The sequence below is a fragment of the Oncorhynchus gorbuscha genome, linkage group LG24, assembly GCF_021184085.1.
Source record: "Oncorhynchus gorbuscha isolate QuinsamMale2020 ecotype Even-year linkage group LG24, OgorEven_v1.0, whole genome shotgun sequence".
In the NCBI taxonomy this organism is placed as follows: Eukaryota; Metazoa; Chordata; class Actinopteri; order Salmoniformes; family Salmonidae; genus Oncorhynchus; species Oncorhynchus gorbuscha.
In genome coordinates this window covers 37,901,628-37,973,716 of record NC_060196.1, presented here as the reverse complement: position 1 = coordinate 37,973,716, position 72,089 = coordinate 37,901,628, and the positions used below count along the sequence as shown (strand labels likewise).

General features: G+C 43.6%; 2 protein-coding genes across 5 annotated transcripts; both read left to right on the top strand.

The window, feature by feature from the left end:
- The first annotated feature begins 22,598 nt into the window (after positions 1-22,598).
- On the top strand, positions 22,599-55,114 carry LOC124012236 (phosphatase and actin regulator 4B-like). The gene is made up of 9 exons (XM_046325712.1): positions 22,599-22,834; positions 28,631-28,777; positions 49,934-50,104; positions 50,337-50,417; positions 50,730-51,189; positions 51,833-51,993; positions 52,470-52,864; positions 54,818-54,946; positions 55,103-55,114. The coding sequence occupies exons 1-9, from the start codon at positions 22,822-22,824 to the stop codon at positions 55,112-55,114; spliced, it is 1,569 nt and encodes a 522-aa protein (XP_046181668.1). The 5' UTR covers positions 22,599-22,821.
- LOC124012141 (phosphatase and actin regulator 4A-like) lies at positions 51,537-65,218 on the top strand. 4 transcript variants are annotated; one of them, XM_046325602.1, is made up of 11 exons: positions 51,537-51,993; positions 52,470-52,864; positions 54,802-54,946; positions 55,687-56,290; positions 57,983-58,227; positions 59,884-60,037; positions 60,125-60,180; positions 60,962-61,023; positions 61,305-61,442; positions 63,313-63,389; positions 63,564-65,218. In XM_046325602.1, the coding sequence occupies exons 4-11, from the start codon at positions 55,767-55,769 to the stop codon at positions 63,577-63,579; spliced, it is 1,272 nt and encodes a 423-aa protein (XP_046181558.1). In that variant the 5' UTR covers positions 51,537-51,993; positions 52,470-52,864; positions 54,802-54,946; positions 55,687-55,766; the 3' UTR covers positions 63,580-65,218. The 4 variants fall into 4 exon arrangements, with proteins under 4 accessions (XP_046181558.1, XP_046181555.1, XP_046181557.1 ...); XM_046325599.1 differs by having other exon boundaries at positions 54,802-55,486; XM_046325601.1 differs by lacking the exon at positions 54,802-54,946.
- The last annotated feature ends 6,871 nt before the right edge of the window (positions 65,219-72,089 follow it).

Below are 72,089 nucleotides of genomic sequence, written 5' to 3'. Positions count from 1 at the left end.
TGTCCAGGGCACAGCTGGGGGCTGACAGCAGATGTTAGTGCGAGTGTAGTGAAATGCTTGTACTTCTAGTTCCGACAATGCAGTAATAACCAACAAGTAATCTAGCTAACAATTCCAAAACTACTACCTTATAGACACAAGTGTAAGGGGATAAAGTATATGTACATAAAGATATATGAATATATATGAATATGAATGAGTGATGGTACAGAGCGGCATAGGCAAGATACAGTAGATGGTATTGAGTGCAATATATACATATGAGATGAGTATGTAAACAAAGTGGCATAGTTAAAGTGGCTAGTGATACATGTATTACATAAGGATGCAGTAGATGATATAGAGTACAGTATATACGTATACATATGAGATGAATAATGTAGGGTATGTAAACATTATATTAGATAGCATTGTTTAAAGTGGCTAGTGATATATTTTACATCATTTCCCATCAATTCCCATTATTAAAGTGGCTGGAGTTGAGTCAGTGTGTTGGCAGCAGCCACTCAATGTTAGTGGTGGCTGTTTAACAGTCTGATGGCCTTGAGATAGAAGCTGTTTTTCAGTCTCTCGGTCCCAGATTTGATGCACCTGTACTGACCTCACCTTCTGGATGATAGCGGGGTGAACAGGCAGTGGCTCGGGTGGTTGTTGTCCTTGATGATCTTTATGGCCTTCCTGTGACATCGGGTGGTGTAGGTGTCCTGGAGGGCAGGTAGTTTGCCCCCGGTGATGCGTTGTGCAGACCTCATTACCCTCTGGAGAGCCTTACGGTTGTGGGCGGAACAGTTGCCGTACCAGGCGGTGATACAGCCCGACAGGATGCTCTCGATTGTGCATCTGTAGAAGTTTTTGAGTGGTTTTGGTGACAAGCCGAATTTCTTCAGCCTCCTGAGGTTGAAGAGGCGCTGCTGCGCCTTCTTCACGATGCTGTCTGCGTGGGTGGACCAATTCAGTTTGTCTGTGATGTGTATGCCGAGGAACTTAAAACTTACTACCCTCTCCACTACTGTTCCATCGATGTGGATAGGGGGGTGTTCCCTCTGCTGTTTCCTGAAGTCCACAATCATCTCGTTAGTTTTGTTGACATTGAGTGTGAGGTTATTTTCCTGACACCACACTCCGAGGGCCCCCACCTCCTCCCTGTAGGCCGTCTCATCGTTGTTGGTAATCAAGCCTACCACTGTTGTGTCGTCCGCAACACGGCTAGGACATCCGGGTTGGCAGAGTGTGCTAAAGCAGTGAATAAAACAAACTTAGGGAGGAGGCTTCTGATGTTAACATGCATGAAACCAAGGCTTTTACGGTTACAGAAGTCAACAAATGAGAGCGCCTGTGGAATGGGAGTGATTCTGGGGGCTGCAGGGCCTGGATTAACCTCTACATCACCAGAAGAACAGAGGAGGAGTAGGATAAGGATATGGCTAAGGCTATAAGAGCTGGTCGTCTAGTGCTTTCGGAACAGAGAGTAAAAGGAGCAGATTTCTGGGCACAGAAGTATAGATTCAAGGCATAATGTAAAGACAATGGTATGGTAGGATGTGAGTACAGTGGAGGTAAGCCTAGGCGTTGAGTGACGATGAAGAGGTTTTGTCTCTAGAGGCATCATTTAAGCCAGTTGTGGTCACCGCATGTGTCGGGGGTGGAACAAAAGGGCTAGTTAAGGCATATTGAGCAGTGCTGGAGGCTCTACAGTGAAATAAGACAATAATCACTAACCAAAGCAGCAATAGGCAAGGCATATTGACATTAGGGAGAGGCATGTGTAGCTGAGTGATCATATAGTCCAGTGAGTAGCTAAGCGAGCTGGAGACGCGCTGATTCAGACGGCTAGCGGGCCCGGGTTGGCAGGTTCGCAGATGGGCCTCAGGGGGACGTCGCAATGGAAGAGCTGGAGACGCGCTGATTCAGACGGCTAGCGGGCCCGGGTTGGCAGGTTCGCAGATGGGCCTCAGGGGGACGTCGCAATGGAAGAGCTGGAGACGCGCTGATTCAGACGGCTAGCGGGCCCGGGTTGGCAGGTTCGCAGATGGGCCTCAGGGGGACGTCGCAATGGAAGAGCTGGAGACGCGCTGATTCAGACGGCTAGCGGCCCGGGTTGGCAGGTTCGCAGATGGGCCTCAGGGGGACGTCGCAATGGAAGAGCTGAAGACGCGCTGATTCAGACGGCTAGCAGGCCCGGGTTGGCAGGTTCGCAGAAGGGCCTCAGGGGGACGTCGCAATGGAAGAGCCTTTTGAAACCCCCTCAGGTGGTTACGTCGGCAGACCAGTCGTGATGGATCGGCGCGGCTCCGTTCTAACGTCCATTGCTCTTGTTTCTTGCCCCATCAAGTTTCTTCTTCTTATGTGTGTCTTTTAGTAGTAGTTTATTTGCAGTAATTCGACCATCAAGGCCTGATTCACGCGATCTCTTCAGAACAGTTGATGTTGAGATGTGTATGTTACTTGAACTCTGTGAAGCATTTATTGGGCTGCAATCTGAGGTGCAGTTAACTCTAATGAACTTATCCTCTGCAGCAGAGGTAACTCTGGGTCTTCTGTTCTGTGGCGGTCCTCATGAGAGCCAGTTTCATCATAGCGCTTGAATGTTTTTGTGATTGCACTTGAAGAAACTTTGAACTCAAAGTTCTCGAAATGTTCCATATTGACTGAACTTTATGTCATAAAGTAATGATGGACTGTTGTGTCTCTTTGCTTATTTGAGTTGTTCTTGCCATAATATGGACTTGGTCTTTTACCAAAGAGGGCTATCATCTGTATACCAACCCTACCTTGATTGGCTCAAATGCACACCTAACTGATTGGCTCATTTTAAGGAAATAAATTCCATAAATTAACTTTTAACAAGTAACACCTGTTAATTGAAATTGCATTCCAGGTGACTACCTCATGAAGCTGGTTGAGAGAATGCCAAGAGTGTGCAAAGCTGTCGTCAAAGCAAAGGGATGCTACCCTGAAGAATCTCAAATATAAATATATTTTGATTTGTATCAACATTTTTTGGTTACTACATGATTCCATATGTGTTATTTCATAGTTTTGATGTCTTCACTATTATTCTTCAATGTAAAAAATGGTTTAAAAAAAACAAACAAAAAAACATTGAAACTTTTGACTGGTACTGTATCTAAAACTAAAAGCATTGTATTTGGTAAAAAAGTATTCCTTAAGTTAAAGACCTCATCTGAATCGGGTAATGAAAAATGTGGTGTTGAGCAAGTGGAGACTAAACTTACTGGTGTTACATTAGATTGTTAACTGTCAAGGCACATGATTATATATTGCTGTACAGATGGGGAGAGGTCTGTCTGTGATAAAGATATGTTCTGCTTTTTTAACACCACATTTGACCAAAAAAGTCTTGCAGGCTCTAGTTTTATTTGACTATTGCCTGGTTATATGGTCAGGAGCTGTATAAAAAAAGAAATGATCTAGAAAAAGTTGCAGCTTGCCATTCACTGTAAACAGAGGGATAATGTCAACAAGATGCATGCCAGTCTCTCTTGGCTTAGGTAGAAGAACAATTGACTGCATCACGTGTTTTTATGTCATGAAAATGTAAAATTGTCTGTATTATCAATAACATACAGTTCTGACATACATACGTGCCCCACAAGAGATTCCACCAGTGGTCTCTTTACGGTCCCCAAGTACAAAACAAATTTAAGGCAATGCACAGTATTGCATAGAGCAGGGATCTCCAACAGGTCAATCATCAAAATCAAATCAAATCAAATTGATTTATATAGCCCTTCGTACATCAGCTGATATCTCAAAGTGCTGTACAGAAACGCAGCCTAAAACCCCAAACAGCAAGCAATGCAGGTGTAGAAGCACGGTGGCTAGGAAAAACTCCCTAGACAGGCCAAAACCTAGGAAGAAACCTAGAGAGGAACCAGGCTATGTGGGGTGGCCAGTCCTCTTCTGGCTGTGCCGGGTGGAGATTGTAACAGAACATGGCCAAGATGTTAAAATGTTCATAAATTACCAGCATGGGCAAATAATAATAATCACAGGCAGAACAGTTGAAACTGGAGCAGCAGCACGGCCAGGTGGACTGGGGACAGCAAGGAGTCATCATGTCAGGTAGTCCTGAGGCATGGTCTTGGGCTCAGGTCCTCCGAGAGAGAGAAAGAAAGAGAGAAAGAGAGAATTAGAGAGAGCATACTTAAATTCACACAGGACACCGGATAGGACATGAGAAGTACTCCAGATATAACAAACTGACCCTAGCCCCCCGACACAAACTACTGCAGCATAAATACTGGAGGCTGAGACAGGAGGGGTCAGGAGACACTGTGGCTCCATCCGAGGACACCCCCGGACAGGGCCAAACAGGAAGGATATAACCCCACCCACTTTGCCAAAGCACAGCCCCCACACCACCAACCACCAACTTATCATCCTGAGACAAGGCCGAGTATAGCCCACAAAGTTCTCCGCCACGGCACCACCCAAGGGGGGGGGGGGCGCCAACAGGAAGATCCCTCAGCTATGAGTAGTTTGCCAAACAATTCTGAAAGTACATGCAATTTTCACGTGTTCCACCGCAAACTGTCATAATCGAATCTCACAAGTATCTGACACAGCAGGCTCCCAGCTACTACAGTTGAAGTTAAAAGTTTACATACACTTAGATTGGAGTCATTAAAGCCCGTTTTTCAACCATACCACACATTTCTTGTTAACAAACTATAGTTTTGGCTGGTCAGTTAGGACATCTACATTGTGCATGATACAAGTAATTTCTCTAATTGTTTACAGACAGATTATTTCACTTATAATTCACTGTATCACAATTCCAGTGGGTCAGAAGTTTACATCCACTAAGTTGACTGTGCCTTTACACAGCTTGGGAAATTTCAGAAAATGTTGACATGGCTTTAGAAGCTTCTCATAGGCTAATTGACTTATTTTGAGTCAATTGGAGGTGTTCCTGTTGATGTATTTCAAGACCTACCGTCAAACGCAGTGCCTCTTTGCTTGACATCATGGGAAAATCAAAAGACCGCAGAAAATAAAATGTTGATCCTCCACAAATCTGGTTCATCCTTGGGAGCAATTTCCAAAGGCCTGAAGGTACCACGCTCATCTGTACAAACATAGTACATAAGTAGAAACACCATGGGAACTCGCATCCATCATACTGCTCAGGAAGGAGACACGTTCTGTCTCCTAGAGATGAACGTACTTTGGTGTGAAAAGTAGAAATCAATCCCAGAACAACAGCAAAGGACATTGTGAAGATGCTGGATGAAACAGGTACAAAAGTATCTATATCCACAGTAAATCGAGTCCTATATCAACATAACCTGAAAGGCCACTCAGCAACGAAGAATCCACTGCTCCAAAACTGCCATAAAAAAGCCAGACTACAGTTTGCAACTGCACATGGGGACAAAGATTGTACTTTTTGGAGAAAAGTCCTGTGGTCTGATGAAACAAAAATAGTACTGTTTGGCCGTAATGACCATTATTATGTTAGGAGGAAAAAGGGGGAGGCTTGCAAGCCGAAGAACACCATCCAAACCGTGAAGCAAGGGGGTGGCATCATCATGTTGTGGGGGTGCTTTGCTGGTGCACTTCACAAAATAGATGGCATCATGAGGTAGGAAAATTATGTGGATATATTGAAGCAACATCTTAAGACATCAGTCAGGAAGTCAAAGCTTGGCTGCAAATGGGTCTTCCAAATGGACAATGACCCCAAGCATACTTCCAAAATTGTGGCAAAATGGCTTAAGGACAACAAAGTCAAGGTATTGGAGTTGCCATCACAAAGCCCTGACCTCAATCCTATAGAAATTTGTGGGCAGAACTCAAAAACGTGTGCGAGCAAGGAGGTCTACAAACCAGACTCATTTACACCAGCTCTGTCAGGAGGAATGGGCCACAATTCACCCAACCTATTGTGGGAAGCTTGAGGAAGGCTACCTGAAACGTTTGACCCAAGTTAAACAATTTAAAGACAATGCAACCAAATATTAATTGAGTGCATGTAAACTTCTGACCCACTTGGAATGTGATGATAGAAATAAAATCTGAAATATATCATTCTCTCTACTATTATTCTGACATTTCACATTCTTCTGTAGCTCAGTTGGTAGAGCATGGCGCTTGTAACGCCAGGGTAGTGGGTTCGAACCCCGGGACCACCCATACGTAGAATGTATGCACACATGACTGTAAGTCGCTTTGGATAAAAGCGTCTGCTAAATGGCATATATTATTGTTATTATTTATTATTATTAAAATAAAGTGGTGATCCTAACTGACCCAAAATGGAATTTCTACTAGGATTAAATGTCAGGAATTGTGAAAAACTGAGTTTAAATATATTTGGCTAAGGTGTATGTAAGCTTCTGACTTCAACTGTGTCTAATCAACGCAACATCGACATAGTCACTATTTTCTTAAAAAGCCAGCCAATTCATTTCCAGTAATATTACCCCCGTCTGTCTGCGCATTTTTCTATCCGTCCATGTGTAGCCTGTTGATGTGATAACTGTCTTGTGGGTTAACAGAAATACTTTCCCCAAAACTTTCTCAGTTAAATGTTAACCGCAAAGTGGGCTTAACTGGCAGAAGTACAGTATATCATGAGTAAGTATATCATTTGTATATATTATTTGTTAATTGCTAACTTTGCCATGAAATGAGCAGCAGCAGTATAGAACCATCTCTAGACAGGCACAGTAAAACAGCACATTCCTCACTCTCTCGATGTGCAATTAAAGTGCCAGATGCCCAATTAAAGGAGAATTACACCCCCCCAAAAATATATTTTTTAAACAAGATCTTTACTTTTTTATTTTACAGGGCCCACTTTAAGTTGTTAACTAACCATTATTTTACCAGGTATATTGACAGAACTTTCTCTCGTACAGTAAGGTCCCGGGAAAGAGTTGCAGGGGAGAGGAGAAGAGAAGGCCGTGCCTATTTGAAAGCTACACCAATTTCTTAAGTAGCTCTGATGCTAGATAAGTTTGGAGACCACTGGTATAGATCCATAGATACAAGGAGCGCACTTCCATCTCAAATGACCCAGGCAAAGAGCAAAATCAGCTTTATAAAATAAATTAAACCCCTCACGGCTCAGGGGTTCTCAAACTGTTTGACCCCTTTTGTGACAGAAAGTTCATCAGGGGCCGCCTCATAACTCGAGTGATAAAAGAAAATTGTATACAAGGAGTTTTACTCCTTGTATACTCCTTTCAGCAGTGCATGGTCGAATAAACCAAGTCTCGGGCTCTGGCAAGGAACATTTTAAAAGACCATTTCTTGGCATCAGAGAGAAAATTTTGCCATTCTCAAGCTATTTTCCTGCAATTCAACATGCCTCTGATTGGGTAAAAAGGGGTTGGGCCTGGAGAAATGTAACCACTCTCAAATTCATAGCCAGAGCTAGGACTGACAATCCATGATATCACATTATAGTTTTAACAATGTTTTGAGGCTATACAGTGTTTGTTTACATTTACATTGGATACAAACATTGGAGTAAAACAAGCTTTTATTTTGCTTTTATTTTGGGTTCTGATGGGGTACAACAGTTTAACTAAGTACATGAGGCCTTTGTAAGTTATATTCTTCAAGAATCAATGGGTATATCAGGGTATTCCATACCAAAAATGAATGTAGCAAATAAGGCTTGAAGCTTTAAACTAACAGAGCATTTATGTAAAAAAAAATGGGGGGGAATAAAATAAATATTTTAAATTGAAAAATGTATAATTGGTGGAGCACTATGGATACCAATATTCATAGCCTCCCAGGCCAATGTATTTAAATAGGGAATGATTTTGTTTTCATCAGTTTTATTTCCATGATTGATGATGTAAAAAATGTAATTTAGGAAATCTGTTCTCAAGTATTCCCATCCATAATAGAGAGACACTTTGTATACAAATGTAAGAAAGGTTTGAAATGATTATGTTTTGCCTTCTTGCTGTCAATTTTCAGTCTGCAAATGATTTGTAATTATATTCCGGATTATCCTGGATGTACAGTATGTTTCCATTTATAGATTAATTGCTTGTAATTAGGGTTTGGAACTGAAATTATTTTCCAATCATTCTGTTCCGAACAGAACCCCTTATTTTTTAAATTCCGTTTCAGTCTTCAGACCAACATTATAAAGTAACAGTTTGTATAGTTCCTTTTCATTCATAAAAAAAAACATTTGAAATAAACATCATTTTTAGATTTCGCACATTATTTTACCTCAACAATTAGAACATGTTTAATTGGTCAGTTAGGCTATTCCCAGCATCATAATTTCACTGAATTACAAAATGATATACTAGATTTGATATACAATTTTTGGAACATAAAATAACATTATTAACCAGTTCTCAAGATAAAAAAAAAACGGTTCTGTTCCGGAACACTATAGATCGCTTTTGTTCCCGGTTCTGTTTCCTTTCCTCAAAAATTGTTGTTCTATGTCCAGCTTTCGGTTCTGTTCCCTGATTGGTTGTAATTATCATGTTGACTGTACAATCTACACACACACAACGCATAGCCCGGGTAGCCATTTGATTAGCTGCTCCGGGAGTCTTATGGGGTAAAAGCTTTTGAGAAGCCTTTTGGTCTTAGACTAGCCATGCGGTAGCAGAGAGAACAGTCTATGACTGGGGTGGCTGGAGTCTGATATAAAGGTCCTGGATGGCAGGCAGCTTAGTCCCAGTGATGTACTGGGACGCATACATTAGCTTCTGTAGTGTCTTGTGGTCAGAGGCTGAGCAGTTGCTGTACAAGGCAGTGATGCAACCAGTTAGGATGCTCTCCATGTTGCAGCTATAGAACCTTTTAAGGGTCTGAGGACCCATGCCAAATCTTTTTAATTTCCTGAGGGGGAATAGGCTTTGTTGTGTGTCACTAGTTCGAGCCTAGGGGATTGGGGCAGAGGAGGAAGCAAATATGTTAGCAGCACAATGTTGTCTGTCACACACATGCACACGTACGCCACTTCTTTCTTTGGAGAGTAAGACATATCAGATTGTACACCAGTATTTTTTTTGCTGTATAATAAATACATTTGTTGCTGTATGATAAATAGCCAAGCCTTTTTGTGAAATAGCACAAAGGTCTTTACGCTCTCTTTATACTCTCCATGTTTACGTCCCAAACGGCACCCTAGTCCCTATATAGTACACTACTCCTGAGCAGGGCTTTCTTTCTTTCACCTCCCTCCCTCCCTCCCTCCCTCCCTCCCTCCCTCCTCCCTCCCTCCCTCCCTCCCCCTCCCCTCCCTCCCTCCCTCCCTCCCTCCCTCCCTCCCTCCCTCCCTCCCTCCCTCCCTCCCTCCCTCCCTCCCTCCCTCCCTCCCTCCCTCCTGGCAGCACAAGTAAGGTGTGGCCTTACCTTTACCCTGCAATTTGACATAATGACCAGCAGAGATCAGCATACTCACATTTTTGACATAGTCCTGCAGCATCACAGCGAGCATTAGTGTAACTTCAACAATGCAATCATACCACAATATGATTAACATAGCATGATCGGTTAATTGCACACAAGGTTCAACCGAAATTTGCCTTCCGCTTTTAACCAGCCCACTCCGAAATACACGTTCAGTACCAGTCAAAAGTTTAGACACACCCACTTATTCAAGAGTTTTTCTTAATTGTACTATTTTCTACATTGTAGAATAACAGTGAAGACATCAACACTATGAAATAACACACCTGGAATCATGTTTAACACTTTTTGCGTAACTACATGATTCCATATGTGTTATTTCACGTAATTGCAAAGGTGGAGCGCTTCATCTTGCACCTTCAGTGCGCCTGTGCGAACTAATCTCCGTACACCTTCGACAGCGATTTCTGAGCACTGTTTTAAAATTGTTAGCTGGCTAGCTATGTAAGCTAATATTTATCTAAGCAGTGTAGCTATGTACAAATGAAAATGTATAGAATATACTAACCTGATAATAGTTGTTGCCTAGCTTTTGGTACTTTTGGTAGCTAAATTAGCTGGTTAGTTTAGCTAGTTCCGTCTGGCTTCAGTTGTGTTGATTGAACGACGTAGCCAGCTAACAAGGGATTTAAAGTCGAGCGAAGCAGGAAGCAGCTTTCAAAGGTAAGTGCAGCTAATGTTCGCTATTATATCTTATTTATCAAGATACACAACTGTATCCTGTCAACTGTACATCTATTGTGTTCATTGTTAGTTCATTAAAGTTGTTAACTGGTTAGCGAATATATAACTATACTAGTGATGAATTAGCCAGAACTCTGAAAGCTAGCCACCTGTTGCTACCTAGAGCAAGCTAACGTTAGCAATTGTGCTTGTAAACTCTAGTACTGTGCTGTAGCAAGTTTATCACATCACTTGTTTGGTATCAATAAGCTATCTAATGTTGTCATTAACTTTATAGTTACGAGTAAATCTATTCCGTCTCACTAAATGTTCTTATTTTAGTTAACCAGCTAGTTAGCTGAAAAGCTAGTGCAACTAGATAGCTATCCAGGCAGGTCAGGTGCAGTGCACACCCCCATATTCCATAAGACGTTTGGCTATTCTTTTGTGCCACTATAACGTTACATGACATAGTATTTAGTCGGCAAAATGTTGGTTAAATTGATGGTACGTTACTTAGTTGGCACATTAGTTATTTCTGTTTGGTGATACAGTCAGTGCCCTGCTGGTTTTCCAAGTGCCAGAACAACAATATTGTGGACAGATTTCAAGGTAATTGAAGTAGACTTTGAGTTTAAGCACAATTTCAGACTACGTTTCCATCTGTATGCCATCGAATAGGCCTAAAAGCAGTTCAGCAGACACACGCAAAAGTACCAACAAGGCGTTTTTAAATAGGCTAGATCTATTTTGTCTGGTAAAGCCATCAGTTGGATTGTTTTCAGGACATTGTGTCAACAAAGAAAACCTGTAGATAGACCCATACAGTAACCTTGCTTCGTCCAGTAACAAGCCATTGTTTACAGATTGCTCGTTATGGACGACTCTGTAAACCTATACTATTGTCCCACTTATCAAATTAAATTGTATTGGTCACATACACATGGGATGGGATGAATACGAATAGGTAAATATATGGATGGCAATGGCTGATGCAGGCAAGATGCAGTAGATGGTATAGAATACAGTATTTACATATGAGTAATGTAGAATATGTAGACGTTATTAAAGTGGTGCTATATAAAGTGCATAGTGATACATTTGTTAAATACATTTATTAAATGTATTAAAGTGGCCAGAGATTTGAGTCTATGTTGACAGCAGCCACTCTGTGTTAGTGGTTGCTGTTTAACAGTCTGATGGCCTTGAGATAGAAGCTGTTTTTCAGTCTCTCGGTCCCTGCTTTGATGCACATGTACTGACATCGTCTTCTGGATGATAGCGGGGTGAACAGGCAGTGGCCCGGGTGGTTGTTGTCCTTGATGATATTTTTGGCTTTCCTGTGACATTGGGTGCTGTAGGTGTCCTGGAGGGCAGGTAGTTTGCCCCCGGTGATGCGTTATGCAGACCGCACTACCCTCTGGAGAGCCTTGCGGTTGTGGGCGGAGCAGTTGCTGTACCATGTGGTGATACAGCCCGACAGGATGCTCTCGACTGTGCATCTGCAAAAGTTTGAGTGTTTTAGGTGACAAGCCAAATTTCTTCAGCCTCCTGAGGTTGAAGAGGTGCTGTTGTGTCTTCTTCACCACGCTGTCTGTGTGTGCACCATTTCAGTTTGTCTGTGATGTGTACATCCAGGAACTTTAAACTTTCCACCTTCTCCACTGCTGTCCCGTCGATGTTGATAGTAGCGTGCTCCCTCTGCTGTTTCCTGAAATCTCGTTTTGTTGAGGGAGAGGTTATTTTACTGACTCCACACTCCCGAGGGCCCTCACCTTCTCCCTGCAGGCCATCTCATCGTTGTTGGTAATCAAGCCTACCACTGTAGTGTTGTCTGCAAACTTGATGATTGAGTTGGAGGCGTGCATGGCCACACAGTCTTGGGTGAACAGGGAGTACAGGAGAGGGCTGAGAACACACCCTTGTGGGCTCCTAGTGTTGAGGATCAGTGGGGTGGAGATGTCTTTTCCTACCCTCACCACCTGGGGGAGGCCCGTCAAAGTCCAGGGCCCAGTTGCACAGGGCGGGGTCGAGACCCGCGGTCTCGAGCTTAATGACGAGTTTGGAGGGTACTATAATATTACATGCTGAGCTGTAGTCAATGAACAGCATTCTTACGTCGGTATACCTCTTGACCAGATGGGTAAAGGCAGTGTGATGGTGATTCTGTCATCTGGTCTTTTTGCGGTGGACGTAAGCAAATTGGAATGGGTCTTGGGTATCAGGTAGGGTGGAGGTGATATGATCCTTGACTTGTCTCACAAAGCACTTCATGATGACAGAAGTGAGTGCTACGGGGCCATAGAGTCATTTAGTTCAGTCACCTTAGCCACCATTGTTCCTGTTCACAAGAAAGCTATCTTGAAGCATGTGGGCCCAGCAGACTGGGATAAGGATTGATTGAATATGTTTGTAAACGCCAGCCAGCTGGTCTGCGAATGCTCTGAGGATGCGACTAGGGATTCCCTCTGGCCCAGCAGCCTTGCGAGGGTTAACATGTTTAAATGTTTTACTCGTGTTGACCATGGTGAAGGAGAGCCCACAGGCTTTGGTAGCGGGCCATGTCAGTAGCACTGTGTTGTCCTCTAAGCAAGCAAGGAAGTTGTTTAATTTTGTCTTTGAGCAAGATGTCGATGTCTGCGACGTGGCTGGTTTTCTTTTTCTAATCTGTGATTGACTGTAGATCCTGCCACATACATCTTGTGTTTGAGCTGTTGAATTGCAGCTCTACTTTGTCTCTATACTGACGCTTAGTTTGTTTGATTGCGGATGGAATGGCTACACTGTTTGTATTCGGTCATGTTTCCAGTCGTCTTGCCATAATTAAACGTGGTGGTTCATGCTTTCAGTTTTGCGCAAATGCTGCCATCTCACCGCGGTTTCAGGTTAGAGACGGTTTTTAATGATCACAGTGGGTACAACATGACCGATGCACTCGCTAATAAACTCGCTCACCTGGTCAGCATATATGTCAATGTTGTTGTCTGTGGCTACTCGGAACATATCCCAGTCCACGTGATCAAAGCAATCTTGAAATGGGGAATCCAATTGGTCAGACCACCGCTGGCTAGACCACGGACGTTTCCTGTTTTAGTTTCTGTCTACGGGCTGGGAGCAACTAAATGGAGTCATGGTCAGATTTGCTGAAAGGAGGGCGGGGGAGGGCTTTGTATGCATCGCGGAAGTTAGAGTAGCAATGGTCCAGAATGCTACCAGCTCGTGTCGCGTATTTGATATTCTGATAGAATTTAGGAAGGCTTGTTCTCAGATTAGCTTCGTTAAAATCCCCAGCTACAATACATCAATAAATGCAGCCTCGGGATATATGGTTTACATAGAGTCCAGTCAAGTTCTTTTAGGGCCGTCGTAGAAATATTGGATATGCCTCTGTTGACGGGAAACCGTTATTTTGGTGAAACAGAATAGGCTAGGTTGATCATGGATGCCAGGCTACGGAACATTCCGCTACAAGACATATGTAACAATGGCTCGTTGCAGGACGAAGCATACAGTAGCCCTTGAATATAGGATCTTTTTCATAAGCCCCATCTGGATGAACTTCAATTTAGTTTTACTGTTTTATAAGTATGTCTCATTCAGCAGCATTCTTATTAGTCTCTCTCAAGTTTAATAAGCCTATGCCTAGTTCAGTTTCATCTCTCTGGTTTCATTATGCTTGTGATTTGAAACAGTAAGTGTGTAACAATGTAAATCATGTCACTGGGCATTTAGTTTCCAAAAAATAGAGAGAGAGGAGCAAATACTTCTCAGGCATTCCATTGCATTCATTTTCTGCGTGTTCCAACAAGTGTCCACTGCCTTCAGTGCTGACTGGAGGTTTGAAAAAGCTCTGTAGCACAGGATACCTCAAGGTTTGTCTGACTTGTCAGGTTCTTCTAGAGAGAAGATGAAAGAAAGGGATTGTTTTACTACAGTTCTATCATATTGTGGGTCGTTTTAAAGGTAAGGCTCTGTTTCTATAGGTTGCTTTAACACTGCCCTGCAAAAGGTGATGGAAGTCTAGTCTGGGTTCAAGTCCATGGTTTTAGGGAAGAGATTGGAATGTAATTTTTCGGGACAGAAAATTACAGAGTTCTTCGCTTTCCAATTTAGTGTCTGTCATCCATCACATCAAGGCTACCTTATAATAGGCTTTAATTTAGTTAATAATTGTTTGAAATGGAAAGTTAATGATATGTGTTTTATTATTGTTTCAGACCTATAGTGCAATCACCCACCCCCCCAACTCCGTGTGTGGACATGGCCAGTGCTGGCCAGTGCTGGCCCATGCTGCAGAATTAACTTGACACAATGGGTGATTGTGCCCACCCAGCAATATGCTTTACTCTGCTCCAGGAACAAGCCGTTAATAAGATGTCAGGGAGTACAGAACAGGCTGCACTGGTCGCTCTCTACAATTTTTCTGAAAGCTATCACACAATTAAAGTGGAGAGGAGCTGATTTAGCACCAGAAGGCATTTTATGTAGGCATTTTTAGCCTTATGCAGTTATTGCCCTCCTACAGTTCATGCATTACTAATCTATAGCCTAATAAGTAATACATGAATAATTTGGCAGGTGCTTATATTTGTCCCATCTCCCACAAGTGTGTATTATACGTATGTGTGAGTTGGAAATGTGTTTTTTGCATATCCCAACTACTCCTGAGACGCCCTCGGACAGTTGGGTCACGGCCAGGGTCTGGCATTATCAACGGCAACCCTGACGCAATTATGTTTAGGTGCTTTTGCTCAAGGGCACATCAACAGATCACCTTGTCTGCTCAGGGACTCAAACTAGCGACCTTTCATTAACTGGCCCAGTGCTCTAACCGCTAGGCTACCTGCCACCCATGCAAGCTAGGTATGTATGTAATTGGCACAGTCAAGGGAGCACCCACACAGTGAACGTACATACAATACTCTGATCACCTTACCAAACCTGGAAATCTGGCTTCCTGTGTTTCTTTATTCTTTTCTGTGTAATTTTCTGCTTTCCTGAGGCAAGAGAGGACTCTAAAACAGTCACTCGTGTATGCAAACAACCTAAACATACCAGTAAGCACAGAGAGACAGGTCGTCACCTGCTCTGCTCGCTTACCCTTTGACGCAATATAAAATGGCTGTAGACCAAGGGAGGTGTGTGTAACTATCTGTTGCTTGTTCAAGTGTGGACCTGTTGTGGTTTATTATGGATCCCTCCCTCTTGCCCTCAGAACAGCCTCAATCTGACGGGCATGGACTCAAAAAGGTGTCAAGTATTCCACAGGGATGCTGGCCATGTTGACCCCAGTGCTTCCCACAGTTGTCAAATTGGCTGGATGTCATTTGGGTAGTGGACCATTCTTGATACACACTGGAAGTTGTTGAGCATGAAAGCTGTGTTTCAGTTCTTCAAACAAACCAGTGTGCCTACCATAATCTGTTCAAAGGCACTTTAATCTCTTCTTGCCCATTCACCCTCTTAATGGCACACATACACAATCCATGTCTCAATTGTCTCAAGGCTTAAAATCCTTCTTTAACCTGTCTCCTCCCCTTCATCTACACTGATTTGAAGTGGATTTAACAAGTGACATCAATAAGGGATCAAAGCTTTCACCTGGTCAGTCCATGTCATGGAAAGAGCAGGTGTTCTTAATGTTTTGTTCACTCAGTGTAGGTCTACAAATAAATAGCCTACTGATTATCCCATTAAATATAGGAAAAGCAGAGTAACCAGGGCCAGGCAGACACTTTGCAGGCTTTGTCTAGTTCCACCAAGTGCCTGATGATCCGGCTGGCAGTGGGGATTAGTTGGGCTAATTTAAGTGGTGTACAGAGTGGCATACAGACGGACACTGCTACTGCTGAGAGGAATGACATCACGTGTGTGTGTGTCTGTGTACACTACAGTAACACTGGACTAGTCTCCAAACCGGTTAGACAGAGCACAGCTGACCAGGCGTGAGATTGCTGCAACTGCAACAGGACAGCTTAGCCCGACTGTTCTATGAATGATTTATTTCGGCTAAATTAGTGTTCAGGTTCAGTAGTTCAAGCAGTGTGTTTTTGGTGTTGTCACTCTTCACGATTAGGGCTGTGACTGTAATTGAAAGAGTGTAATTGATGGTTATGGATGGAGACCACCATTTAAATAAAATAACTGTCAAAGTTGTTTAAATAGGCTTACATTTTTTTTGTTTTTTGCATAAACTTTATTTTCTTGTAGTTAAACTTCACCTAATAGCGGGATTGTTTACTAATGATTTATAAGTAGTTATGGAAACTTAATCTCTTCTTTCCATCTGTCTGATGCTCGTTCAGCTAATTCGCTAGTTTTGCGTGGGTGTAGAAGCGCCAGCATATAGGATGTGTAAACTTTTAACACAATGCACATTTCCATTGCTTGCTAGTGAATAAATTGGTATTTTCAAACCGGTTGGATATGTCTGACTGTTCATTAACTATTCAACAGCAGTCGACAAGGTTGTTATGGCTGAGGCCACTAATGTTGTCAAATGGACAAGGCGCCAATCCTCTCCAACCTGGCATGGTTTCATTTGATACGAAACTAATTTATAGACTAACGCTGATAAATAGGCTATGGACATGTTGTGTGTATTTGTTTCTATTTTAATGATTGTCAATGTCATACTGTTGCATAGCCGTCTCTCTCCCCTTCATACTTTCCTTGTCAATTCATTATCTTATAGGCTTTCTGAAAGTAGGCTAAGGTAGGGCCAGGTTGTTTAATACCTTTTTTAAGGAAATTGGAAATATTTGCTCGTGTCCGACATACGCTGATGGCTTTGATTGACGGGTCCTTTTACGGGAGTGTGAGTTGGCTGATTCTCTCTATAGGCCTAGATGTCCATTCAGGAAGTTTCCTAAAGTAGCCTGTCTGTATTATCTATTTTAATAAGAATGATTTAATCTTGTAAAAGGCCTATTTTCAGAAAAGGCCCTTTCTCACCAAATCTGTTATTTTCGTCTGAATAATTAGGAGGGAAAAAAACATACATGCACTTCTTGTTTATTACCCCATTCACACCAATTGTGAAATATCGTCCTGCCACAGTCTGTCAATTATTTATTCGGAACAGGTTAGGGTTTTGCGTCTTTTCACATGTGAAATTATGTTGGCCGATAGAAATGATCTCAGACACTGCCACTGACATGTCGGTGGGTACATTGTGTGAATGAATTTCTCTCTGCCTGTTGTTTTTTGCATTGCATCAGTGAAGCAAGGTATCAATTTAGCCAATGTGGTCTCATTACCCCAGTGCTAGGCTACACGTTGCTCTCACTTTAAATTTCCCCACCAGTTCATTTGCCAACGCAAGAGGTTCGATCGATGATTCTCTCTTCGAATAGGGCTAGGCCTATTAGTAAAAAAAATATAGCTTGAAATAAGTTTCAAACTATATTGCTGCTCATTGTCTATATATAAGCTACTCGTTCAAGAGCTAGAGAGAGAGGGAAGAGAGGCCAGTGGAATTGGCAGCAGAGATCTGTGATTTGCACAGGAATGGAGCAGTGAAGAAGACAGATGTGTGTAAGTTAGAAGTTAATATATGAATGCATCATTTGTATAGCCTATATATTAGCCTATATCATCTAGGCCAGACCTTGACCACCTGTGCTATAGACAACCCTGACAGAGGAAAATATCTGCTGGCGTTTACCCTTATCAATAAGTGTGTTGCACATATTTAGATAAGCCACTCAAATGGAAATGTAATGTCAACATAACCACCCATTGTTTTCCTAAAATGGATCAACAGCTGATAATTAGACTATTGACAGGCTGCGTGCATGTGTTTCTATTTTCTAATGGTTGTCAATTTTGTCTTCATGCCTGTCACAGCTGTCTCTTTTTTAAAACATCCTCGTCAATTTATATAATAGGCTGCATTGGTTTGGCTGGGTCAAGAATCCCAGACACTACTACTGACTGGGGATGTTACAAGGCCTATGGCCTTCTGAAGTGAGTAAGTTACCTAGCTGTCGCCCCCAGTCATGCTCACTGGGCACCTTGCCAGGGGTGTTACCTTCTGATTGATATGTAGGTCAAAGACTTGACTTCCTGTTTGAGCTCTGGGCCATTTTCACAAGGTGAATGTTGATGAAAGTTGCAAATAGAAATGGCATAAATAGAGCCTTATTCTACATTTCAGGGTGGCATGTTTGTTTTACGTGACATATTTCTACCTGGACGTTTCATAACATTGCACCAAGATGAACGCAGCCCTTTTTTCTGCTTGGGTTGGTCACATGAGCAGCAGGGAGGGAATGTTTGTTTTGGTCAGTGGACTTCAGTCAGGGACTACTACATTCCAAAGTGCAGCAAAGGGCCGATACTGTACCTACCACAAACCGCCCGCCCATTTTCTGCAACGATAGGCCAGGGCCACACCTACTCCACACGGCCAATCAAATCATAAGCTAGGCGACCACAGCATTCTTTGTTGCTGCGGTGACCGTTCAACTCAGTGGCGATCGGCACTTTGTGATGATCAACTTTGTCAGATCCTGATCCAGCCCTGGGTCTGGGTGAGTCTGCCTCAACGAACAAACACTCCCACTAACTGTCTCTCAGTTCAAAGAGCAGCTCTGAGCCTCCCTGGATACCCACTAAAGCTGTCCTTAGTTGTGATTACAGGAAAAGTACCTGATCTCTTGAAGAGGTGATTGTTCCTGCGGGCCACATATACAGACAGTAGGCTTCCATTTAATACAATAGGTCACTGGCTGCGCTTGTCTTGTCCCATTGTCCAGAATAGAAAATAACTAACGGGTGTTTTGCTAAAATATTGTTTGTCGTGTAGTAGGTTATAGCTTAGTAGTAAAGAAACTAGGTCTTTCCCGAAGTAAAACATGTATATTTGTTGACTGAGTCATCTGTTCTTTTGACCAGTCGATTGGTGGAACTTTTTTACCCGTGTACAGTACCAGTCAACAGTTTGGACACACCTACTCATTCAAGGGTTTTTGTTTATTTTTATTATTTTCTACATTGTAGAATAATAGTAAAGACATCAAAACTATGAAATAACACACATGAAGTCATGTAGTAACCAAAAAAGTGTTTAACAAATCAAAATATATTTGACATTCCTCAAAGTAGCCACTCTTTGCCTTGATGACAGCTTTCCACACTCTTGGCATTCTCTCAACCAGCTTCATGAGTTAGTCACCTGGAATGCATTTAAATTAACAGGTGTGTCTTGTTAATTTGTGGAATTTATTTCTTTCCTTAATGCGTTTGAGCCAATCAGTTGTGTTGTAACGAGGTAGGGTTGGTATACATAACAGCCCTATTTGCTAAAAGACCGACTCCATATTATGGCAAGAACCGGTCAATTAAGCAAAGAGAACCACACTTTAGTTTTGTCGACATTTGGAAAGTTGAGGATTTTTTTTTTTCTTCATCAGGCCGGTGATGACATTTCTTACTTCACTCACATAAAATGTTTGAAGGAAACCTGGTTAGGGCAACAAAAAAAAACATTCCCTATTCAACCCCTGCTCTCTTCCCCTGAACATGTATCCATCACATGCACAATGGGGCTTACCTATGCTTATCATAATCGCATCAATAAGTTGTTTATAAGAAACTCCGAACACTGTAATGCATGTCAGCAAAATGGATGCGGATGACAGGAAAAATAACCTCTAAAAGGGGAATGTTTACTAGTTGCTCAGGAGGGAAAGACAGATGAGTGGATGACGTTTGACTGAACTGCTGGATATCATCCCATCACCTGGGTCTCTTTGATATGGCCACAAACTTAAGATCTGGCTCAGACAGAAAGTACTTGCTTGATAGCGACAGGTGTTTACATTTTGCCAGTGTAATGAAATTAGTTTTGACTTGGCCGAGCGTCACCTGTCTGACTCATGGCTAAACTGACTAATGCACAATTATGTCACAGCTGCTGGCTCAAGCTAGTCATCCTCTTTCACTTCCATCTGCTCTCTGATCATTTACACTGAGCCAATCTGAGTCTGGACAAGCTTGTGGAACACTACATTGATTTGCTACTATCCCGTATGCCCAGAGTCCTACATTTTAATCTGAGGTGTGTTTCTGTGTCGAGTGGAAAGCTCAACATCGATTTCCTCCTGTCTTGTGTGTGTGTGACCAGAGTCCATAACACAGTGAGCACCACAAGTTGGTTGCACTGCCTGCTAACTGAGGATCAAGGGCCATGTTAATAACTAGGGACTGCTAGGGAAGGCGAGAGAGTGATTTCTAAGCTACTCATTCAAGGGTTTCTATTTATTTTTACTATTTTCTACATTGTAGAATAATAGTGAGGACAAACTTTGAAATAACACATGGAATCATGTAGTAACCAAAAGTGTTAAACAAATCAAATAAGTTTTATATTTGAGATTCTTCAAAGTGGCCACTCTTTGCCTTCACGACAGCTTTCCACACTTGGCATTCTCTCAACCAGCTTCACCTGGAATGCTTTTCCAACAGTTTTGATGGAGTTCCCACACATGCTGAGAATATGTTGACTGCTTTTCCTTCACTCAGCGGTCCAACTCTTCCCAAACCTTCTCAATTGGGTTGAGGTCAGGTGATTCAGCACTCAATCACTCTCCTTCTTGATCAAATAACCCTTACACAGCCTGGAGGTGTGTTGGGTCATTGTCCTGTTGAAAATAAATAATAATCCTACTAAGCCCAAACCAGATGGCATGCTGTATTGCTACAGAATGTTGTGGTAGCCATGGTGGTTAAGTGTGCCTTGAATTCTAAATAAGTCACTGACAGTGTCCCCAGGAAAGCACCCCCCACAAATCACACCACCTCCTCCATGCTTCACAGTGGTAACCACACATGAGGAGATAATGCGTTCACCTACTCTGCTTCTCACAAAGGCCCAGTGGTAGGAGCCAAAAATCTCACATTTGGATTTATCAGTCCAAAGGACAGATTTCCACCGGTCTAATGTCCATTGCTTGTGTTTCTTGGCCCAAGCAAGTCTCTTCTTCTTGCTGGTGTCCTTTTTAGTGGTGGTTTCTTTGCAGCAATTTGACCATGAAGGCCTGAATCACGCAGTCTCCTCTGAACAGTTGATGTTGAGATGTCTGTTAGTTGAACTCTGAAGCTTTTATTTGGGCTGCAATTTCTGAGGCTGGTAACTCCAATGAACTTATCCTCTGTAGCAGAGGTAACTCTGGGTCTTCCTTTCCTGTGGCCAGTTTCATCATAGCGCCTGATTGTTTTTGACTGCATTTGAAGACCCTTTCGAAGTTGTTGAAATGTTCTGGCTTGACTGACCTTTCATGTCAGTCAAAGTATGGATGGACTGTTGTTACTCTAAGCTTATTTGAGCAGTTCTTGCCATAATATGGACTTGGTCTTTTCCAAATAGGGCTATCTTCTGTATACTACCTTGTCACAACACAACTGTTTGGCTCAAACACATTAAGAAGGAAAGAAATTCCACAAATGAACTTTTAACAAGGCCAACCTGTTAATTTAAATACGTTCTAGGTGACTACCTCATGAAGCTGGTTGAGAGAATGCCAAGAATGTGCTTTGCTGTCGAGGCAAAGGGTGGCTACTTTGAAGAAACTTTACTATGTTGAAAATAGTAAAAATACAGAAGCCCTTGAATGAGTAGGTGTGTCCAACATCTTGACTGGTACTGTATATTAGACTAGTTATTAATTTTACAGTAACTAAACTACTCCTTCCTGGCTTTGCAGCCTGTCTGGTGTCTGTTGGGGAGATGAGAGGTAAGCACCACTTTACTACTCTGTGGCTCCTCTCCTCCTCTTACAGACTGAATGCCTGCTAGAAAGATGATCTGATGTGGTGTGAATTACTCTTTTTACACACAAGCTCTTATCTGAGGTATAAGGACCTCTGACCACAGTCATGCAGGATGAGGGTGGCTAGGTCAAACAAATGTCTAATTAGGCCATGTCATTTATTTTGTCTGTATATTTTAATCTAGTCGTTCTACTTCCTCATTTGCTCTGCTTCTTTTTTTTGTCTGACTCAGGAGCTGCTGACTACTGCCCTTTGGACTGTGATGGAAAATCGTGGTAAGAAAAGTATAATTTCAATTCAGGCCTAAATTCTATCCTAGCCTACTGATTTCTGAAAATGGATTTAGCCTAGCTGTAGTAGTGTGGCATGCCTTTTACTGTTTGAATGGCTTGGCTCTTATTGTCTAGGAAAAATTTAGATTTTGTTTGTGGTGGTCTTAGCTTTTGCCCTCAGTCAAAACATCTGAAAACCCACACAAGAGTTCTAACCTAGCTAGATGTTATAAGTGTTGCATGCTACTGTGGTGTGCTTTGGAGATTACCATCAGGAATGGTATGAGGAAAGCCGAAAGTGGGGAGTCAACACCAACAGTGTAAAGTGCGAAGTTGCCTGTGCTGGGTAAGCGATACTAGCCTGTCCTATCGGTTAGGGGTTGGGTGCAGCATGACGCATGCCTCTGTTGACGCATGGCTCTGTTGACAGGGGCTATCTGGTTGGGCCTTTCTCCCAGCAGAGGACACACTTGTAAAGGTTAGGAAGCAGCTCAGTGTTTGTTTACCAGCCCCACGCGGCCTTGGCTGTAGTCTCTAATTTCAACTGCGGATTGGACCTCCATGTGAGTCCATGGAAGAGGAGACCGTATCAAGTACAGTCTCGTTATTGTCTCCCTGTCGCAGACCGATCGGTTGTGTTCTATCGTTGGATGTATTGTCTGTCTATTGATCTCTGAAAGGCCTAGCAATGGCTGTACGATGTGAGTAAAATGCTGTTTCTGTTTGTGATTTCTCTGTTCTGTTCTTGTGTTCAATTGTTTAAAAAAAATATATTTGTTTGAAACTGGTGAACAATGTCAGTTATTTGTGAGGCAGTTTTATCAAGCAGAGTCTAAAAGACTGAACTTGACAACTGAATTGGGGAGCGGTGTGATTGTTTGTACTTTAAGCTGCCCGAGATATTTTGATAGGCGCTGTATGTGTGGCCTCTGGTCTTCCTAAGCCAGGCATTGAAAGACATGGTGGCTGGTCTGGTGCAGTTCTGGACAGGTCAGGGCAGTGTCCTGGTTGACCAACACACAAAAACAAATAAATATGTTGTCACAATGCAGTGAAATGTGTTGTTTTACAGGGTCAGCCAAAGTACTACGGCACCCCTGGAGCAAATTGGGCTTAAGTGACTTATACCCACCTTGTCAGCTCGGGTATTCGAACCAGCGACCGTTGGGTTGCTAGGCTACCTGCCACTATTAGGCTTAGAGGAACAGACACACAGTCACCAGCTAGGACAGAATAGAAGGCCAGATCTACTCAACTCTGACCCTGGCTGACTTTCTGACCCTGGCTGTCCTAGTGGCCCAGCTCAGTATAAATACACCTGACTGATTTGATTTCCTCCCTGTCTCTTAAACAGTTTTTAACGGAGGTGTTTAAACCGGACTGATTCCTTCCCCATCATAGTACCCAGAGCTGTACATGGCTCTGATGGGGCCTTTTATATCAGTGGTGGAAGTTTTGGCAGTGACTGGAGTGACATGGTCAGTGGCAGTAATTCAATCTATTTGTATAGTCATGTAAGCAATAAGAACATTCTCTTGCCCTTGACTCCTGTATTGTGTGTGACTTGATGATGATTCATCAGTATTATGGAATTTGTATTGTGTTGAGTCATGCACTAGCCTATTTTTATTCAGCTCAAACAAATAAACGTTTTTGTTATCACAGATATTCCTTTGATAAATTCAATAAGGCCGGTATGGATCCATGTAGGGACCAGCTGACAGCCAGCTATGGTTCCCAGATTAGGACGTTGTATCAAAAAGCTGACCTATAGCCTCGCATTCCTAACATTCCTGCCTGTCATTTCCTCTTGAGCGAGGGCTCAGTGTCTTGTATTTACCTCTAGAGGGAGCTACTGTGTTCTGCACTGTGGCTCAACAGAGGCAAACAGGTTTTTGAATCGAGTAGTGTCAGATTTGAAAAGACGCACACTCAATCTTTTTTTATTTTTAAGTCAAGGACATTCACACACTGACTACTACGTTCAGAGCAGTAAACAGTTGGCTACTTTTATAGGTTACACTCTGTATTCAAAATAGCACTGTTTGAAACATTGACAGGTTTGAACAAGTGTCAAGTACGTTATCGTTCCAAGAATTGTGACACCTGTAACTGAATGGTTTAGGAATGTGTCAACAAACTGCACATTCCCACAGCCAACTAGTCTGTAAATCATTCATTGGTTATGGTGGACCTTTGTAGCTCAGTTGGTAAAAAAAAAAAAAAGATTCAAGCATGACTAAGTTATTTTGGATAAAAGCATCTGCTCAATGGCCTATTATTATTATTATTATTATTATTATTATTCATATACACTCAGTAGCCAGTTTATTAAGTTCACCCATCTAGTTTCAGGTGTTCCTCTCATCAATTGTCTAGTGTTGATAATGGCGTGCCCACTGGAGCAGCTTATTGTTTTTAGCTGATAGGAGTGGAGCCCGGTGTGGTCATCTGCTGCAGTAGCCCGTCCGTGACGAGGATCGATGAGTAGTGCGTCCCGAGATGCCGTTCTGCACACCACTGTTGTATTGCGCCCTTATTTGCCTGTTTGTGGCCCGTCTGTTAGCTTGTACGATTCTTGCCATTCTCTTTCGACCTCTCATCGACAAACTGTTTTCGCCCACAGGACTGCCACTGACTGGATGTTTTTGTTTGCCACATCATTCTTGATCAACCCTAGACACTGTCGTGCTTGAAAAGCCCAGGGTGGCAGTCAGTCCTGAGATACTGGAACTGGCGCGCCTGGCACCGACGATCATACCATGCTCCAAGTTGCCCAGGTCACTTGTTTTGCCCATTCTAACGTTCAATCAAACAGTAACTGGATGCCTGTCTGCCTGCTTTATATAGCAAGCCACGGTGCCGTGGTGACTCACTGTCTGTAGGTGTAAATCATTTTCGTGAACAGAGTTGTGTACCTAAAACTAGTGATTGAGTGTATATTATATTGAGCTTCAATAGGTTTATTCACATAGTTCCACTCAGGCTACAGTTGAAGTCGGAAGTTTACATGCACCTTAGCCAAATGCATTTAAACTCAGTTTTTCCACAATTCCTGACGTTTAATGTCTTAGTTCAGTTAGGATCACCATTTCATTTTAAGAATGTGAAATGTCACTAGTAGGGAGAATGATATATTTCAGCTTTTATTTCTTTCATCACATTCCCAGTGGGTCAGAAGTTCACATACACTCAGTTAGTATTTGGTAGCATTGCCTTCAAATTGTTTAACATGGGTCAAACGTTTCTGGTAGCCGTCCACACGCTTCCCACAATAAGTTTGTGTAAATTTTGTCCCATTCCTCCTGACAGAGCTGGTGTAACTGAGTCAGGTTTGTAGGCCTCCTTCCTCGCACACACTTTTTCAGTTCTGCCCACAAATGTTCTATAGGATTGAGGTCAGTGATTTGTGATGGCCACTCCAATACCTTGACTTTGTTGTCCTTAAGCCATTTTGCCACAATTTTGGAAGTATGCTTGTGGTCATTGTCCATTTGGAAGACCCATTTGCGACCAAGCTTTAACTTCCCGACTGATATCATGCCTCATGATGCCATCTATTTTGTGAAGTGCACCAGTCCCTCCTGCAGCTACGAAACCCACAACATGATGCTGCCACCCCCATGCTTCACGGTTGGGATGGTGTTCTTCGGCTTGCAAGCCTCCCCCTTTGTCCTCCAAACATAACGATGGTCATTATGGCCAAACAGTTATTTTTTGGACATTTCTCCAAAAAGTACGATTTTTGTCCCCATGTGCAGTTGCAAACCTTAGTCTGGCTTTTTTATGGCGGTTTTGGAGCAGTGGCTTTTTCCTTGCTGATCGGCCTTTCAGGTTATGTCGATTTAGGACTCGTTTTACTGTGGATATAGATACTTTTGTACCTGTTTCCTCCAGCATCTTCACAAGGTCCTTTGCTGCTGTTCTGGGATTGATTTGCCCTTTTCGCACAAAAGTACGTTCATCTCTCGGAGACCGAATGCGTCTCCTTCCTGAGTGGTATGACTGCTGTGTGGTCCCATGGTGTTTATATTTATGTACTATGATTGGTACAAATGAACGTGGTACCTTCAGGTGTTTGGAAATTGCTCCCGACGGATGAACCAGACTTATTGAGGTCTCCAATTTTCTTTTCTAAAGTCTTGGCTGATTTATTTTGATTTTCACAAGATGTCAAGCAAAGGGGTACTTAGTTTGAAGGTAGGCCTTGAAATACATCCACAGGTACACCTCCAATTGACTCAAATTATGTCAATTAGTCTATCAGATGCTTCTAAAGCCATGACATAATTTTATGGAATTTCCCAAGCTGTTTACAGGTACAGTCAACTTAGTTTATGTACATTTCTGACCCACTGAAATTGTGATACAGTGAAATAATCTGTCTGTAAACAATTGTTGGAAAAATTACCTACTTGCCAAAACTATAGTTTGTTAACAATCCATTTGTGGAGTGGCTTAAAAACGAGTTTTAACGACTCCAACCTAAGTGTATGTAAACTTCCGACTTCAACTATGAGTTTTTAGTGGTCTTTTAATGAGCCACATTTCCTGGTTTAGTTTGTTTGCCTTCTATTAGCCTACTGTCAATATTGTAGGCTGGTCTCTAAAGGTTGAGTAAATGCATTTCTGTGACTGTTTAGGTTCACTGGGCTACTAGTTCATTTAGTCTTAGGCTATTATAGCTAGGCTAGGGGAAGAACCAACTGTTAATTTCCTTCATGCTCTGCAGTCAGAGTTTGAGATGGACTTTGCACGTTGCTATTTGCGAGAACATCTCTCATCCAGCAGGGCTTCCTGTATTTCATAGCAGTTTCACATTTTTAGGTAAGCTGATATGTACTGTTACATGTATTGGCACAGACTGAATTTGAGTGAAGGTATTTATGCAGTCTATTCACATGTTGGCCTCGCGGTCAACTAGGCAACGCTGATTGTCAAATCTTCTCTTGATAAGATTCTCAGTAAATGGAATGTCTTTGTGGACTCTGGGTTGTATCTTCTTGTAGAATTGAAAGGGTTGCATCCTTAGTCTAGTGCACAGCCCACTCGGTCTGATTGGCTGGAGGAAAGACATGCCTTCCTCTCCCACCCCTTTCTTACCTCCCTCCCTCTAACCCACCTTATCTCTCCTTCCAGTAGCTTTTTCTCCTCTCACACCCTCAGCCTAAACGGAGTGGCTCTATGTAACCACACCACTCACTGCTACTGCAGTTCAGTAAAGCAGAGCTGAAGGAACATTGCTGTTAAACAGGGATTTCTGACTGACATGTTAAACACTCACTGAAATGTCCTGCTCCCTTTGTCAGTTCACTTCCCCCAATATTCCCACTGTGAAAAAAAGACCGATAGCACGCAGAGACACCTTGAGGAAATGTGTGCTCAGGTGTTCTGTAGAATTCAGCGTGCCCTGCGATATTGTGCCGGTGTTGATTTTAGCATTGTGTTAACGTTGGGGCATCTTAGGTGAGCTGTTATGCTAGTGTTTTCTCTCTTCCTCAACAGTTGGGCCTTTTCAAACTATCCATAAAATAAGAAAAGTGTTTTGATGAACCTGTCAGCAACAACTCTACCATTCAGCTGTCCTTCTGCACAACGGCACATGCTTCTGTCCTCCCTTCACTCATGTGTGGTGCACTTCACATTATAGGCTATGTGGTTGACTCCGGGAGAGTAACACGAAACCTCAGTGACATCACTTCCCCTTTTCCTGGTGCGAAGCACAACCTTCCACCTAGACCCATCTCACCTTTCACCACTTCTCACGTTACCAATCTCTTCTCTCCCGAGCAGACATGGGTTCAAATACTATTTTAATTATCTCAAATAGTGTTAGCTTTTGCTCTAGTCTGCCTGGAGTACCAGATGGTTGGAATTTGCACTCTTGCACATATTACATTGGTCCCATTGTGCTAGGCAACCTCAATCAAGCCCAGATAAAGTATCTGAAAACATATTGAATAATATTTGACCCCAAGTCTGTTATCCAGCGAGCAGAGAGCCCTCCCATAGCCGTTGTGCCTGGGTGCTGCTCTCTCTGCTCTGCTGGAGGGGCCCACTCTGACTCAAACCTCTCTGGGCTTGACTACCCCCCGGGCCCACCCTACCCTCCACTCCTCTCCTACCCCCCACCACTACTAAGCTCACTCTCTCACCTCCTGTAAACTTTGCCCCTGAAAGATCTGCAGTGAGGAATGACCGGCATCTGAGACTGCTGGTATGGTGCTGCCTTATAACTGGCATACTTTATTTATGAAGTCAGCTAGACAGACAGGAAGGAAGGGAGGAGGGGCTAGCTTCAAACAGAGTGAGTTAGAGAGTGTGTGAGAGAGAGACACACACAGAGCAATAGACGGAAGGGCAGGACTAGAAAGAAAGAGAAAAAGAGGTAGAGAACGATGTGAGCTGAGGAAGTAGGAGTGTCTTGGGTTACAGGAGTGTTAAGGCGGTTGTGTTTGTTGGCGAGGATCGTAGCTGGGATCTATTTTTTTCCTCAGTGTGTCTGTATCCCTCCTCCCTGCCGTGGACCCCAGGAGAGGTAGGGGCTGGTGGGACAGGGGCGTGGGGTAGCATGGGACAGAATGCCAGCAACACTGAGACAGTGCCCCAGCAACACCAACAGCAACCTGCTCAACACAACACCGGTGAGTCTAAGGACAGGACAGGTGCATGTACAGAACCTGAGGACATGAGCTTTTGTATTTGACTTTGCATTTGTTTTTGGAAGAGGAGTTTGACTGTTTAGTAGCCTACTCAGGATAGTGCTATTTGTTTTTGTTGGCGTGGGAGAACAGAGGACCTAACAGGACCTGCTTTTGTATTGGTGTCTTTGGAAGAGGAGTTTGTTTGTTTGGAATGTTTTGTAGAGAAGTGTTTGTGTTATCATGGAACCGAGAGGGTAGGCGGATATGGAGGAAATGTGGTGCAGGTGTTTTTGTGTTGGAAACAGAGAAAGAACGGAGGCAGAGAAGTGCAGGCACAGACAGGTGTGAGGGAATGGATGCTGGAATGTGGTGATTGTGTAATACACAAACCTCACCGACCACTCTGCTGTCTAAACTACACCTCTCTGCTATCTAAACTACACCAACCTCACCGACCTCTCTGCTGTTTAAGCTACACCAAGCTCACCAACCTCTCTGCTGTCTAAACTACACCGACTTCTCTGCTGTCTAAACTACACCAACCTCACCTACCTCTCTGCTGTCTAAACTACACCGACCACTCTGCTGTCTAAACTCCTCTTTTTTCCCTCACTCTCCATCTCTCCCTCACCCCTTTTTTTATGATGGAACATGGAATCTTTTATTAAAAACAGTGGAGCTGGGAGTGCAAGGCACCAGCTGCCATCTCGAGTGTGTGTGTCAGGATTCCGTCTCTTCTTGTGGGGTTGTACAGTTTGCCTAAAGCTACCATTGTTCCTCTCTAATTCACACAGAAACCGAAACCTGTTTTTGCTGCTATGACTGAAAGGGCAGAACACATAACTGTTGGATTTAGACTGTTCCTCTGTAAACTGTATGTAGAGGGCGATCTCCAGTCCCTGCTTGATGGGGGTATAGTTGAGCTCCAGTCTAATTTATTATGCTTGGATTGTGAGTTGTAGTCAATGAGAAGAACACATTACAGTTGGAATTAGGCCCAGTTATCTGGATCTCTGTACCGTGCAGACTTATGGTGGGGTGGTGCCCCATCCGAGATTGTCTTAATAATAATAATATAATAATATATGCCATTTAGCAGACGCTTTTATCCAAAGCGACTTACAGTCATATTGTCGTTGGGATGAAGCAGCATGCTAATTTCTGTGGACAATAAAGTAATCTCATTATCCCGCTTCTTCTTGAGCTCAAGTGTATTGTGTTTGTATTGTGAGTTTCTAATCCAACTCATTTAGCCCCCCATAGGTTTATTTGCTTCGTAAAAAAGTGAACCGCACTACATGGCCTGGCCAGTCAGTGTTTGCTGTGTGACGTAGGGCTGGGCGGTATACTGTATTTTACTATATACCGGTATTGATGCAGGTACCAGGTTGGGTTTTTACTTTACCTTCTATGCCGGTATTTGAATGTTTGGTTTGTTAAATGTGACACGCCATGTGTAATGTCCATTTTTATAGTTTACTTTGCCACTTGAGTCATCTCTCTGCTCTTTCTCTCCGTGCCACTTTCCACACAGACCAAGCCACGCCCCTTGTCACTCGAGCGCATTTGATGATCCTGAACCACGAGACACTTGTGTTCATTCTGCATTAGGGCTGGGCGATATGACAATATAAACTCTGTTTTTTTTTGTTTTTTTCGTCCTCTCACTGTCAACTGCGTTTATTTTCAGCAAACTTAACATGTAAATATTTGTATTAACGTAAGATTCAACAACTGAGACATAAACTGAAGAAGTTCCACAGACATGTGACTAACAGAAATGGAATAATGTGTTCCTGAACAAAAGGGGGGTAAAAATCAAAAGTAACAGTCAGTATCAGGTGTGGCAACCAGCTGAATTAAGTACTACAGTACATCTCCTCCTCATGGACTGCACCAGATTTGCCAGTTATTGCTGTGAGATGTTACCCCACTCTTCCACCAAGGCACCTGCAAGTTCCCAGACATTTCTGGGGGTGGAATGGCCCTAGTCCTCACCCTCCGATCCAATAGGTCCCAGACGTGCTCTTGCATTGAGATGCAGTGTCTTAGACCACTGTGCCACTTGGGAGCCCACATGCAACAATGTTGATGACGACGATGCTGTTTTCACTTTGCTGCTTAATATAAATCCACTAGCCTCCTATAATGACACTATTAGTTTGTCTTTTCATAGCAAGTTGCCCTAAATCTTGAGTCACTGATTGTTAGCCGCTAATGTTAATAGCTAGCTAACTAATAAATGTACTGAGTAAGAGCAAACGTAGCTAGCTAAAAAATTGGCATGTTGTTTGTGCAACAGAGAGGAAATCAAAGAGGGTTATGTGAAGCAAGAATATGTTCGCTACATGAAGTAGCTAAGAGAAAATTAAATGTAGCCAAAGATTATAGGGTTCCCTAGGAAACACTTATCAACACTTTCGTTCCTACCCTGTCACAATATCTCCTCCCGGGCATTTGAATTTGTCATCTCAAACACCACTGTATTCAAAGTGTCCACTATTATGTTCTAGCTATATAATTACAATAGTCATTCTGTTTCCATGATTCCATCAGTTTTGCTCTAATTCACAAGTCAAATCACAATTGCAACATTTGGTTAAAAATAAGTCCTAGATTATTTGTCCATTTCGTGCAGCCCTACATGGCAGTGTGGAACTTCTCAATTGAGCAGTGGTGTACAAATACTTAAAAGTACTACTTGTTTTTTTTCTTCTGGTATCTGTCCGGTATCTGCATTCTTTAAAAAAAATACTGTACTTTTTTCTTCATATTTTCCTTGACACCTAAAAGTACTCGTTACATTTTGAATGCTTAGCAAGACAGGAAAATGGTCCAATTCACGCATTTGTCAAGAACATCCCTGGTCATCTACTGCCTATGATCTGAGGGACTCACAAAAAACACATGCTTCCTTCGTAAATTATGTCTGAGTGTGCCCCTGGCTATCTTTAAATACAAAAACAAGAAAATGATGCCACCTGGTTTGCTTAATATAAGGGATTTGTACTTTTACTTTTATATAATATATTTAAAACCAAATACTTTTACTCAAGTAGTATTTTACTGGGTGACTTTCACTTGTACTTGAGTCATTTTCTATTAACGTAGCTTTATTTTTACTCTATGACAATTTGGGTACTTTTTTCACCACTGCAATTGAGTGCAGGAAATGTGGAAATGATAAAAGTGCTGAAATATGTTTTGGTTGAATTGAACAGTATAAAACAATCAGAATGGAGAGACTCATTGAAATCACTTAGAATGTAAATGTTGCCACCCTAGGGTCACTCACTACTCATAAAGCAATTGTAGAACTTTTATTATTTATTTATATATATATATATATATTTATTTTTTCTTTTTAAATACTGTCACACTGTCCAATTTATTTAAATATCGTGATATAATATTTTATATGGCCCTAGTGTGATGTTGTGGACTTTTATACGTTGGCATTGTTTTGTTGTGCACTTCGAACTCTTTAAAAAGGTAAAGGAATTGTATGCCTTGGTTTGGCTATTTTATTCGTACAATGTATACAGATTTGGGCTCCCGAGTGGCGCCGTGAGTCAGAGTCCCATAGGGCGGCACACAGTTGGCCCAGAGTCCTCCGAGTTGGGGCTTGGCTGGGGCAGGCTGTCATTGTAAATATGAATTTGTTCTTAACTGACTTTCCTAGTTAAATAAAAAAAAAGTACATGTGTTTTTATATATTGGAGCCCCTTGGGGAATGTTAATGTAGTGTAGTCCTAGCAGGAATTGCATACTTTAAACTCAGTTGGTAATGTTATGAATGTCAGGAAGTTATTGCATACAAAAACTTGTAACACATGGTGACGCATACAGTGCAGTACATATATACACTACCGTTCAAAAGTTTGGGGTCACTTAAAAATGTCCTTGTTTCTGAAAGAAAAGCACTTTTTGTCCATTTTAAAATAACATTTGATCAGAAATACACTGTAGACATTGTTAATGTTGTAAATGGCTATTGTAGCTGGAAACGGCTGATTAAAAAATAAATAAAAAAGGAATATCTACATAGGCGTACAGAGGCCCATTATCAGCAACCGTCCTGTGTTCCAATGGCACGTTGTGTTAGCTAATCCAAGTTTATCATTTTATAAGGCTAATTGATTTTTAGATAACCCTTCTGCAATTATGTTAGCACAGCTGAAAACTGTTGTCCTGATAAAATAAGTTGAGTATCTGGAGTTGAGTATCTGGAGTTGAGTATCTGGAGCATCAGCATTTGTGGTTTCGATTACAGCCTCAACTTTGTTCTGAAACTCTTCAGTCTATTCTTATTCTGATAAATGAAGGCTATTCCATGCGAGAAATTGCCAAAACTGAAGATCTTGTACAGCGCTGTGTACTACTCCCTTCACAGAACAGCGCAAACTGGCTCTAACCAAAATAGAAAGAGTGGGTGGCCCCGGTGCACAACTGTGCACGAGTTGTGCAATTAGTATCTAGTTTGAGAAACAGACTCCCCACAAGTCTTCAACTGGCAGCTTCATTAAATAGTACCCGCAAAACACCAGTCTCAATGTCAACAGTGAAGAGGCGACCCCGGGATGCTGGCCTTCTAGGCAGAGTTGCAAAGAAAAAGCAATTTCTCAGACTGGCCAATAAAAAGAAAAGATTTCGATGGGCAAAAGACCAGACATTGGACAGAGGAACTCTGCCTAGAAGGCCAGCATCCCGGAGTCGCCTCTTCACTGTTGACGTTGAGACTGGTGTTTTGCGGGTATTTATTATTTACTATTTAATGAATGAATCTTTTGAACGGTAGTGTATGTATTTCTTAAGTACAGTACTCTCCTGTGCATGCTTCCACTGTATGCATGCATAGTATACCACCACAGTGCTATGCTCATAGGAATAGAATGTAATTACAACTTTATGGCTATGTTACTCCATGTAGGTGTCAGAAGCTGTTAACTCGTGTCATGGCATTGGTATGGGTCATTTACCGTATGGACCCTTCAGTATTACTGCTACTCTAGCAGCTCTTGCTGCTTCTCTCGGCTTGTCATGTTAACACAGTAATGGCAGCAGGTGGATTTTAAAGCCGGGAAACAATGGGTGCATTCACCTTGACAATATTGTCACAGATATCTGTTCAAACAAGAAGTGTGTGTGCTGATAGGTGTAGCGGGGGGCCCTGTCAGTCTCTGTGTAAGCGGGGGGCCCTGTCGGGTCTCTGTGTAAGCGGGGGCCCTGTCGGGTCTCTGTGTAAGCGGGGGGCCCTGTCGGTCTCTGTGTAAGCGGGGGCCCTGTCGGTCTCTGTGTAAGCGGGGGCCCTGTCGGTCTCTGTGTAGGCGGGGGCCCTGTCGGTCTCTGTGTAGGCGGGGGCCCTGTCGGTCTCTGTGTCTCTGGCGGGGGGCCCTGTCGGTCTCTGTGTAGGCGGGGGCCCTGCCGGTCTCTGTGTGTGGCGGGGGGGCCCTGCCGGTCTCTGTGTAGCGGGGAGGGCCCTGCCGGTCTCTGTGTAGCGGGGGGGGGGCCCTGCCGGTCTCTGTGTAGGGGGGGCCCTGCCCTTCTAGGTTTGTCTGACTGTGGCGTCACCTTTATTCTCCATCTCTGCTGTACTCGGATAACTGCCTTCTCTCCTCACGTTGTCGTATTTTATTGTAACGTGGTCGCCTCGCCACACACACCAAGAGACAGACAACCCCCTATTCCTCCCCTCCCAGCACCTGTTTAGTCTGTCTGTCTAGGCTATAGTGTGAGGAGCAGCTGTGAGGCCAGTGTGTTTGACGGAGGGAAGATTCACTACCCACCACCCTTCCCTGTCCCCTGCATCTCTGTACTGCCAACCAGTTCAGGTTGAGACCTCTCTGCAGTCAACCGGGGATCACACGAGACTCAGAACTGAACTGACAAAGACTTCTCATAGAAATACCTGCACCTGACAACATTGTTCTGAATTTAAAGGGACATAAAAAGGAGCACTCATTTGAATGAGGTGTATCATTCACAGCAACGTAAACTAAGGCTTAGACTTAATCCCAAATGATTTCATGTAGAATACAGTGTAGCTAAGATATTAGTTATGGTGACTTGGCATGGTGATTGCTGGTGTTCAGTTGGTACGGCCAGTTCTGTTGACCATGATAAAGTATGGAACTGTCTGTACCCAAATGAAATATGTTCTGAGCTCTGCTGCTGATACATTTACCCTAGACAAACCTCAAGAAGACGAACTGCATTTCTCTGCATTTCTGTTCTCTATATGTATTATCAACCTTAAATCTAAATGAAAATGATTAAAATATCAAATTCAACCAGAGAGTGCTTAGATCATGGGAAAAAGCCGCACTTGAATAATTCCCACAGTGAATGGCTCGGCCCACTACACCATGAAGCCACACACTTTTGCAGTCTTTGATATTACTGGCCGCAATTGATATTGTGAAAACAATATGTGGGGAGGCAGAGGCACAGAAACACACATCAATACCATTGTCAGATATCACTGTTAAAATATGAATTTATGGTATTGCTTGCAGTCAAGAGGAAACTCTGCCTGAACGACTCAAACTCCCCAGTTTATGCTTTTCAAATGGGCGGCATGGCCGATCTAATTAGGGCCGATTTTCAAGTTTTCATAACAATCCGTAACGGCCAGTTATGGCCAATTACATTGCAATCCACAAGGAGACTGTGTGGCAGGCTGACCACCTGTTATGCGAGTGCAGCATCAAAAGGACCTTGTGGCTGCAAGGAGTCAAGGTAAGTTGCTAGCTAGCATTAAACTTATCTTATTTAAAAAAAAAAAATCAATCTTCACATAATCACTAGTTAACCTAGTAATAGCACCAACCATGTGTAGTTAACTAGCTTGTTCCTCATTGCATATAATCAATGCTGTGTCTGTTAATTGATCGAATCGCAGCCTTCTTCAATTTCGCCAACCGGGTGATGATTGAACAAGCGCATTCGTGAAAAAAGCACAATCGTTGCAATAATATACCTAACCATAAACATTTCTTAAAATCAATACACAAGTATATATTTTTTAAAACCTGCATATATGTAGTTAAAAGATTCAGTTTAGCAGGCAATATTAACTAGGGAAATTGTCTCTTCTCTTGCATTCAGTGTAAGCAGAGTCGGGGTATATGCCTGGCCCGCCTGGCTCGTTGCCAACTGTTGAAAAGCCATTCATTCCTAACGAAGACCGTAATTAATTTGCCAGAATCGTACATAATTATGACATAACATTGAAGGTTGTGCAATGTAACAGTAATATTTAGACTTATGGGTGCCACCCGTTTGATTAAAATATGGAACGGTTCCGTATTTCACTGAAAGAATAAATGTTTTGTTTTTTCAAAATCATAGTTTCCGGATTTGACCATGTATACAGTGGGGCAGAAAAGTATTTAGTCAGACACCAATTGTGCAAGTTCTCCCACTTAAAAAGATGAGTGGCCTGTAATTATGATCATAGGTACACTTCAACTATGACAGACAAAATGGTAAAAAAATCCAGAAAATATTTTTTAATGAATTTATTTGCAAATTATGGTGGAAAATAAGTATTTGGTCAATAACAAAAGTTTATCTCAAAACTTTGTTATATACCCTTTGTTGGCAATGACAGAGGTCAAACGTTTTCTGTAAGTCTTCAAGGTTTTCACACATTCCTCCATGCAGGTCTCTAGAGCAGTAATGTTTTGGGGCTGTTGCTGGGCAACATGGACTTTCAACTCCCTCCAAAGATTTTCTATGGGGTTGAGATCTGGAGACTGGCTAGGCCACTCCAGGACCTTGAAATGCTTCTTACAAAGCCACTCCTTCGTTGTCCGGGCGGTGTGTTTGGGATCATTGTCATGCTGAAAGACCCAGCCACGTTTCGTCTTCAATGCCCTTGCTGATGGAAGGAGGTTTTCACTCAAAATCTCACAATGCATGGCCCCATTCATTCTTTCCTTTACACGGATCAGTCGTCCTGGTCCCTTTGCAGAAAAACAGCCCCAAAGCATGATGTTTCCACCCCCATGCTTCACAGTAGGTATGGTGTTCTTTGGATGCAATTCGGCATTCTTTGTCCTCCAAACACGACGAGGGGAGTTTTTACCAAAAAGTTATATTTTGGTTTCATCTGACCATATGATATTCTCCCAATCTTCTTCTGGATCATCCAAATTATCCAGCAAACTTCTAGCAAACTTCAGACGGGCCTGGACATGTACTGGCTTAAGCAGGGGGACACGTCTGGCACTGCAGGATTTGAATCCCTGGCGGCGTAGCGTGTTACTGATGGTAGGCTTTGTTACTTTGGTCCCAGCTCTCTGCAGGTCATTCACTAGGTCCCCCCGTGTGGTTCTGGGATTTTTGCTCACTGTTCCTGTGATCATTTTGACCCCACGGGGTGAGATCTTGCGTGGAGCCCCAGATCGAGGGAGATTATCAGTGGTGTATGTCTTCCATTTCCTAATAATTGCTCCCACAGTTGATTTCTTCAAACCAAGCTGCTTACCTATTGCAGATTCAGTCTTCCCAGCCTGGTGCAGGTCTACAATTTTGTTTCTGGTGTCCTTTGACAGCTCTTTGGTCTTGGCCATAGTGGAATTTGGAGTGTGACTGTTTGAGGTTGTGGACAGGTGTCTTTTATACTGATAACAAGTTCAAACAGGTGCCATTAATACAGGTAACGAGTGGAGGACAGAGAGAAAGAAGTTGTTACAGCTCTGTGAGAGCCAGAAATCTTGCTTGTTTGTAGGTGGGCAAATACTTATTTTCCACCATAATTAGCAAATTAATTAATTAAAAATCCTACAATGTGATTTTCTGGAGAAAAAAAAATCTAATTTTGTCTGTCATAGTTGAAGTGCACCTATGATGAAAATTACAGGCCTCATCTTTTTAAGTGGGAGAACTTGCACAATTGGTGGCTGAGTAAATACTTTTTTGCCCCACTTTATGACCAAAGGCTCGTATTTCTGTGTTTATTATAATTAAGTATATGATTTGATAGAGCAGTCTGACTGAGTGGTGGTAGGCAGCAGCAGGCTCTTATGCATTCATTTAAACAGCAGCTCTTAGCTTGAAGCACAGCGCTGTTTATGACTTCAAGTCTATCAACTCCCGAGATTAGGCTGGCAATACTATAGTGCCTATAAGAAAATCCAATAGTCAAAGGTATATGAAATACAATGGTATAGGAGAAATGGTCATATAATTCCTAAAACTTCTTAACTGGGAATATTGCGGACTCGTGTCTAAAGGAACCACCAGCTTGCGTATGTTCATGTTCTGAGCAAGGAACTTAAAAGTTAGCTTTCTTACGTAAACCAAATTGAACATTTTCATTATTTATTTTAGGCTTAATTGATTTTATTTATTTATTTTATTAAGTTCAAATAAGTGTTCATTCAGTATTGTTGTAATTGTCATATATTAATTTGGTATCTGCTTTTTTGGTCCTCCAATCAGTATCTGCGTTGAAAAATCATAATCGGTCGACCTCTAGCCCATGCATTGCATTTTGTTCGCTATACGTGTTGGGGGATAATATTCACCAGGACATATTCTCTGTCTCATGATTCCCGAGCATGAAACTGCACAGGGGATGTTAAGTGTTCTATATGGCTATATTGACGAAGAACAGATTCCATATGGGATCGAATGGTGGGCTTTTGCACAAATGGGGCTCCATCTACGGCGGGCAGGCCGTGAATGTGCTTCGCTTTGCCACTGAGAGCAACTGGTGGCAAAACAGCTGAGCACATGCCTCCGATATACTGCAGCAGGTAACTTTGATTGTAAACTACATCCACTGTGCTCAAGCTTGTTCGCAAAAGTACACTCAACAAAAATATAAATGCAACATGTAAAGTGTTGGTCACATGTTTCATGAGCTGAAATAAAATACATTCTTTCTCTCACATTTTGTGTCCCAATTTGTTTACATCCCTGTTAGAGCGTTTCTCCTTTGCCAAGATAATCCCTCTACCTGAGAGGTGTGGCATATCAAGAAGCTGATTAAACAGCATGATCGTTACACAGGTGCACCAATTGGCATGCTGACTGGAGGAACGTCCAGCAGTGCTATTGCCAGAGAATTTAATGTTCAATTCTCTACCATAAGCAGTCTCCAACTAAGTTTTAGAGAATTTGGCAGTACGTCCAACCGCTTGTATGGTGGTGTGTGTGCGAGTGGTTTTCTCAGGTCAATGTTGTGAACAGTGCGCCATGATGGCAGTGGGGTTATGGTATGGGCATAAGCTACGTAAAATGAACACAATTGCATTTTATCTATGACAATTTGAATGTGCAGAAATAACGTGACGAGATTGAGGCCCTTTTTTTAAGGTACGTGCTGACCAACAGAAGCATATCTCTATTCCCAGTCATGTGAAATCCATATATTAGGCCCTAATATATGTATTTAAGTTGACTGATTTTCTAATTTCAGTAAAATCTTTGAAACTTACGTTTTTGTATTTTTGTTCAGTATATCTGGAGATATGGGATCAGCGCATGACAATGTTCAAATCAAATGTACACTGCTCAAAAAAATAAAGAGAACACTTAAACAACACAATGTAACTCCAAGTCAATCACACTTCTGTGAAATCACTGTCCACGTAGGAAGCAACACTGATTGACAATAAATTTCACATGCTGTTGTGCAACTGGAATAGAAAACAGGTGGAAATTATAGGCAATTAGCAAGATACCCCCAATAAAGGAGTGGTTCTGCAGGTGGGGACCACAGACCACTTCTCAGTTCCTATGCTTCCTGGCTGATGTTTTGGTCACTTTTGAATGCTGGAGGTGCTTTCACTCTAGTGGTAGCATGAGACCCACACAAGTGGCTCAGGTAGTGCAGCTCATCCAGGATGGCACATCAATGCGAGCTGTGGCAAGGTTTGCTGTGTCTGTCAGCATAATGTCCAGAGCATGGAGGCGCTACCAGGAGACAGGCCAGTACATCAGGAGACGTGGAGGAGGCCGTAGGAGGGCAACAACCCAGCAGCAAGCCCGCCCTCTCCGCCTTTGTGCAAGGAGGAGCAGGAGGAGCACTGCCAGAGCCCTGCAAAATGACCTCCAGCAAGGCCACAAATTTGCATGTGTCTACTCAAACGGTCAGAAACAGACTCCATGAGGGTGGTATGAGGGCCCGACATCCACAGGTGGGGGTTGTGCTTACAGCCCAACACCGTGCAGGACTTTTGGCATTTGCCAGAGAACACCAAGCTTGGCAAATTCGCTACCGGCGCCCTGAGCTCTTCACAGATGAAAGCAGGTTCACACTGAGCACATGTGACAGACGAGTCTGGAGACGCCGTGGAGAACGTTCTGCTGCCTGCAACATCCTCCAGCATGACCGGTTTGGTGGTGGGTCATTCATGGTGTGGGGTGGCATTTCTTTGGGGGGCCGCACAGCCCTCCATGTGCTCACCAGAGGAAGCCTGACTGCCATTAGGTACCGAGATGAGATCCTCAGACCCCTTGTGAGACTATATGCTGGTGCGGTTGGCCCTGGGTTCCTCCAAATGCAAGACAATGCTAGACCTCATGTGGCTGGAGTGTGTCAGCAGTTCCTGCAAGAGGACGGCATTGATGCTATGGACTGGCCGCCCGTTCCCCAGACCTGAATCCAAATGAGCACATCTGGGACATCATGTCTTGCTCCATCCACCAACGCCACGTTGCACCACAGACTGTCCAGGAGTTGGCGGATGCTTTAGTCCAGGTCTGGGAGGAGATCCCTCAGGATGGGCATGCTCATCGGGAGCATGCCCAGGCGTTGTAGGGAGGTCATAAAGGAATGGAGGCCACACACACTACTGAGCCTTATTTTGACTTGTTTTAAGGACATTACATCAAAATTGGATCAGCCTGTAGTATGGTTTTCCACTTTAATTTTGAGTGTGACTACAAATCCAGACCTCCATGGGTTGATAAATTTGATTTCCATTGATAATTTTTGTGTGATTTTGTTGTCAGCACATTCAACTATGTAAAGAAAAAAGTATTTAAGAATATTTCATTCATTCAGATATAGGATGTGTTATTTTAGCATTCCCTTTATTTTTTGAGCAGTGTATTTATCTAGCCCTTCGTACATCAGCTGATATGTCAAAGTGCTGTACAGAAACCCAGCCTAAAACCCCAAACAGCAAGCAATGCAGGTGTAGAAGCACGGTGGCTAGGAAGAACCCCCTAGAAAGGCCAGAACCTAGGAAGAAACCTAGAGAGGAACCAGGCTATGAGAGGTGGCCAGTCCTCTTCTGGCTGTGCCGGTTGGAGATAATAACAGACATGTTTAGAAAACTGAACGTACAGGGGTAAATACAAAAACATTCTACAGATGAGTGACTGAGTCAATGGTTTCAGAGGAAATTATTATTATTGGAGAGTCTTTCAAAAGCCAACCATGCCCCCTTCCTCGACTGCATGTTTTTAACAGAAAACAGCATCAGTAAGTGTCCCACACAAGTGATGACTAATCACCAACACTTTTAATTGCACTTTGGGACCTAATTCCCAATCCGTTTGACTGTGAGCCTGGTTCAATTGACATGCCGTTAAGTGAAATCGAACAGATACCCGAGCTGTCATGTGACCGAATGCATTCACAGGTCACTACGGAGGAGTTTTGGTTCCTGACTCAAAGGGAATACCCTGCCGGCTACCTCTGAGCATTAATGCCACATTCAAAACAACTAGAAACTGGGAAATATCCGACTTCAATGAGTTCAAGACAACTGGGAACTCAAACAGAACAGAATAAAATTGTTTGGAACAGTCCCCCACCTCAGTAACTCTGCCTTCTATCTAGATCTCCGACGTTCCAACGTAAAGATCACTGACATGATTTGGCCTCATATTTTTCAGAGTTCCGAGTTGCACTGTAAAACTCATGACACCCTTCGCCAGCTCAGACTGTATCTGTTTGAAGCTGGATTCAGTGCTCTCGTCTGCATTAAAACCAAAAATCTATCCAGATTGGATGTGACAGCAGAGATGTGTGTGTACCGTCGTCCATGCCCCATGGCTTTGAGAAGCTCCCACGCGACATTCATCAAGCACACCCATCTTATTAGTGCTGGTGAGGTGACATCATTTGCAATTAACCTGTCATAGCTCCATATTAAATGATGTGATGGCAGTGGTGGAATAAGTACCCAATTGTCATACTTGAGTAAAAGTGAAGATACAGTGCCTTGCTTGGGAAATCTTTTTGTATCCAAATGCGGCTTTAAACTTCTTCACAACAGTATCTCGGACCTGCCTGGTGTGTTCCTTGTTCTTCATGATGCTCTCTGCACTTTTAACGGACCTCTGAGACTATCACAGTGCAGGTGCATTTATACGGAGACTTGATTACACACAGGTGGATTGTATTTATCATCATTAGTCATTTAGGTCAACATTGGATCATTCAGAGATCCTCACTGAACTTCAGGAGAGAGTTTGCTGCACTGAAAGTAAAGGGGCTGAATAATTTTGCACGCCCAATTTTTCAGTTCTTGATTTGTTAAAAAAGTTTGAAATATAAAATAAATGTCGTTCCACTTCATGATTGTGTCCCACTTGTTGTTGATTCTTCACAAAAAATACAGTTTTATATCTTTGTTTGAAGCCTGAAATGTGGCAAAAGGTTGCAAAGTTCAAGGGGGCCGAATACTTTCGCAAGGCACTGTACCTTAATAGAGTGGCTCAAGTGAAGTAAAATACAACGTGTAAAAGTATTTGGTTTTAAATATACTTAAGTATCAAAGGTAAATGTGATTTTCTTTTTTGACACTTTATATTTTAGCAATGTCACATTCCTTATATTAAGTGAGCAGACGCCACCATTTTCAAGTTTTTTTATTTAAATTGACGGCTAGCCAGGGGCACACTCCAACACTCAAGACATCATTTACCAAGGAAAAATTTGTGTTTGAGTCTGCCAGATCGGAGGCATTAGGGATGACGAGGAATATTCTGTTGATAAGTGTGTGAATTGGACCATTTTCCTGTCCTGCTAAGCTTTTGAAAGGTAACGAGTACTTTTGGGTGTCTGGGGTAATGTATGGAGTAAAAAGTATAATTTCCTTAGTAATGGCGTGAACTAAAAGTAAAAGTACTTTACACCACTGTGTGATGGTGAGTTGAGAAGACAATCAGAAATACTGCTACAATGTTTTCATTTATCCGCAATAGCCCCAAACAAAAAAGTGAACATTGGCTGTTCATTAAAAACATTTTTTTTTCATGTTTGGTTTTGTGAGAATTTTCAGATTACAAAATGGGTCGTAGGCAAAAAAGTTTTAGAATCCCTGGGTTAGAGGCTGCAACCAAAACAACTGAACTCAATGGTCTGGTTTGTTTTTGCTGGCATTGACTGGCTTCTCTCTCTCTCTCAACCTGTTCTGTGGAATTGAGATGAACCTGGCGCCTGCCTGCCACAGGGATATCAGCACCCCATCTTCCCCTCCTGAATCTTGGCCCCGTCTCACAACTTTTAATTTTTTTTTCACCTTTACTTAACCAGGCAGGCCAGTAGAGAAGTTCTCATTTACAACTGCGACCTGGCCAAGATCAAGCAAAGTAGTGCTGCACAAACAACACAGAGTTACACATGGGATAAGCAAACGTACAGTCAATAACACAATAGAAAAATCTATATTAAGTGTTGTGCAAATGTAGTAAGATTAGGGAGGTAAGGCAATAAATAGGCCATAGTGGCGGAATAATGTCAATTTAGCATTAACACGAGTGATGTGCAGAAGATCTGCAAGTAGAGATACTTGGGTGCAAAGGAGCAAAAAAACAAAAGAAAACAGGGATGAGGTAGTTGGGTGGGCAATTTACAGATGGGCTGTGTACAGGTACAGTGACCGGTAAGCTGCTCTGACAACTGATGCTTAAAGTTAGAGAGGGAGATGTCCGCCTCCAGTTTCAGTGATTTTTGCAATTCGTTTTAGTCATTGGCAGCAGAGAACTGGAAGAAAAGGCGGCCAAAGGAAATTTGGGCTTTGGGGATGACAAGTGAGAAATACCGGCTAGAGCATGTTCTACCGGTGGGTGTTGTTATGGTGACCAGTGAGCTGAGATAAGGCGGGGCTTTACCTAGCAAGTACTTATAGATGACCTGGAGCCAGTGGGTTTGACGATGAATATGAAGCGAGGGCCAGCCAACGAAAGCATACAGGTCGCAGTGGTGGGTAGTATATGGGGCTTTGGTGACAAAATTGATGGCACTGTGATAGACTACATCCAATTTGAGTAGAGTGTTGGAGGCTATTTTGTAAGTGACATCGCCGAAGTCAAGGATTGGTAGGATATTCAGTTTTACGACGGTATGTTTAGCAGCATAAGTGAAGGAGGCTTTGTTGCGAAATAGGAAGCCCATTCTAGATTGGAGAAGCTTAATGTGAGTCTGGAAGGAGAGTTTACAGTCCAACCAGACAATTAGGTATTTGTAGTTGTCAACATATTCTAAGTCAGAACCGTCCAGAGTAGTGATGCTAGTCTGGTGGTTGGTTGCGGGCAGCGATCTGTTGAATTGCATGAATTTAGTTTTACTTGCATTTAAGAGCAGTTGGATGCCACGGAAGGAGTGTTGTATGTCATTGAAGCTCGTCTGGAGGTTTGTTAACAGTGTCCAAAGAAGTGCCAGAAGTTTACAGGATGGTGTCGTCTGCTTAGAGGTGAATCAGCAGCAGCAAGAGCAACATCATTGATATATACAGAGAAAAGAGTCGGCCCGAGAATTGAACCCTGTGGCACCCCCAGACACTGCCAGAGGTCCGAACAACAGGCCCTCCGATTTGACACACTGAACTCTTTATGAGAAGTAGTTGTTGAACCAGGCGAGGCAGTCATTTGATAAACCAAGGCTATTGAGTCTGCCGATAAGAATGCGGTGATTGACAGAGTTGATAGCCGTGGCCAGGTCGATGAAGATGGCTGAAGATGGCTGCACAGTACTATCTTCTATCAATGGAGGTTATGATATTGTTTAGGACCTTGAGCATGGCTGAGTGCACCCATGACCAGCTCAGAAACCAGATTGCGTAGCGGAGAAGCTATGGTGGAATTTGAAATGGACGGTGATCTGTTTGTTAACTTTGCTTTCGAAGACTTTAGAAAGGCAGGGTAGGATGGATATAGCTCTGTAACAGTTTGGGTCTTGATTGTGTCCCCCTTTTTAAGAGGGGGATGACTGCGGCAGCTTTCCGATCTTTTAGGGCCTTCACACTATACGTAAGAGAGGTTGAACAGGCTAGTAATAGGGGTTGCAACAATTTTGGCGGATAATTTTAGGAAGAGGTTCCAGATTGTCTTGACCAGCCGAGTTGTAGGGGAGAAGGAGAAGGTTAGGCTTGGGAAGTTGCTGTGGGGGTTGCAGAGCTGTTGGCCAGGGTAGGGGTAGACCGGTGGAAAGCATGGCCAGCGGTAGAAAAATGCTTATTGAAATTCTCGTTTATTGTAGATTTATCGGTGGTGACAGTTTCCTAGCCTCAGTGCAGTGGGCAGCTGAGAGGTGTTCTTATTCTCCATGGACTTTAGAGTCTCGGAACTTTTTGGAGTTTGTGCTACAGGATGCAAATTTCTGTTTAGGAAAGCAAAGGCTAGCTTTTTCAAACTGCCTGTGTATGTATATTGGTTTCAAACTTCCCTGAAAAGTGGCATATTGCTGGGGTTATTCAATGCTAATGCACTATACCACATGATGTTTTTGTGCTGGTCAAGGGCAGTCAAGTCTGGAGTGAACCATGGGCTATATCTGTTCTTAGTTTAAAAAAATTGAATGGGGCACGCTTATTTAACCTGTAGTGACACCCCATCCCGTGAACGGGACCGTTGTCATCATCTGACACTAATTAGCATAACGCAACGGACATAAATATAGAAAATATTCCTATTCATGAAAATCACAAGTGAAATATATTGGAACACAGCTTAGCCTTTTGTTAATCACCCTGTTATCTCAGATTTTCAAAATATGCTTTACAGCCAATGCTAGACAAGCATTTGTGTAAGTTTATCATAGCCTAGCATAGCATTATGCCTTGCTAGCAGCAGGCAACCTTGTCACTGAAATCAGAAAAGCAATCAAATTTCATCGTTTACCTTTGATGAACTTCGGCTGTTTTCACTCACGAGACTCCCAGGTAGACAGCCGAAGGTCATTTGTTTCCCAAAATATTATTTTTGTAGGCGAAATAGCTCGTTTTGTTCTTCACGTTTGGCTGAGAAATCGCCCGGAAATTGCGGTCACCACAACGCTGAAAAATATTCCAAATTAGCCCTGTAATATCGACAGAAACATGGCAAACGTTGTTTAGAATCCATCCTCAAGGTGTTTTTTTTTCTAATATCTTTTCGATAATATATCCGTCAGGACAATTTCTTTTTCACTAGGACCGATTGGAGTAATGGCTACCTCTGTATTTTACGTGAGAATCTCTCTCGGAGCCACCATGTGACCACTTACGCAATGTAGCCGCCTACGGCTATTCTTCAACAGAAATGCGTAAAACTACGTCACAATGGTGTAGACACCTTGGGGAATACGTAGAAAGCGTAAGCTCGTTAATTGTACAATCACAGCTGAAGTGAGTCATTAGAACGCAGCGCTTTCAATACCTGGGGCACTTCCGGATTGGATTTTTCTCAGGCTTTGGCCTGCAACATCAGTTGTGTTATACTTGCAGACAATATCTTTACACTTTTGGAAACATTAGTGTTTTCTATCCAAAGCTGTCAATTATATGCATATTCTAGCATCTATTCCTGACAAAATATCCCGTTTTAAAACGGGAACGTTTCTTTTCCAAAAATGAAAATACTGCCCCCTAACACCAAGAGGTTAAGTTGGTGAGAAGCACTTTTTAAAGAATAACCAGGCACCCTCTTCTGACTGAATGAGGTCAACATCCTTCCAGGATACCCGGGGGGTCGTTTGACCGTAAACTCATTATCGGTACAGGCAGTGATCGCTGAGGTCCTGGTTGAAGACAGCAGTGGTGTATTTAGAGGGCAGGTTGGACTGGATGATATCTATGAAGGTGCCCATGTTTACGGATTTAGGGTTGTACCTTGTAGGTTCCTTGATAATTTGTGTGAGATTGAGGCGATCTAGCTTAGATTGTAGGATGGCCGGGGTGGTAAGCATATCCCAGTTTAGGTCACCTAACAGTACGAACTCTGAAGATAAATGGGGGATAATTCACATATGGTGTCCAGGGCACAGCTGGGGGTTGAGGAGTGTCTGTAACAAATGGCAACAGTGAGACACTTATTTCTGGAAAGGTGGATTTTTAAAAGTAGAAGCTCGAACTGTTTGGGTACAAACCTGGATAGCATGACCGAACTTAACCGAGATTTTTGGGCGTGGTAGAATAGATTCAGGGCACAATGTTCAGACAGGGGTATGGTAGGATGTGAGTACAATGGAGGTATACCTAGGCGTTGAGTAACGATGAGAGAGGGTTAGTCTCTGGAGTCACCAATTAAGACCGGTGAGGTCTCCGCATGTGTGTGGGGTGGGACAAAACAGCTATCTAATGCATGTTGAGCGGGACTGAGGGCTCTACAGTGAAATAAAACAATAAGAACTAGCCAAGACTGCAGTAGACAAGGCATATTGACAGAGAGAGGCATAAAGCAATCACAGGTGTTGATCAGGATAGCTAAGACGACGTGTAAATCCTGATGAATGGGCACAGCAGGTCAGTTAGGTACATACAGGACCTGAGTTCGAGGCTTGAGGCCGACAGGTAAATAAAATGAGGTGCCGTGTTATTGCAACTGTCCCGGGGGCATCAGCTGTGTAGCCGAGTGATCATTGGGTCAAAAGAGCAGCAATAGGTGAGTCAGGGTGCCGTTCGGTAGTCACGTCTACGCTAGGCGAGCAGGGGACACAGAGTTCCCCAAAAGCTAGCGGGCCGGGGATAGCAGATGGTTCTTCGGAGACATCATAACAGAATAGCCTGTTGAGACCACATCGGGCGATCGGATCGGCAGGGCTCCAAGTCAACAATAAAGGGTCCAGGCCCATTGGCAAAATATGTATTGTAGCCCTAGAATTAGCTGGTATATGGGCCTAGATCGAGGCTAGCTCAAGGCTAACTGGTGCTTACTTCAAGACAGATGCGTTAGCTAACAGAAGCCACTCGTTTGTAGCTAGCTAGCTGCGATGATCCAGTGTAATGATCCAGAGCGGCAGGAATCCGGTGATGTGATAGAGAGAAGCAGTCCGATATGCTCTGGGTTTATTATCTCGCTGTGCAGACTGGCACGTATTGTCTGAGCTAAGGCTGGCTGATGATCAAGAAAAAGGTGAATTTTTTAAATAATAATATTAGTTTGTGTTGCCTGCAGTGAATTGCACCTCTATCCTATTTATAGCATTATTTTATCTATTTTATTTTAATCTATTTTCATTTTAACTATTTGGTCTGTCAAAACCGCTAACCGAGGACAGAGTTGTTCTTTTTCCTGAGGGCATGATATGCATTCTCTCTCCCTCTAGTTCTTTTTGAATCTGTCAAATTGCCAATTGAGTGAATTTGATCTGTTGCTTTCCACTTAACTTGTATCCCTCTTTCGCATGACAGGGTTTCTGGTAAGAGTCAGAATCGAGGGGGATGAGGGAGAGCTGGACGGAGGATGAGGTTGCAAATTGGCTCTGCCCTAAAGTGTGACCCATAAACTGGATTGGTGTGACCTCCGCTATATAAGCCAGACGACTGTAACAGATGTATTGCATTTTTATATAGAACTCAATGTGAACTGGTTGTGTAGGGACCTCATGCTATTCAAAGCTTCCTGGCTGGCTCCTTAGGAAGTGCATTCGATTGCTGTGTGTCCTATACATCGTCCTCTTGTGCAACGAGTGTGTGCACGGTCGACTCATCACCTAAGAATGGGTGGATATTTCACACCCAGTCTTCCTGGATCTGTTGCAAGATTTGCAGCAGCAGGTGATGTCATCAGCTGGAGCGCAGTTATGAGTCATTGTTTCTGGGAGAGTAACCTAACCCTGTCCTCTCAAACGTGTTTTGTTTATTCTGCTCTTTAAATGCAGTTTCTGTGGTAATTATGTGTTTACCATTGACTGTGATGGACCTATGTTTGTATTGAAACAGTTTTGAAAGCACCCCACTCTAGTTCGATGTTAAACTCTTGTGTTAATACCTATTTGGCTGCTGCTCTTATCAATTTACTTACATAAGAATCTCTGCCAGCTGGTACAACTCAACAGCCAGTAAGAGTGGAATTCAGACCAGCCCTCAGTTTTAAGCCTGGCTCAGTCTGTACTGTGGTCTAGTAAGACACACTCCAAGATGGCGCTGGAATGTAGCACCAACTAGCACAAGCCCAGTTCATAGTCCTGCAGGCTCTAGTTTTGTCCTATCTTGTTTATTGTCCTGTCGAGTGCTGCAAGGAGAGACCGAGTTAAGCTGCAGGTGGCCCAGAACAGAGCGGCACGTCTTGCTCTTCATTGTAACTCTTGGCTAAGAGTTGAGGAGAGACTGACTGCATCACTTCTTTTTAGAAGAAACATAGTGATAAATTCCATTTTATTTTTTGCATAGTCCACTTATACACAGCTCTGACACACACACTTACCCCACCAGACATGCCACCAGGGGTCTTTTCACAGTCCCCAAATCCAGAAATAATTTCAAGAAAGCATATACAGTATTATATAGAGCTGTTATCGCATGGAACTCCCTTCCATCTCATATTGCACAAATAAACAGCAAATCTGGTTTAAAGAAAACAGATAAAGTAACCCCTCACGGCAAAACGCCACTCCTCTATTTGGCCAAGGTAGTTTGTGTATTTATTGATATGTAGGCTACGTGTTCCTTTTTTAAATTGATGTAGTTCTGTCTTTGAGCTGTTCTTGTCTATTAATGTCATGTTTTGTGTGGACACCAGGAAAAGTAGCTAATGCTTTTGCAACAGCTAATCGCAACAGCGAATCGATCCTAATAAAATACCAAATTCTTTAACATTACTGTTGGAGAGTTAGTTAGGGCCTAGTCTATAGAGGAAATGTATCCCTTCTTTACAAACAGGGCAGCACGTTCGTTAAAAAGTGCTGCCCTATTTTATCATTTTCTTTCCCCCATGCCTTAATTTTCTGTCTTGTAATAAGTGTCATGCCACTCACCTCTCCCTCTCCAGATGATGAGGTGGACTTGCAGCAGAGTACGACAGGGAGTGAGGGGGGTGACTCATCAGGCGGAACCCCTCCCTCCAAACGCAAGGGCAAGTTCTCTAGCTTCGGGAATATGTTCAAGCCCTGGAAGTGGAGGAAGAAGAAGAGCAGCGAGACCTTTCTGGAAACCTCAATAGGTACCTGCCCTTTAGAAGTAGTCAAATTGATGGATGGATTGTACATCATTGTAAGGACGTGTTGAAGTTGAACGTTGTCTTATATCTTACTGATTCTGAACAAGACTGTGCCCGATGAGCTGAACCCTAGATGTTACCTTTTAAGAGAGCTCAAGTCTTCATGGTCTCAGACAAGGTTACTCATCAAGCCACCTCTGTTACGGGGAAATTAAACCTATTTGTTTACTTTCAGTGTTGGAGAGGAAGATCTCAGTAAGGAGACCTCGTCAGGAGCTGATTGACAGAGGATTGCTGAAAGAACTGCCGGAGAATGGTATGCAGACTAGCGCCCGTGTCCAGAAAGCATGTCAGTAGGAGTGCTGATCTAGGATCAGGCCTTTTGATTATAATAAAAAAAGATTATATGGACAGATCCTGGATCAGCACTCCCTACTCGTAGATGCTTTGTGGATACGGGCCCTGATCATAGTGGAGTAGACAAAGGCCTACATAAATACTAGTAGCCTATAATTTATCAACGGTAAACAAAACTAATAGTTTGGTAACACTTTTGGAGAATGCTGAGATGTAGAGAATATCTTTGCTGACCTCAAATTCCTTATCAGAATGTATTTCTGTGTGACAGAGGGCAACAGCGTGAACCATTCCAAAGGTCCAGTGGTGAAGAATGGCCAGCCAGTACCTATGGATGTTGACCGGGTCTCAGAGACCGCGATCAAGGTGTCCCGGGGGGAGGCAGGCCCAGGGCTCAACCCCACCTGGCTACCCCAGGGAGAGGATCCACGGCGGGGCAGCGTCCCTTCAGACGACCCCCGGAGCAGGAGCCGGGTACCCTCTGACGCCTCGCGCTCCAACCGAGCCCCACTGGACGTAGACTCACACGCCAGGCTATCAGTCATAGATCTGGAGAGACGGAGTAGAGTGCCGTCTGACGTGTCAGAGAGGAGAGGAGGGTCACTACCGAGAGGACCTGCTCCGGAGGAGGGGAGGCAACGGAAAGAGGATAAAGAGGACAAGAGAGAGGAGAGAGACTGGAAAGAGGAGAGGAGAGACTGGAAAGAGGAGAGGAGAGACGGGAAAGAGGAGAGGAGAGACGGGAAAGAGGAGAGGAGAGACGGGAAAGAGGAGAGGAGAGACGGGAAAGAGGAGAGGAGAGACGGGAAAGAGGAGAGGAGAGACGGGAAAGAGGAGAGGAGAGAAGAAAGAGGAGAGGAGAGACGGGAAAGAGGAGAGGAGAGACGGGAAAGAGGAGAGGAGAGACGGGAAAGAGGAGAGGAGAGACGGGAAAGAGGAGAGGAGAGACGGGAAAGAGGAGAGGAGAGAGGAGAGGAGAAACGGGAAGGAGGAGAGGAGAGGTCCTCGTGATGAGAGGGAGGAGAGAGACAACAGGGAAAAGAGAGACCGGCGAGAGGAGAGGGAAAGGAGGGACAGAGATGATCGAGAGAAGAGCGAAGAGGGAGAGAAGGAGGACAAGGAGAAGAGAGGAGAAAAAGATGACAGAAGAGAGGGAAAAGAGAGAAGAGATGATCGTGAGAAAAGAGAGGACAGGAGAGATGACCGGGAAAGAAAAGATGACCGGTACAAGATAATTGTTCGTGAAAAGGCAGATGAAAGGAGAGAGGATGGGGAACAAAGGGGGGAGGAGAGGGATAGGAGGAGGAGTCCTCCTAGGCCTGCTAAACCAGAGACCCTCTTGAGACCTTTTGAAGAGGGTCGTCCTGTTGTCAGACTTCACTCTGAGATGGAGCTACGGCAGAGTCTCCAGAAGACCTCCTCAGAGGACCTCCGTAGCAGGGTCCGTCCTGCCTCTGAGGCTTACCGCGGGAGCACCCTGCCCAGGTACATGCCATCTGAGGAGATCAAAGGAGGGGAGACCCGCGGACGAGCAGGTTAGAAACAGCCTGTGGCGTAAAATTCAAAGAATTCGCTTGCATGTCTGAAGGTTGCTCTGAAGTTGTTGAAGTTGAACAATTCTTAGTGGAACGAAGCTTTGTTTATTGGGCACTTTGCAAGTGCAATTTGTTACTGTCTGCTAGTTGAGTGTCTAGGAGATTCTGTTTTGTATATCTGGTAACGCTGTGAATTTCCTTGTTCTCAGCCCTGTGAAAGGTGTGAGGACTTGACCAGAATCCGTCTTTAGTTAATCTGTTAAAAAGCTGCTTATTGTCCAACGTTGAGTTGCAGCTTATCTCAGCTCTGTGTTCTATGTGCTCAGCACTGTACAGTAACAGTGTGCTTGTTGTGGTTGCACTTTGAGCCCCGGGATCAGGGGGAATAGAAACTCCTATTGTCCTCCTGACCTCTCCCCCTCTCTCTCTCTCTCTCTCTGTCTCTGTGTGTGTGTGTGTCCTGTGCCTGTCTGTAGAGTCCACTGGTGTCCGCTTCGCCCCTATCCACACCCCAGATCCTGACTCCTCCCGTAGAGAGCCGCCTCCTACCAAACAGGCCATGCTCCCTCCTAAGAGCCACCCCACTATCACCACCTCCATGGAGCCTGTCCGGACCTCCACCCCACCCTCCTCCTCTACCTCCCCTGCTATAGCAGTGGCCAAGCCCGCCAGGACTGTCTCCCTGATCATCAGTGATGACCCTCGTCCCACCCACTCCAACCCTGTCCCCCCTGTACGTTCCAGCCAGGTACCCCCCCTCCTCCACCACGGGGGAATCGGCCACTCCTCCCCCCGTACCCCCCCCATGCCAAGCAGCCACCTGTACCCCCACCCAAACCCACCAACCGCAACAGCAACCCTGCTCTGCTTGGTGAGTTAACCCTGACCTTTTTCAACCCAAGTGTCTTTCAGTGTCATGGTTAGACTCGATGCATACTGAAACGCAGGATGTTGTTCTATACAGTAACTTGGCCTTTTCTCCTGGATTTGCTCAAATCCTGCGTCCTCTCGTCTTGTCGCCTCCTTTTGAAAAAGGTCAAAGGTAATCGAGGAGAGGGAATGTGGATGAAAATGCTCTTGTATGAAATTACTCGCCTTCTCCACTCGCTTGTCATCAGTCAAATTACGTTTACAGGGGTGGATCCCAAAATTTGTGTAAAGTGATAAAACACGTTTAGTTAGTTGTGCAAGACATTTTCAGTTCATATTGTTTGTAAATGTTTGCATCATTTTCTCCTTCAAGAAAACAACAGCTGGTTCAAAGAGGGTGTGACAGATTTCAGAACTCTGCCGCAAAGGACTCCGGGTAGGAGACACATGTGCTTCCTCGCCAAAAGGAGGCTATCGAGGAGGGGAGAACTAGCTTCCGTTTGCCTATTAGCAAATTGACACACTCCTCAACCACTCTTCAGTTTCCGGCTCACTGAAAAGGCCCTAGTCTGCATTTTCAGTATACATCAAGACACTCTCCAAAGAGAGGGGCAGGGGGTTTGTCTTTGCCGCGTTTATGCAAGCACAACATACACACACACATTGCCGCACTGGCACTCCTCCGACAGGCTGGGAGTGACTCCGGAGCGTCCAGTGCTCTGATTGGCTGCCTCAGTGTTCTGTGTCTTCTTACCCAGCATGCTGCAGCTGCCCTAGGTCGGAGCCCATCCCAACAGTCAATGTAGTAACAGTTGTTGTGACGCAATTAGAACATTCCAATGCCATTCTGAAGGTGTGGTCCTCATAGATGCGTTACTCCATTTCACACTCACTCTGCATTCATACAGAGTGAGTGTACAGCGGACATCTGCTGAACAGAAATGATAGTTTTCATCATTTGGATCTCCTCTCTGATAGGCTTTCAGAGTCTGAATTCTGATTGGCTGCTACAGTGACACACTCAGCAAGTCTTAAGTCCTGCAGCTGCTGCTGTTTTCCCTCCATGTCTCCTGGCTAATCCCAGGGGTCAGTGGTTATATCATATACAGAGTGTACAAAACATTAGGGTCACCTGCTCTTTCCATGACATAGACTGACCAGGTGAAAGCTATGATCCCTTATTGATGTCACATGTTAAATCCACTTCAATGAGTGTAAATCAAGGGGAGGAGATGGGTTAAGTAATGATTTTTAAGCCTTGGGACAACTGAGACATGGTTTGTGTGTGTGTGCCATTTAGAGGGTGAATGAGCAAGACAAAAGATTTAAGTGCCTTTGAACAGGTTATGGAAGTAAGTGCCAGGGGCACTGGATTGAGTGTGTCAAGAACTGCAACGCTGCAAGGTTTTTCACACAACAGTTTCCCGTGTGTATCAAGAATGGTCCGCCACCCAAAGGACATCCAGCCAACATGACACAACTGTGGGAAGTGTTGGAGTCAACATGGGCCAGTGTCCCTGTGGAACGCTTTCGACACATTGCAGAGCCCAAGCCCCTACAAATTGAGGCTGTTCTGAGGGAAAAGGGGGGTGCAACTCAATATTATGAAGGTGTTCCTAATGTCTTGTACACTTGGTGTATATAACCCTGTCATTGGTCATATTGCAAACATCCATTCTCTCTGTTGGAGAAAAGTGGTTTATGTATCATCACAATATGTACATACAATGGGTCTACATCCTCACCAGACAATCATGTATTTATCTGTCAGCTTTCTATCCTTAGAGGCTAAATATTAGATTTAGTAAGATATTAGTTTAGATATTAATTGAGGTAACAATCTGCCTAGCTGGGCAACAGTGACCAGTTATTCAGTGTCCCGCACCTTCAAGCAGCCTGCTGAAGGCCTTGACCTCTGACCTCCCTCATCTTTGTCAGTGTCCACATTGAACAGGGCCTCCAGGGTCCAAGGTCCCCTTTCTCCTCACTACTGTTCCAGCTGGAGAAGGCAGGGGGGAGCTGGGCCTGTACCTTTCCCTGCCCACCTACCTCCACCGCCGACGGACTGAACAAGCCTGCTCAGGTACCCTGTCCTGAGGGGCGCAACCCAAGCCTGCTGTGACGCTGTCCTTCTGAATAACCATAACCGCTCCACAGCACGTTTTGTTGCACACCACCAAGTCTAATGCCTGACCGATGTCTATAACAACTGAATAACTGTTACCCATTCTGCCCATAGCCCATGGTGTGAAGCACCACCAGCATAGATCGATGGTCCCCCACTACTTCATTCATTGCATGTCGGATTGAGTTGTTGCTAAACTAACTTGACTTGGCTGGAATAAAAACAATGCATGGAAGTTAAGATAACTGCCAGGCAGTGTGCCTCAGCTTGTTGGATGACTTCGATGAGAGGTCAAGAGAGACTGCGGAGATGTGTGAAATGACTTCAAAATAATGGATTCGGACTAATAAAATGCTTTTCTGGTTGTTTTCAAATGAATCAGGCTTGAATCCTGCTGTGAAAGATTTCCATCTAAACCATAGGGTTAGATGTGTACCGTTCTGCTATGTCCAGGCCTGATATCATCATGCTTTTAAAATATGTTCCATCTATCCACTGGTAAGTCGTGCATTGTGCCTTCATGAAACTAAACAAGTCACGATAATCCTTTTAACCAGTTTGCTTGAGTGTGAATGTGATGCCTTTTTGATATTTCAGATTAGTAACACTTTCTCTTTCAGTTCTGAATTCTGTGTCTACAGCGTGTCAGTCCTTGTTTAATGACTAGTATTCATTCTGTTGTGTGTTTTGTTCCGTAGCGGAGCTCTCTCAGGCTGGCAGTGGTATCATTGTTGTTCCTGCCCCCACCAGGCGCTCTCCTCCCACTCCGCCCAAGAGGATGACCCCCGTCACCAAGCACCACTCTGGCGACCCGTCCCCTGAGCCAGAGACCTCGGGCCCCTCTGATTCTGTCCCAGTCCCCATGCCTACTGTCTCTGTACCCCCCAGCACAGACCGAGACGACACCAGGGACACCCTCAGAGCAGTAGGGTTCCAACTACCCACATCTGACCCTGCACCAGCACCCCGACCTCTGTCCCATATACCCACGTCCACTCCCAGCTCCCACCCCCACTTACAGCTCCCCAACCATGCCTCCGCACCCCTCCCGGTCCCACTCCCCTTCCCTCAGAAGGACCCTCCCAGCCCCACCACAGAGCCGCCCAGCCACCCCCCAGCCTCAGTCCCAGCCATCCCCCTTCACATCCTGATCCAGCGGGCCCTGTGCTCCCCCAGCCCGGCTCAGGCTAACCCAGATGGGTCCCAAAGAGCCCACTCCATGCTGTTTGAGTCCCCCCCAGAGTTCTTCACTGAGGCTGGAGGCCGACGCTCCCTACCCGTCACCATAGAACCCCTCAGACTGTGAGTATACTACTCTATCATACTTCCATAATGTCACAGCATATCTATTAACCACAGTACAAACGGGAACAATATTTATGCGGAGCTAAAATCGTGACTTTGATCATTGCAATAGATTAAGACATGTACAGTTGAAGTCAGAAATTTAAATACACCTTAGCCAAATATATTTAAACTCAGTTTTTCACAATTCCTGACATTTAATTCTACAAATTCCCTGTCTTAGGTCAGTTAGAATCACCACTTTATTTCAAGAATGTGAAATGTCAGAATAGTAGTAGAGAATTATTTATTTCAGCTTTTATTTCTTTCATCACATTCCCAGTGGGTCAGAAGTTTACATACAGAATTAGTATTCGGTAGCATTGCCTTTAAATTGTTTAACTTGGGTCAAACGTCAAAGCCTTCCACAAGCTTTCCACAATAAGTTGGGTGAATTTTGTCCCATTCCTCCTGACAGAGCTGGTGTAACTGAGTCAGGTTTGTAGGTCTCCTTGCTAGCACACGCTTTTTCAGTTCTGCACACACATTTTCTATGGGATTGACGTCAGGGCTTTGTGATGGCCACTCCAATACCTTGACTTTGTTGTCCTTAAGCCATTTTGCCACAACTTTGGAAGTTTGCTAGCGGTCATTGTCCATTTGGAAAACCCATTTGAGACCAAGATTTTAACTTCCTGACTGATGTCTTGAGATGTTGCTTCAAAATATCCACATAATTGTTCTGCCTCATGATGCCATCTATTCTGTGAAGTGCACCAGTCCCTCCTGCAGGACAGCACCCCCACAACGTGATGCTGCCACCCCCGTGCTTCACAGTTGGGATGGTGTTCTTCGGCTAGCAAGCATCCACCTTTTTCCTCCTAACAAAATGATGGACATTATGGCCAAACAGTTCTATTTGTGTTTCATCAGATCAGAGGACATTTCTCCAAAAAGTATGATCTTCGTCCCCATGTGCAGTTGCAAACCGTAGTCTGGCTTTTTAATGGCGGTTTTGGAGCAGTGGCTTCTTCCTTGCTGAGCGGCCTTTCAGGTTATGTCGATATAACCCGACTTGTTTTACTGTGGATATAGATACTTTTGTACCTGTTTCCTCCAGCATCTTCACAAGGTCCTTTGCTGTTGTTCTGGGATTGATTTGCACTTTTCTTACCAAAGTACGTTCATCTCTAGGAGACAGAACATGTCTCCTTCCTGAGCGGTATGACGGCTGAGTGGTCCCATGGTGTTTATACATGCGTACTATTGTTTGTACAGATGAACGTGATACCTTCGTTTGGAAATTGCTCCAATTGACTCAAATGATGTCAATTAGCCTATTAGAAGATTCTAAAGCATGACATAGTTTTCTGGAATTTTCCAAACTGTTTAAAGGTACAGTCAACATAGTGTATGTAAACTTCTGACCCACTGGAATTGTGATACAGTGAATTATAACTGAAATAATCAGTCTGGAAACGATTGTTGGAAAAATTACTTGTCAAGCACAAAGTAGATGTTCTAACCGACTTGCCAAAACTGTAGTTTGTTAACAAGAAATTTGTGGAGTGGTTGAAAAACGAGTTTTAATGCCTCCAACCTAAGTGTATATAAACTTCCGACTTCAACTGTATATGCATACATCACACTCACTTGATCACTGTCTATTCAACAGTCAGATTCAATGAACATTTGTCCCTCTCTCTCCAGACCTGAGGATGATGACTTTGACATGGAGGAGGAGTTGGAGAAGCTTCACCCCAGAAGGATGCTGCCCCCCAGGCAGCCTGAGCTGGAGCCCAGGAGCAGGAGGGGTCTGGTGGTCGATCCCAGGGTCAGTGTCATCCCAGAGGGCCGGGGGCCCGGAGACAGCAGTGAGGAGGATGAGGAGACCGACTCTGACGGACCCATTCTCTACAGAGATGACGATGAAGACGAGGACGACGATCCACCAAGTAAGTAGATGTGAAGTCTGGTGATAATGCCATGTGTCTGGTGTAGATGTGAAGTCTGGTGATAATGCCATGTGTCTGGTGTAGATGTGAAGTCTGGTGATAATGCCATGTGTCTGGTGTAGATGTGAAGTCAGGTGATAATGCCATGTGTCTGGTGTAGATTTGAAGTCTGGTGATAATGCCATGTGTCTGGTGTAGATGTGTCTGGTGTAGATGTGAAGTCTGGTGATAATGCCATGTGTCTGGTGTAGATGTGAAGTCTGGTGATAATGCCACGTGTCTGGTGTAGATGTGAAGTCTGGTGATAATGCCACGTGTCTGGTGTAGATGTGAAGTCTGGAGATAATGCCATGTGTCTGGTGTAGATTTGATGTCTGGTGATAATGCCATGTGTCTGGTGTAGATTTGAAGTCTGGTGATAATGCCACGTGTGTCTGGTGTAGATGTGAAGTCAGGTGATAATGCCACGGGTGTCTGGTGTAGATGTGAAGTCAGGTGATAATGCCACGTGTAGATGTGAAGTCAGGTGATAATGCCACGTGTAGATGTGAAGTCAGGTGATAATGCCACGTGTAGATGTGAAGTCAGGTGATAATGCCACGTGTAGATGTGAAGTCAGATGATAATGCCACGTGTGTCTGGTGTAGATGTGAAGTCTGGTGATAATGCCACATGTGTCTGGTGTAGATGTGAAGTCTGGTATAGATTTGAATGTCAAACTCAAAGTAAGTACAGTACTATCAAGGAAGGCCCTTTCATTATTAGTAAAAAAAGTATCAATAAGGGATATTCCAAATCGGTCTTTCTATTTTCTTCCTTCATTGTATGTATTTTACTACTTGCAGGTAAAGCTAACATGCTGACCAGAACAGACACGTCGCGTGACCGAGCGCCACAAAATACATTTAGAAATCCATGTTATTCAATTATTGCACCCATACTATTCGCGTGCGTCAACGAGCGTGTCTGCGACGCCAAGGGCTAAAATAGAAGTCATTCCTATTTCTGACGCAGATCGCTCTGAAAGTCCTGCCTCTCCCATCTCCTCATTGGTTTATAGAAGCAGGCACCCACGTGCCATCTCCTCATTGGTTATACCCACGTGGGTGATTGAAAGACTAACTTTGTTGCCAGTTGTCGTGGTAATACTATGAAAGTTTAGATGCGATCACCATATAAGTTCAAAGATTAAAAAGCCTGGAAAGAGGAGAGATGACTAGAAACGATTCCGTTGGCCGTTTTATGTGTGTATTAATTGTAGAGGACCTTGTGCATCTCAGGTAAAATAACAACTCAATGTTTATATCCCAGGACAAATTAGCTAGCAACAGCAAGCTAGCTAAATAGGACAAATTAGCTAGCAAGTGCAAGCTAACTAGCTAAATTGCCATACATGTTTAATGCTTTTTGACCTGTCCCCAAATTAATGTCATTGGTTCAGAGTTAGTTTTGATATTTTAACCTGCGTGTCTTGATCGCGTTTGGTGTGTGGGGGGGGGCAAAATACATTTATGCACGATGGCGCACGCGCGTTGTCGGTTTGGGTTCCGTGTTAACCCAAATGAGAAGTGTAATCTGAAGTTTACAATTTTCAAATGTGATGTAGAGTGAAAGTATTGTCCCATGTTACTGGAACTGTTTGTCTGCACCACCCAGGTGCCTTGGCCAGCCGTGTGACGAGGAAGGACACCTTGGCCCTGAAGCTGGAGAGAGAGGAGCGGGAGGGAGGAGAGGGACAAGATGGAGTCGGCTGGCAGAGCAGAGAGCAGTGGGAGGCACTCAAGAACAAGATCGGTACCACGCTCAACAGGTAACTACATCTAGAGATCGCTGTGAGTTGGGGAGGGGGGTGTTCCCCTACCCTAAATGTGTGTGTGTTGTGTGTTTCTCTATTCAGGAGGTTGAGTCAGAGACCCACAGCAGAGGAGTTGGAGCAGAGAAACATCCTTCCAGGTAACTCTCTTTCCCTCTTTCTCTGTCACTTCTATTTTTTCAGTCAATATCAACTTCATGGTTCATCTCCCCTCGCAGTTGGTTTAATGTCCTTCCCCTCTAGATAGACAAGCATCGCTCTGGTTTTACTAGTAACCCAAAACGATCTATTACGATACATCAGTCTGTCTGCCCTATAGATGCCCCCTTGTGGTTTGTAAGAGTACTTACATAAAATAAAAGCAATGACTTGATTCATGGTGCAATTTGACCATTGCTCTTGTTTGTTCTTGAGTTTAGCATTGGCACCAAAATGGTAGTGCCAACACTTTTTAGAATTTGATATATTGTCCAAAAGGTGTTTTCACTCATGTAGCCTACAGGTAAAGTTTTTCACGTTTGTTTTCTGGTTGTCTTTAGACTCTGAAAGCACTACTTAAAAGCGTTGTCCTTAGACAGCTCTGTAAAAGGACTACATAATGTTCAGACTGCAGTGTATCTAAGACAATGCACTTCCTTGTCCCAGAGGGTAAAGACTGATTAAAACGACTCCTGTTACTCCTGTGAAGACGCCAGGAGAAGCTCAGGGTCCGGAGTGCTGGTCTAGGATCAGGTCCCCCCCTGACCATATAATCATATTCATTATGATCTAAAAAGGAAAAACGGATTCTAGATCCGCACTCCTATTCTGATACGCTTAGTGAATATGGGCCCTGGTCCAGTCTACCATTTTCTCTCTCTCTGACTAGAGGCATGTTTTTGTTCTGTCTCTGATGGGATGGAATGTCTTGTCTTATTGTAGCCAGGAACGAAGCTGATATCAGGGCAGAGCGGAGCGAGATCAAACGCAGACTCACCAGAAAGGTTAGCCTGACTCACTCACACACACACACACACACACACACACACACACACACACACACACACACACACACACACACACACACACACACACACACACACACACACACACTGCAGAATTGAAACACATTTAGATACAGTACACCAATGTGCATACACACACACCGGTGACAAAGCCATCGTACACGGATATAGAAATAAAACACTCAAATGTAACTGACCAGAGATTATCATTTTAGTTGGACAGTAGTCACTCAGTGTGTTTTCTCTCTACCTCCCCCCAGCTGTCCCAGAGGCCCACCATAGCAGAGCTTCAGGCCAGGAAGATCCTGCGTTTCCATGAGTACGTAGAGTGTACCACGACTCAAGACTACGACCGCCGTGCAGACAAACCTTGGACTAAGCTCACTCCCTCCGACAAGGTGAGTCGCAGTTAAGCGACTAACTAAATACATTGTAGATTGTAAAAGATTGGTAAAAAAAATGGTAAGAGTGCTCTTCAACTATAGTATAGTGATAAATCTTTAACATCTTTGTACCTTTATAAGTCCTGAGGTTCTTTACTTAACCATTTCAGCAGGGTTTGGAATTCCAGACATACAGTTGAAGTGGGAAGTTTACATACACCTTAGTCAAATACATTTGAACTCAGTTTTTCACAATTCCTGACACTAAATCCTAGTCAAGATTCCCTGTCTTTGGTCAGTTAGGATCACAACTTTATTTGAAGAATGTGAAATATCAGAATAATAGTAGAGTGATTTATTTCAGCTTTTATTTCTTTCATCACATTCCCAGTGGATCTGAAGTTTACATACACTCAATTAGTATTTGGTAGAATTGCCTTCAAATTGTTTAAGGTGGGTCAAACGTATTGGTGGGTCAAATGTCCCCCTTTTCCCTCCAAACATAACAATGGTGATTATGGCCAAACAGTTCTATTTTTGTTTCATCAGACCATTGTACTTTTTGGAGAAATGTCCTATCTTTGTCCCCATGTGCTGTTGCAAACTGTAGTCTGGCTTTTTTATGGCGGTTTTGGAGCAGTGGCTTCTTCCTTGCTGATCGGCCTTTCAGATTATGTCGATATAGCCCGACTTGTTTTACTGTGAATATAGATACTTTTGTACCAGTTTCCTCCAGCATCTTCACAAGGTCCTTTGCTGTTGTTCTGGGATTGATTTGCACTTTTCTTACCAAACTACGTTCATCTCTAGGAGACTGAAAACATCTCCTTCCTCAGCGGTATGACGGCTGCGTGGTCCCATGGTGTTTATACTTGTGTACTATTGTTTGTACAGATGAACGTGGTACTTCAGGTATTTGGAAATTGCTCCCAAGGATGAACCTGACTTGTGGAGTTCTACAAAAAAAATTCTAATGTCTTGGCTGATTTATTTTGATTTTCCTATGATGTCAAAGGCACTGAGTTTGAAGGTAGGCCTTGAAATATATCCACAGGTACACCTCCAATTGACTCAAAAGATGTCAATTAGCCTATCAGAAGTTTCTAAAGCCATAACATCATTATCTGGAATTTTCCAAGCTGTTTAAAGGTACAGTCAACTTAGTGTATGTGAACTTCTGACCCAGTGAAATAATCTGTCTGTATAACAATTGTTGGAAAAGTTACAAAGTAGATGTTCTAACCGATGTGCCAAAACTGTAGTTTGTTCACAAGAAATTTGTGGAGTGGTTGAAAAACGAGTTTTAATGACTCCAACCTAAGTGTATGTAAACTTCTGACTTCAACTGTATACCGTGTCAAACTAAAATCCCAAGAATGCAATATAACCGCTGCTTAATGGCTTTGCTGAGTTGTCCCCAGAGTATATCAGTTAAGCTAGGAGAAGAGGTTGAAACACAAATTATTGCATACTTTCTGCTATTCAGAGGTTTAAAATCCCTGAGGAAAAAAAAATTGTTTGACCATTTCTTTAATTAAAACTGAGGTCTTAAATCATTTGCTGTTTTTTTTTAATTTGCAGGACTTTTATTGACAAGTTAAAAATCTTCAGAGGTTGATATTTATGAGTTTTGAGGTGCCAGGATTTGGATATGGGGCAGTGTGCCATCGCAAATACGTCTGACAGCTAGAGAGAACATACTCTGTGGCTCCATTTTCATTTTATTCATATCCAAAAAAGGCTGATTCTGAACTATAGGCACTGATCTATTGATCTGTTTCTGTACTGTACATTAACGTGTAGACCTGCTCCAGGATGTTGCTGTCTGTACAGTGCATCACATAACACCTGACTCAATCTTTGCTCTCTATTCTATTCAATCTAGGCTGCCATCCGCAAGGAACTGAACGAGTTCAAGAGCTCTGAGATGGAGGTTCACGAAGAGAGCAGGATCTATACCAGGTTAATGTCCTATCCATTACCAATATTTATTTTATTTACTCATACCCTGACCCGGGACCCCAAACGAACCAAGGTTTCTCTAAAACTCGAACTGTGGTTGAGGTTTTGCAAGTTGAAACCCTAGATCTTCTTAGCCAGTGCACATTATGACTTTTCTCTGTCCCCACTCCTCAGATTCCATCGGCCTTAGCTGTGCTCCCTGGCCCGGCTGCAGAGCAAGCACTTAAATGCAATACTGAGCCGGGGGGTTGCAGGACTGCAATACGGAGCACACAGACCCCTGGTGACTGCAATTTCCACAGCCCCCTGTCCTGGCACAAGCCTGTTCCTCTCCTGTAAGGAACACTGTTGATGGCTACATCTGAAACCATGGACTAGAGGTGTATAGCCTGTCTAAACATGGACTATGGATGTGGCACCTCAGTCTATCCAGTCATTGTTAAAACCACAGACTAGAAGTGTGGCCTATAGATAAACGACTTGCATCTAAAACCATGGACTAGGGATTTGGCCTCTCGGTCAAACCACTTGCATATGAATCCATGGGACTACTGGTACTACTGTACTCCAGCGTTGATCTGCCTGACCAGACAACCCACAGGGATAGCTGGAGAAGAACTAGCTGGACGAGGTTTAGTGGTTTAGGCCTATTTCAGCTGCCATTTTGTAGATTCCCTGTGCCAACACTGACTATCAGAATAGGAAGGACAAGAGGGACAGACGGCGATTGTGACAAAGGATGTCCTGTTTTGTTCCTCACATCACCTCCATTCTCTGTCGTTCCCTAAAGCAAAAATGTTCCCAAGAGGCCTTTACTGTACCTGGTTTTTAGAGTTCCTTCAACACTGCCCTATTTTTAATTGAGAACAGAAAATAATTGTATACGTACTGATTGTCGATCATGACTATGGTCAACATCAGTACACGGTAGTATTAATGATTTAATGTTCAACCAAATGTGATACAGAACTTTGTTAGACTACGTGACGCTGGTGAAACCCTGAAACGTGTGTTTATGGGTACCCAATGGTACCGCCCTTATCTCTAATGGGACGATACATGGGGTGGTACGGAAACTGTGCGTAGTAAATGTGAAATGGCTATAGCTAGCCTACATGTCGGTGATGGGTTTAGTTGTCCAACCACAAGACATTAGTTCAATTGAAACTCAAATGTAGTGTCTACTAGTCAGCTATCTAGCTGTGTTACATAGACCTTATTCAGCATTGCTCCATTGTCCCCATACACAATGATGTGCATTTGAACTGCGTTCTGTTGATTATCTAAGTGATTTTGTGACAGCCCATAATATAAGCTGACTAATCGTTTGTTCAGCGTAGTAATAAGGAACCATATTGTTAAAATGGACATTTAAAGTTTTAAAAAAATAAAAAAATAAGGAAGTTGTACAATTTGAAACGTTAGAACTAATATAATTTAAGACACAACCTAAAGCTTACGTACACTAATTATTTAACGGTTGATTTTGAAAGACTGCGGCAGGAACATGGATATATTTTTACTTCACATTGTTACTTTGTGTATGTAGGTCATTGGTTGGCCTCGGCTGTATAGACTTATCCTGTAGATTGATTTAATTGACTTTATATTATGTCTTCCTAATGTTAAAATAAATGTGTTTTTAAATGTAATTAAAGCGTTACAACAGTGCTATTTTCTAATAATGTTACAGAAATTGGTACCGAAACAGGGCTCCCTTATTTTACAGATGTTTTGTTTTTTATAAAGAGATCTTTAAAATGATTTGCAAACCTACTGTATAAATTAATGGTCAACTCAAATTAAAATAAATGGTTTATCATCCTAAAGGTTGTTGTCAACTTGTCATTATCCCAACCACTTGCCTTTTGAAATATACTCCAGGCGAGGGCAGTATTATACTGTACAAGATCTATTGTTTGGCTGCATCTTCAGACTCTTCTGGGTGGAAATCTCAGGGAAACGTTGTGTGTTTTGGGTCAACAATAGCCATCAAACTATTATGAACCTTCACTATCGTCATACATGCAGATGAAACGTGTAGCCCAACTCTGGTAATAGTGTTCTTGTATTCTTCTTCAACTGTTGATACAGGGGATAAACAGCCTTCCTTGATCAGACATGTTATATCATACTGCACATCAAACCCCAAGTTAAATCGGGTCCTATTTGCTCCTCTTTACAGCCTTTGAAACGCTAATTATCAAGCCACGTAATAGAGACGTGTTCATTGTGCCCACTCGACCTCGTGTTAGTTCTTCTAAGCCAATTAGCTGTAGAATATTGTTATGCAAGTTTTTTAGCAAAGTGAATATCTAATACTCTTCCACTCTTTCTTTCTTTATTTCCTTTCATCTTTGCTGATGTATTCTGTTTTTTATTGTTCCATTCTTTTCTTTCATTGAGTCCTTGGACTATCAATTGTGGACAATGTGTTCCACCCACAATAGCCATCAGTGGGTCCTCTCCTTACCAATACCAATGTCATTCAGAACAGCTGCACCATCGAGAGCATCTTGACTGGCTGCATCACTGCTTGCTAATGCAAATACACCACCCTCGATCGCATGGTGCTACAGAGGGTGGTGTGGGTGGCACAGTACAGCACTGGGTCCGAGCTCCCTGCCATCCAGGTCCTGTATATCAGCCGGTGTCAGAGGAGGGCCCGGAAAATGAACGAAGACTTCAGCCACTCAAGCCGTAGACTGTTCACTCTGCTACCATCCGGGCAAACGGTACTGGACCATCTGCTCTTGGACCGGTTCTACCCCCAAGCCATAAGACTGCTAAATACTCTGGGTATACATTTAGTGAACTGTCTTGCACGGACTCTATGTCCACTTTAAACGAGTTGGCTGACAATGTCACAAATGATGCGTGCGCATCTGATGCCTGTGGTGTTATGATTCAGATTGGTCAGATAGTTGGCAACATTGGTAAGAAGCTGCCATGTGGGGGGGGAATCGTAGTTGGCTCGTACCATATCTTGACTCTTGTCATGTCTATGCTAATATGACAAACATTTACTAGCTAACCAACAGCTGTAACTATGTACAGTATGAGACAAGTGCTCATTGTGCAAATGTAATTGCTTTCAATAAACATTTGTAAAGTAAATATATTTTACATGTTGTCAACCCCATTGTTGTGCATTAATCAGATTTGTTTCAACCAATACAAATGTACTTATTTGGCCTGAATGAAAAGCCCTGTCTGGAGAGCCAGGCACAGCTCAACACCCATCGAACACCATGCTATGTGGATGCCTTTAATGGAGCCAAATTAATGCAGCCAAATACAGGGAAATCCTTGAACCTACCTGCTTTAGAGTGCAAACAATCTTAGACTGAGGCGAAGATTTATGTTCCAACAGGACAATGACCGTAAGCATACAGCCAAAGCAACACTGGAATGGCTTCAGAACAAGAATTTGAAAGTCCTTGTGTGGCCCACACTTGAATCCCATTTCAAATCTGTGGAAAACTTGAAGATTAATGTTCACTGTTGCTCCCCATCTAACTTAACAGAGCTTGATAAACTCTGCAGGGGGTAATGGGAGAAAATCCCCAAATCCACACGTGCAAAGCTGATGAAGACACCCAAGAAGACTCAAAGCTGTAATTGCCGGCAAAAGTATTCCTGTAGTTCATTTTCAGTAAATGAATGTGCAAAAATGTTAGTTTTTTTAAATAAAAAAATGGTTCACTTTGTCATTATGGGGTATTGTGTGTATATATTTTATATATTTTGAATTCAGGCTGTAACAACAAAATGTGGGGAAAAAGCCAAGGGTATGAATTGTATCTGAAGGCACTGTGTACACACACACACACTACACCGACACTCACAACCCCCGACACACGCACGCACGCTGCCAACACACATTCACATTCATCATGCACTGCTCCTATTCTGTACTTTTTTCTTATCTATCCTATTGCCTAGTCAATTACGAAGGATACACTGCTTTCTCGGGAACGGGCCCAAATCCTCATAATTTACGTGAAGAAAAGACTGAGAAAAAGGGGCCGGAGGTCTGGCTGCCTTCTGAGAATTGGTAGGGGAGTGAGTAAACCTCCACTACCATCCGTTCTATTGGCCTACGTGCAATCATTGGGAAATAAAATGGATGATAGACGATCAAGGCTATCCTTCCAACGGGACATTAAAAACGATCTTATGTTTCACCGAGTCCAGGCTGAACGACAACATGGAAAATATAGAGCTGGCAGGATTTTCTATGCATCGGCAGGACAGAGGCCCTACGTCTGATAAGAGTGGGGAGTGGTGGGGTGTGTGTCTATTTGTCAGCAACAGCTGGTGTGCAATGTCTGATATTAAAGAGGTCTTTAGGTATTGCTCACCTCAGGTAGAGTACATTATGATTTTTTTTTTTACCTTTATTTAACCAGGCAAGTCAGTTAAGAACAAATTCTTATTTTCAATGACGGCCTGGGAACAGTGGGTTAACTGCCTGTTCAGGGGCTGAACAACAGCTTGGGGGTTTGAACTCGCAAACCCCCTTGCGGTTACTAGTCCAACGCTCTAACCACTAGGCTACGCTGCCGCCCCTGATAACCTGTAGACAACACTATCTACCAGGAGAGGTTATATATATTATTTGTAGCTGTCTATTTACCACTTCAAACTGATGCTGGCACTAATAACGCACTCAACCAGCTGTATGAGGCCATAAGAAAACAAGATAATGCTTATCCAGAAGTGGTGCTCCTAGTGGCCGGGGACTTTAATGCAGGCAAACCTGAAATCCGTTTCACCTCATTTCTACCAGCATGTCACATGTGCAACCAGAGTGGGAAAACACTCTAGACCACCTTTACTCCACACACAGAGACGCTTACAAAGCTCTCCCTTGCCCTCCATTTGGCAAGTCTGACCATAATTCTATCCTCCTGATTCCTGCTTACAAGCAAAGATTAAATCTGGAATTACTAGTTACTCACTCAATACGAAAGTGGTCAGATGACATGGATGCTACACTACAGGAATGTTTTGCTAGCACAGACTGGAATATGTTCCTGGATTCATCCAATGGCATTGGAGTATATCACCTCAGTCATCAGCTTCACAGTGACCGTACGTACATATCCCAACCATAATCCATGGATTACAGGCAACATCCGTATCGAGCTAAAGGCTAGAGCTGCCGCTTTCAAGGAGTGGGACACTAATCAGGACGCTTATAAGAAATCCCACCACGCCCTCAGACGAACCATCACCGTCAAAACGTCAATACAGGAATAAGATTGAATCATACTACACCGGCTCTGACACTTGTCAGATGTGTCGAGGCTTGAAAACTATTACGGACTACAAAGGGAAACCCAACCGTGAGCTGCTCAGTGACACGACCAGACGAGCTAAATGCCTTTTATGCTCACTTCGAGGCAAGCAACACTGAAGCTTGCATGAGAGCACCAGCTGTTCCCAGACAACTGTGTGATATCGATCTCGGTAGCAAATCAAAATCTTTTTTTTATTTTTTATATATATAGCCCTTCGTACATCAGCTGATATCTCAAAGTGCTGTACAGAAACCCAGCCTAAAACCCCAAACAGCAAGCAATGCAGGTGTAGAAGCACGGTGGCTAGGAAAAACTCCCTAGAAAGGCCAAAACCTAGGAAGAAACTAGAGAGGAACCAGGCTATGTGGGGTGGCCAGTCCTCTTCTGGCTGTGCCGGGTGGAGATTATAACAGAACATGGCCAAGATGTTCAAATGTTCATAAATGACCAGCATGGTCTAATAATAATAAGGCAGAACAGTTGAAACTGGAGCAGCAGCACAGCCAGGTGGACTGGGGACAGCAAGGAGTCATCATGTCAGGTAGTCCTGGGGCATGGTCCTAGGGCTCAGATCCTCAGAGAGAGAGAAAGCAAGAGAGAAGGAGTGAATTAGAGAATGCACACTTAGATTCACACAGGACACTGAATAGGACAGGAGAAGTACTCCAGATATAACAAACTGACCCTAGCCCCCCGACACAAACTACTGCAGCATAAATACTGGAGGCTGAGACAGGAGGGGTCAGGAGACACTGGCCCCATCCGAGGACACCCCTGGACAGGGCCAAACAGGAAGGATATAACCCCACCCACTTTGCCAAAGCACAGCCCCCACACCACTAGAGGGATATCTTCAACCACCAATTTACCATCCTGAGACAAGGCTGAGTATAGCCCACAAAGATCTCCGCCATGGCACAACCCAGGGGGGGGCGCCAACCCAGACAGGATGACCACATCAGTGAATCAACCCACTCAGGTGACGCACCCCTTCCAGGGACGGCATGAGAGAGCCCCAGTAAGCCAGTGACTCAGCCCCTGTAATAGGGTTAGAGGCAGAGAATCCCAGTGGAAAGAGGGGAACCGGCCAGGCAGAGACAGCAAGGCCGGTTCGTTGCTCCAGAGCCTTTCCGTTCACCTTCCCACTCCTGGGCCAGACTACACTCAATCATATGACCCACTGAAGAGATGAGTCTTCAGTAAAGACTTAAAGGTTGAGACCGAGTTTGCGTCTCTGACATGGGTAGGCAGACCGTTCCATAAAAATGGAGCTCTATAGGAGAAAGCCCTGCCTCCAGCTGTTTGCTTAGAAATTCTAGGGACAATTAGGTAGCGGATTTGAGGAAGATCTTTAAACAGGTCAACATTCACAAAGCCACAGGGCCAGACAGATTACCAGGACGTGTACTCAAAGCATGCGTGGACCAACTGGCAGGTGTCTTTTCTCCATGACCGAGTCTGTAATACCTACATGTTTCAAGCAGACCACCATAGTCCCTGTGCCCAAGGAAGTGAAGGTAACCTACCTAAATTATTACTTCCCCGTAGCACACACGTCTGTAGCCATGTTCCTTGAAAGACTGGTCATGACTCACATCAACAGCATCATCCCGGATACCCTAGACCCACTCCAATTTTGCATACCAGATCCACAGATGACGCAATCTCAATCGCACATTGTCCTTTCCCACCTGGACAAAAGGAACACCCATGTGAGAATGCTGTTCATTGACTACAACTCAGCATTCAACACCGTAGTGCCCACTACGCTAATCACTAAGCTAAGGACCCTGGGACTAAACACCTCCCTCTGTAGCTAAATCCTGGTCTTCCTGACGGGCCGCCCCCAGGTTGTAAGGGTAGGCAACAACACGTCCTCAACTGAGGGACCTCTCAGGGGTGCGTGCTTACTCCCCTCCTGTACTCCCTGTTCACCCACGACTGCATGGCCAAACACGACTCCAACACCATCATTAAGTTTGCTGACGACACAACAGTGGTAGACCTGATTGCAAGGTCTCTAACCTCTCATCATTGTTGGTAATGTGGTGCCAGGACAACAACCTCTCCCTCAATGTGAGCAAGACAAAGGAGATGATTGTGCACTACAGGAAAAGGTGGGATGTTTTCGATGTCTTCACTATTATTCTACAATGTAGAAAATAGTTGAAATAAAGAAAAACCCTTTGAAGAGTAGGTTTGTCCAAACTTTTGACTAGTACTGTACATCATTGGACACGACCAGGAAGTATGCCATGGGAACGTGTTGCTTTCATATCATATTAAAACCACACCATCTCCCTCCCCTCATTTAGTGTCTGATGAAAGGTCTTTGGAGATCCACCATGTTTTGATTAAGAAAAGCAATAACAAGCCTTTAAGGGAATATAGTATTGTGGCCTTCAATATGTTCCCACTGTATTATAGCAGCTCTGTAGTGACAGTGTTTCTCCTTCTGCACCCTTTGTCCCTTCATCCCTCTCTACCCCTCTCTTTCTCCTTCTGCACCCTCTGTCCCTTCATCCCTCTCTACCCCTCTCTTTCTCCTTCTGCACCCTCTGTCCCTTCATCCCTCTCTACCCCTCTCTTTCTCCTTCTGCACCCTCTGTCCCTTCATCCCTCTCTACCCCTCTCTTTCTCCTTCTGTACCCTCTGTCCCTTCATCCCTCTCTACCCCTCTCTTTCTCCTTCTGTACCCTCTGTCCCTTCATCCCTCTCTACCCCTCTCTTTCTCCTTCTGCACCCTCTGTCCCTTCACCCCTCTCTTTCTCCTTCTGCCCATATCTCTCTCCTTCCCCATCTCTCTTCTCATTCTCTCCCTGCGCAGTTCTCATTCCTGTATAGTAGTATTTTCTCCATCTCATGGCTCTTAAGTGTAAGTGTATAGATAGAGGATAGTGTCTGCCTGATGCACTTTACTTTGCAGGGGTTGTACCCAGGGAGATTTCAGAAGCCACATGAAAGCTGTGGCGAATGGACCTCTCTCTCACCATGGAGACAGGGAGCAGAATGCCTAAAATGTGTGATGGATCTGGGCTTGTGGGACTCTGAGATGGGAGATGCCTACAAGGTTCCTTCCCTTGAAGCAGGGCTATATTTTTTCAAAATACCTTTCATAAACTCAGAAAAGAAAGAAATGTCCTGTCACTGTCAACTGAGTTTATTGTCAGCAAACTTAACATGTGTAAATATTTGTATGAACATAAGATTCAACAACTGAGACATAAACTGAACACGTTCCACAGACATGTGACTAACAGAAATGGAATAATGTATTTCTGAACAAAGAGGGGGTCAAAATCAAAAGTAACAGTCAGTATCTGGTGTGGCTACCAGCTGCATTAAGCACTGCAGTGCATCTTCTCCTCATGGACTGCACCAGATTTGCCAGTTC

Bases quoted from the DNA above. Each gene is read 5' to 3' on its own strand.
- LOC124012236 (XM_046325712.1), top strand. The intron at 50,105-50,336 runs GTACCTGCCCTT...GTTTACTTTCAG, and splicing joins CTTTCTGGAAACCTCAATAG to TGTTGGAGAGGAAGATCTCA. The intron at 52,865-54,817 runs GTGAGTTAACCC...CACATTGAACAG, and splicing joins CAGCAACCCTGCTCTGCTTG to GGCCTCCAGGGTCCAAGGTC.
- LOC124012141 (XM_046325599.1), top strand. The intron at 56,291-57,982 runs GTGAGTATACTA...CTCTCTCTCCAG, and splicing joins ACCATAGAACCCCTCAGACT to ACCTGAGGATGATGACTTTG. The intron at 60,181-60,961 runs GTAACTCTCTTT...GTCTTATTGTAG, and splicing joins GCAGAGAAACATCCTTCCAG to CCAGGAACGAAGCTGATATC.